Genomic DNA, 60,038 nt, shown 5'->3' on the forward strand with positions numbered 1-60,038 from the left:
CGCCGCGCCCTCTGGCGGCTGCGGGGCGAACAGCCGAGGCGGCGCCGGGAGACGGGGAGGGGACGGCGGGGGTCCGGGAGGATGCGGGGATGGAGGACGGATGATGGGGAGGATGCAGGGATGGGAGGAGGGACGGGGGAGGGGGGAGGATGCGGGGATGGGGGAGGGACCGCGCTGGTCCAGGAGGGATGCGGGGAGGATGCGGGGATGGGGGTGGGATGATGGGGAGGATGCAGGGATGGGAGGAAGGACGGGGGAGGAGGGGAGGATGAGGGGATGGGGGAGGGATGGGGGAGGAGGGAGGATGCGGGGATGGGGGAGGGATGATGGGGAGGATGCAGGGATGGGAGGAGGGTCCGGGAGGATGCGGGGATGCTGGGACGGGGTTGGGGGGATGTAGGTGGGGAGGCGGGGATGGAGAAGGGAGGAGGGGGACGTGGGGATGGTGGGGGGAAGGCTGGTAGGAGTGGATGTGGGGGGACGGTGAGGAGGAATGATGGGAGGTGGAGAGAGATGGATGGGGGCCGATTGGCACATCACTGGGAAGGGGCCAAAGAGGAGGCAAGAAATGGGCAGATTCTGGGAAAAGTTTTGTCATGTCCTTTTTATTGAAACATAGCTTACATACAGTAAAGTGGGAAAATCACAAGTGTATCAAGCTCAGGGAAAGCCCGATTTTTAAAACATTGAAATAGAAGTCACATAAAATACAATTTTTTAAAAAAGATTTTATTTTTCCTCTTTCTCCCCAAAGCCCCCCAGTACATAGTTGTATATTTTTAATTGTGGGTCTTTCCAGTTGTGGCATGTGGGGTGCCGCCCCAGCATGGCCTGATGAGCAGTGCCATGTCTGCGCCCAGGATCTGAACCGGCGAAACCCTGGGCCACCGAAGTGGAGTGCACGAACTCAACCACTTGGCCATGAGGCTGGCCGCAAAATAAAACATTTTAAAGTAAATGCTTCGGTGTCATTTAGTACATTCACAATGTGCAACCAGCACCACTATCTAGACCCAGAACATTCCATCACCCCAAAAAGCAGCCCCGTCCCCATCAGCAGTCACCCCCATTCCCCCAGCCCCTGGCCCCCACGAGCCCGCTCTCTGTCTGTGGATCTCCCTGTTCTGGACGTTTCACATCAATGGAATCACACGCCGTGTGTCCTTCTGTGTCTGCTTCTCTCCCTGAGCGTCGTGTGTTCAGGTCCGTCCACGTGCAGCTGTGTCAGGGCCTCGCTCCTCTTCAGGGCTGCGTCGTGCTCCATCGTGTGGGTGGACATGTGTGGATCCATTCAGCTGTGGATGAGCGTTTGGGCTGTTCCTGCCTTTCAGCTTTTGTGAATGGTGCTGTGTGAACATCGATGTACAAGTTCAATTCTTTCGGGTCACCCAGGAGTGGAATTGCAGGGTAATTCCACACGTAACTTGGAGGAGATGCTGGTCCATCCCACGGCCACGTGTGAGGTCTGACGGCTCCACGTCCTCACCATCGCGCACCCTCCTTTCTCAGGATGAGAGCCATCCTGGGGCGTGAAGTGGTCCCTCCTCATGGTTCTGGTTTGCATTTCCCTGACGACTAAGGATGCTGAGCATCTTTTCGTGGGCTCGTCGGCCCTTTGTGCATCCTCCCTGGAGAATTGTCTATTTGGATCTTTGGCTCGTTTTTTAACTGGGTCGCTTGTCTTGCTGCTGAGTCTCAAGGATTTTCTAATACGTTCTGGGTGCTTGACCCTCATGAGCTCAGTGAACAGCCGTGAACACACAGCAGCCCCACCCGCATGAAGTGCCGACAGCGACAGCTCCCCCAGGCCGTCCTCACCGCCTCCTGGCTGCTGCCCCGGTGGCCGCGTCCTGACTCCATCGCATAGTTCATGTGGCCTGTTCTGGAACTTCTCATGGACGGAAGTGCACCTCGTGCCCTTCTGCGTCCAGCTTCCCCGGCCGACGCCACGCTGAGGCTCCTCACGCCGTCGTGCACAGCAGCTCGTCTCGCGGGGATGGTTCTGGGAGCTTGGAAGGCAGAGCCCCCGGGTTTGCTGCTGAGCAAGATGGAGCGTGGCTGAGAGACGGGGGTCCAGGGGATCCCCCACAGCCAGTCCCAGCACATCCCGGAGGTTTTATATGCCCAGTCTCCTTCACGTCCCGTCCACTTCTGACTGCCGGCCGGGCACCCACCCCCTCGTGTGACACGGCCCCAGCGCCCTCCCTGGGCTCTGCACACGCAGGGGCCCCCTTCCTCCCAGACGCCAGGAGGTCTTTCCAAAACATTAACCAAAGGCTCCCCATCGCCCCGGGATAAAGTCCACACTCCTGCAGGGTCCACCTGGTTCCCGGAGCACCAAGCGTGTCCCCACCCGGGCTGCACACAGCTCTCCTCCTTCCCCTCCCTGTCCCGTCTCCTCCTCCAGGAAGCTCCCCCAGGGCAGGGGTCCCGGGTACTCAGAGTGGATAAGTACCCCAAACCCAGCACCACTTCCTGCCTGTGTGGGTCCCGGAGGCCAGGAGGCTGGGCAGGCACAGCGGATGGTTGTCCCTGCTCCATGATGTCAGGGACGCAGCTGGACGATGGAAGGCCAGGCGCTCACCTGCTCTGCATCTGGAACCTTCACTGGGGCGGCCGGCAGGACCCCCACCTTGGGCCCCTCCATGTGGCCCGGCTTCCTCCCAGGGTGGTGCCGGCTGCCGAGCGTGAGTGTCCCGAGAGAGAACGCGGTCTTGGAGCCACATGGCGTCCCTGTAGCCACGTCCCACTGCTCCGGGCAGACACAGCCCAGCCAAGTTCGAGGGAAGGACACACAGGCCAGGTCTGGAAGAGCGCGTGGGGCCAGAAATACTGCCCCGGTGGCATTTGGATCATCCTCTGGGGCCGGGTCACTCTCTGTGGGGCCGTCCTGGGCGCCGTGGGGGTTCGAGCAGCATCCCTGGTCCCTCCCACTTGACACCAGGAGCTCCTTCAGTGTGACAAACACAGATGTCCCCAGATGTCGCCCGGTGTCCCCTGGGGGTCAAATTGCTTCATGAGACCCCCTCCTGGAGCCTTGAGCAGCCAGGCCACTGCAGGGCCCCCGGCCCCCCAGAGCGTGCTCTCCACCCGCCCCCTGCTCTTGCCGACATCCCGGCTTGTGGGTTGACTGTCACCTGAGGACCGAGCAGCTGCGACCGGATGGGTTCTGTCCTCGCGGCCCTGGAAGGTGTTGACCAGTTCTGCTTCCCTGGGACTCAGAGCCTCGGAGCTGCTCCTCAGCTCTCGCTCGGGGGAACCCTGACTCGCGTGGTTGCTGGATGTGTGAACAAGGTCTATGTCAACGTCTTGAAAATGCGACTCCGCCGTCACCCAGCCCCAGAGCTGGGCACAAGAGTAGCACCACATTTTTCACGTGGGGAAACTGAGGCGGGGGAGGGGGCAGGGCTGCAGTCCCTCATCCGAGCTGCTTTCCTGACTTCGAGGAATAAGGAAGGAGCATCTGTGGCTCGTCTGGGGAGCCGAGGAAAGGCTGGGGGTGAGCGTGGGTCGTGCGGTGGCCTTTTCCGGGGACTCGGAGACGAGGAGCGGAGAGGGAGGGGGGCCTGGCAGCGGTCAGGTGGCTGGGGGCCTTCGTGCATCACCACGGCCACCCGGGTGTGAGCTCCCCCCCGGGAGAGGCTGGGGCGGGAGGTAGGGGGCAGCCAAGCTGAGGAGATTCGAGGGGTCCGTCTCCACTTCCGACACCAGATGCAAATTCAGGGTCCCCAGAACCACCCCAGGTTCCATGATTCTCTGGGAGGCGCTCGCAGGACTCATTGACCCACAGGCAAGACTCCAGCTCAACACCCGCCGCGGGGGGCCCTGGGGCTCCATCACTGGCGCCCACGGGTGCCCTCCATCTCCAGTCCCCTGACTCCGTGACCCCAGGCCCCGCCCTAACAACAGGGTGGGGGTCCTTCTGGCCTGGCTGGCCCATCACGGGTGACACGACCACCCCCCAGAGCCCTCTGGGCCAGGTTAGGTCCTCTGCCGGTCACTGGACATAAGGCACAGCCTCGCCTCGCAGCCCTCCCTGCTGTGCGACGGCCAGGCCAGCCCCCACCCCAGCCCCACCAACACAGGGCAGGACACAAGGTGCTGGAGAGGAAACTGAGTCACAGAGAAGGGCCTGACTTGGCAGAATTCAAACCCAGGCCGTGTGGCCCCGGCAGGAGGGCAGAGTCTTGGTGAGGATTCAGGGGTCGTCCCCCTCACCCAGGCTGGGCTCGATGAATGGATCCCGCACAGGATGTGCACATCTTACGTGACCCCGGAGGGAAGTGCTGGTGACATCTCCATCATAGTCGGGGTAAACTGAGGCCCAGCGAGCCAGGACTGCAGCCTCTGCCGCAGACGCTGCCCCAGGCCCTGACCTGGCTGGGGAGGAAGGAGCAGGCGCTGCCTCCACGGCTCCTCTGTGTTGAACCCATTTTTCTCCAGTCAGACGCAGCCGCCCCCTCCCACCCGCGGAGCCTCGAGAGGAAAACAAACCCTAATTGAACCCACACGGGTTGGGGGCCTGGCAGAGCCTATAATTACCAGTCACTGTGCTGTGCCGCCTGGGACACCCTGGTGCCGTGCTGGTCTGAGTGGGACCCGGGACCCAACGAGCCATGTGCCTGGCAGGGACGCACCACGAGCGCAAATTCCATGGGGGCAACTCCCGCACATGTCGGGTGCACGTGTCCAGGCCGCAGACTGGGGTGCAGGGGAGGAGGGGGAGGAGGCGTGTGGGCTGCAGTGTGAGGCTTCTGGGGTGTGGGGCTCACAGGCTGCGGGGCGATGGTGAGCCATGGAAGGTTTCAGAGCAGGGGCAGAGGTGAAGGTGGGGTGGACCGGGGTGGGCAGTGCGGCCCAGGCTGTGGTGGGATGGGCAGGAGGCCCATGTGGGCTGGGTCTCCGAGGCCCCCCCCTCTAGCTCTGGACGTCCCTGGGGCCCCCATCTCCTTCCCTGTCTTAGATTCTGCTCCTTCTGCACCGCCCTCCTGGATTAACCCCTGATGGAAGCTCACTCCCTCCCAGCAGGGCCACCTCTCCCGCTCCACGAGATGCACAAATCCCAGCCTCCAGGTGCTGCCTTCTTTTCCTGCTTCCTTTTCCCTTGTCAGACGGGGGCACCTCTAGTCAGCACTGCTCCTCCTTCCTCAGAATGGTGGCTCGTCGTATTAGTACTTTCTGGAGGAAAAAACTCAAACTGGCTTACGCAAAGAAGGAACTTTATTGGCCCCTTGAACTAAAATGGTGTGTACTTATGGACTTCAGGCACAGCTGGATCCAGGTGCCTACAAGGTCGCCAGGCATCTGACTCCTCATCTCTTGGCTCTGCTGTTCCCTGTCCTGGCTCCACTCTGAGAAAGGGGCACTGTTTTGTGATTTGCACAAATCAGATGTCTCCTGCTAGTGGTGGCCCTGGATGCACACAGCCTCCCTGAGAGACAAAAGACTCGGGATGGTGGCTGGGCTGGAAGGAGAGAGTGCTGACCCCTCCTTTGTGTGCACCCTGGACTCAGTGCTAGGAAGCTGCAGGTGAAAGAGCAGATGGTTCTGATCAGATCGATATCACAAAGCAGCGTGTAATTCGAGGGAGGGATAGGAGACGGGGTCTGACCTCACGGCGGGAGGGGGGGGGGGGCTGCCCTGAGGACGGGGCGGTGGGTGGAGACCTGAGGGCAGAGGGAGAGGACATGGGGGGGTCTCACCAAAGAGCCAGCATGGAGAGCGGAGGGAGGGGCCTTCTCCAGCCACTAGTTCTGGGATGTCATCTCCACATCCCAGGGCACAGAGCAGCCACAGCACACACACGGGCACACACGTGCGTGCAGTCACACGTTACATAGCGACACTCACACACACACTACATGCAGAGAGAAACACACATGCCTAGCCTGTGCAGACATGCACGCACACACCTGCTAACACGGCTACACTCGTGTGCATACGTGCACTTGTGTTTAGGCCCACTCTGTGGCATGTGTGCACAAACACACGAGGACACTCACATGCAGCTGTCTACACCAACGTGCCCACACATGTGCACATGGCACACACCTGCAGAGGCACGCAATTGTGTGCATACACGCAGACATGGTACGCACACACACAGGCTGCCCAGCGACGAGGCTGGTGGGGAAGAGGAGGCCCTGGTTGCCCTGGCAACGCATCCTGGGACCCGCAGCCTCGTCAGCCGCTGCTCTGGCGGCCATGGCGGATGGAGGGCTGCTCAGGACCCCAACCCCGCAGAGGCTCCTGGCAGCCCTGACAGTCTGGGCCCCGTGGGGACAAGTGAGAGAAGGAGCCGGGCTGGGGTCGGAGCAGGAGTGGGGCCCCGATCAGGGGACCTGTGGGGAGAGAGCACCCGCCCTGGACCGTGTGAGGGGGACGCAAGGAGGCCCTACTTGGGGGGACAAGGCACTCACGGCCCGCCCGAGAACCCCATAGGAGCCCGGCTCTGAGCCAGAGTCAAGGGGACCCAGTCGGCTGTGGCCGCACCCCCGTCCTGTGGCGCACGGGCTCCAGGCCGGCCCCTCGCTGGACTCCCTGCACCCTGGTCTCCTGGGCCGGGAAGCGGATGCACACGCAGGGGGCCAAGAGGGAAGAACCAGCGGGTAACTGCAGACACAGTGGGGGCAGCGGTGCACGCAGTAGGACCACATCCCGACCCTCTGTCCTGGCTCCTGCTTCCTCCACCCGTGACGGGGGCTTCCTGGCGGGGCTTCCCTGAGGCTCACCGAGGCAGCCTGTCTCCAGCACACAGCAGGAGTTTAATCAATGCCCATTGCCAGGGGGACTGGATGCCCAGATGTGTTTGTCCTCCCAGAAGTGCGCCCAGCCTGGCAGGGCCACCCAGCCCACCAGTTCCGTCACGGCCAGTGTTGGCTGTGCCAGGCCAGGGGGCACGTCGGGGGGCCCCCCTGAAGGTCGCCTGGACGACTCCGCATCTTCCAGGATGTGGCTTGGACGCCTTTCTTCCCACTGGGCTCCCTGACGGGACGAAATGATTCTGCGCTTGTTTCCCAAAGCTCCTGGTGCCCATCTCGGAGCCTCGGGGTGGCCGCTGCCTGGGGAACGGTTGTCTTCCCGGCTTTGCCGCGTCCGCCTCTCACCCCTGGAGCTGGCGCCCAGCAAGGGCCACAACCTTGCTGACTGAGTCAGCGAAGGCGGCTGATCTAATTCCAGTCTCTGGGCCTCGGTTTCCCCACTTCTCAGGTGGAACCAGGCCTGGAGTTAGTGGGGCTCACGTTGGCTCGAGTTCCCGTGGGCCGAGACGTCCTGTGCCACCCAGACCTGCTCCCGTGCTCACGATGCCCCAGCTTTCCGTGATGTGGGCCCTGTCACCCCAGACCCCCAGCTCACAGACCCCACTTCCCATCACGCTTCCCCCACATCAGCCTTCCACTGATCGGGAAGCGGGAGGGGGAGGGCAGGGGAACCCCCAGCCCCCACGGCCAGCGCCCAGGTCCCCAGCAGCCCTGCAGGAGCCCAGAGATGGGCTCAGGCCCGGGCCCTCCATTCATCCCCCCCCCGGGGCAAGTGCCTCCTGGGTGCCCAGAGTGGCTGGAGCTGGGGTCACCGTGGACCGAGGCAAACGCATCCCAGACCTGGTGCTGGAGATGGACACGACCCCAGAGGGCACGTGAACTTGGATGTGGGACACAGAGCAAGGCCCGGCCAAGGAGTGGGAAGGCTTCCTGGAGGTGGTGCCATCTCAGCTGAAGCCTGAAGGTGGAGCAGCTGGGGGTGGGAGGCGTTCCAGGCAGAGGGACCAGCCTGTGTGAAGGCGCAGATGGGACAGTCTGAAGTCCAGGCCACCCTGGCCCCAGGGTCTCCAAGTCGTGCAACAAGGGCAGGACGGAGGTCCCAACACCTGTTATCTGATTCCTGTCTGACCGGGTGGCCTGGGCAGACCAGAGAAGGACGAGGGGCAGGTGGGGGCATCCCCACCTGACAGCTGACAGCGTCTGAGGGGGTCCCGGTCGGTGATGGCACCACACGTCTGGTCTTTGTCCCCAAGTGGACAGAGCCCGAAGGGGCAGACCCTGGTGTCTACCCCTCTGGTGGCCACAAAGAGGGTGTGGGTTCAAGGCCAGGCTCCCGTCGGCAAGGCCGCCCTGGCAGGTGACTGAACCGCTGTCCCCATCCGAGGGACAGGACGTGAGTGGCCTCTGCCCTGTGGGTGTGACGCGGACAGAGGGTGAGGACGGGGCCCCCACACGGACCAGCTGAACAACCTCAGCTGCGGTCACAGCACGGCCTGGGGTCCCCGGCAGCCCCCACAAGCGGGAGAGACCACGGCCGAGAGGGTCAAGGGGCTTCCCCGATTGCTCGATGGACCGAGGGCCGCCATCCTCGCTGGAATTCACAGCAAAATTCCTGTTGTTATTAAACAGCCGAGCGAGCAGCTCTCCACCCCCGCATCCTCAGAACACCTTTATTGCACTAAAAACAGCATTTATAAACAAACACGCTTGGGGGAGGGCCTCTTCAAGGTTTACCCAGTCAGGTCAGAACACAGATACCAGACAGCACAGGGGCTGTGAAATGCGGGCCCGGGGAGAGCCGGGCAGGGATGGGGGGCCAGCTCCAGACATCGGATGAACTCATGCAGGGCCCTGCGTCCGCCTCCACCCACGAGGCTGGCCCTGGGTGGTCCCCAGGCTGCAGAGTGAGGGGGGACGATGAGCAGGGACGGACCCCCAGGGCCCCCACAGACTGCCCTGGTCCCTCGGTGCTCAGCAGGCAGCCCGAGAGAGGCAAAGGGGCAGAGCCGGCCTGGCCCGTCTGGATGAGCTGGAAAACCGCCACGGAGACCGTTCCAGGGCCCACACGAGACACAACAATTAGCAGCATGAAAAGCCACAACCAGAGTCCCCCAGCAGCTCCTGTGTCCCGCCCACCCTGACCAAGACCTATTTACACACCGGGCCTCCCTCCCCAGCGGCCCCCAGCGCGGAGGGACAGGAGGAAGGGGCCACGGGCTGGGGCTGCTCTCTGGGCCCCTTCTGAGCAACACCCCCCAGGGGAGGGGGCTCCCGACACCCAGCAGGGCCCCAGGGCCCCCAGCAGGCGCGGGTGGACGGGCCAGGCGGGTCTGCACCTGAACAGCAAGCGGAGAAGGCGCAGGAGGAAAACGCGAGGCGAGGCCATGCGGCTCCTGGGGACAAGAGAAGAGCTCGGGGAGGTCCTCCATGGCTGCCTCCCGCCCCGCCCTCTTCCACCAGGAGCCTGGAGGACCGAGGGCTGCCCAGGCACAGCCTAGCCAGAGGGGGTGCCCCCTGCAGCCCCCTGGGTGCCGTTGGCAGAACCAGGCCTGGCACTGCCCTCGGGGGCACCTGGCGGGCCTGGGGGCGGAGGACACTCGTCCACAGAGGAGATTCGGCTCGGCTCGGGCTGGCCACCTCCTAGGACAGGTCCCAGGACTCTGACAAGGTGAGGTGGCATCCGGGGGCCTGGGATTCGGGGCACGGGGGACGCTCGGCCCTGCAAAGTGGCCCCTTCTCTTCCTCCTCAGAAGTTAATCGATGAAACATCGCACCCCGCTCGTCGTCGGCAACCCAGGACCCCGGCCGCCTTCAGCATCAGGACTGGCTGCCTCCCGCCCAGGCCCCGGGGTGGGGGGCGGGGGCTTTCACAAGAAGGGGAGCAGCGCCGTCAGAGGCAGCTCCTTCTCCCCCAGCAGGGTGTCTCGCTTGAGGCTGCTGCCCTTGTTGACCACCTTGATCCTCAGGGCCAGCTTGCGCACGCTGGCGGGCCCCAGGCCGTCAAAGAAGAAGTCCTCGTTGAAGACGGGGTGCCGGCTGTTCTTGACGATGGTGCTGCGCTGCCGCTGCAGCTTCCCGGGCACCAGGCACAGGCCCACGCAGCAGTGGATGCCGCGCGCGTCGCCCAGCCCGTCGTAGAGGCCCTCGGCCGCCAGCAGCCGCACCCGCAGCCGGGCCTGGGCCGCCTCGTACTCCGCCAGCAGCCGCACGCTGCCCCGCAGCCCCATCCTCACCGTGTGCTCCGCGCGCGGCGCCGGGCTGGGCTCGGGGCCGGGCTCCGCGGCGGCCCTGCGGGTCGGCCGACGCCGGGCCCCGGGGCTGGTGTCCGGCGTGCTGTCGTCGGCCGACAGGGAGCCGTGGCGGCCCACCGAGTGCGTGAGCTGGCTCACCTTGGCCTGGCTGTCCTGGGCGAAACCCTTGAGCAGCGACACGGAGCGCGAGAGCAGGGGCGACCCGAAGGGGGAGGACTCTGCCGAGGACCCCGTGTCGCTCTCCCCGCCGCTGAGGCAGCGGCTGGGGCTCATGAGGGCCCCCCCGGCCTCCCGAGCGCCCCCGTCGCCCCCGTCGGCCTTGGCGCCCCCCCGACGGCGCGCGGCGCCCGGGGAGCCCACCTGGGCCAGCGCCCCGTGCTCGCTGTGGAACAGAGACTCCTTGCGCCGCGTGTGGGGGCTCTCGGCCAGCGTGGCGAAGCCGTAGGACGTCTGCGCCTTGGGCACCGAGGGCAGGGACATGGCGCCCTGGGCCTGGGGGTCGGCGTTGGTGGCGGCCTCCTCCGCCGGCCAGTCCTCGGCGCTCTCGACCTGGATCACGTGCCGCGTGGCCGCCTTGAGCAGGCTCCGGCTCTCGGCCGCCAGGCGCGCGGGCAGCCGCGGGCTCCGGGGGGCGCGGCGGGGCGCGGGCGCGGCCGGACTCTGCTCCGCGGCCGCCGGGCCCGGCTCAGCCTGCGCCTCGGGCTCCGCGGGGCCGGCGGGCAGCTTCGGGGGGATGAAGAAGTCGGGGATCTTGTCGGGCGTGAGCACGTTGCTGTACAGGGGTCCCCGGGAGGCCCTGTCGCCCCCCTCGGCCCCCGCCGGGCCGTCTTCCCCGGATCCCCGGAGCCGCTCCAAGAACCACATGTTGGTTTTCTTCATCGGGGCACAGGCGGGAGGCCAGGAGGGGTCTGCGGGGCCCGGAGAGAGAAGCGGGGTCAGGACTGCAGGCCCCCACGCGCCGGCGCGGGAAGAGGGGCTCCCGCACGCAGCGGGGGGGGGGCTGCGGGACACGGCCTGGCCGCAGGGGCACTCCGGAGTGTCGTCGGCGCTGCGGCGCAGGACGGGGTGGGGGGGCTCTCCCCCTCCCGTCTCCTCCCCTCCCTCCTGCCCCCCCAGCCCCTCCCGTCCCCTCCCCTCCCTTCCCCGGAGGGACCCGCTCAACTTCCCAGCGCCGACGCGGAGCCCAGGGGGGTGGGAGCGGAGCCCCGACTCCTAGGAAGCTCCTGGGGGACAGCGGCCCCTCTGCCCCCACCCGCGTCTCGAGGACCCCAATGCGCTTTCTCAAGGGTCGCGCTCAGTCCGCAGGGAAGACCACCAGGGCGCCAGGGGACCCCGGCTGTGCCAGCCCCGCTCCCCCCCAGCTCCCACCCACCTGTGGCTTCCCGCCCGGCTTAGGGTCCGGGCATCCGGTGGGTGGGGGGAGGGAGGGAGGCGAGTGGGGGACCCTCCCCCCGCGCGGGAGCCGACCCTCCCTCCTCCCCCTCCCCCGCCCCCCGCCCCCCCCACTCAGCCTGGGTGGGGGTGGGGTCCCAGCGGCCCCCGCGGACCTGGGGGCCCTGAACGCACCTGCCCGGGTGGTGGCCGGAGCTGGGCGCGTCCCGCGGACACTCAGGGTCTGGGCGCCGAGGCCGGGGCCGCGTCCACACGGCGGCGCCGCGCAGTCGCTCATTCACCGGCGGGAAGCCGCCCCGCGCCGCCGTATTTCTCCGAGTAGGGCCGCGCGCGCGCTCCGCCGGACACACGCGCTGGCGGGAGGGGTGCAGGTGGTCCCTCGCGGCCACCCCAGCGTCGTGCCTGCGGACCCGCGGAGTCGGGGACCCCAGAAACCCCAAGCCCCTGCCTCAGTTCGGGGGGTGGGCACAGACCCGCACCTGCTGGGGCCGTTTCTCCGTTGAGCAGCTTCCCGCATTACTAAGACGAGTAAAATGACAGCAGCAACAACAACGCAGCTGAATTTATTACTGAGCGCTTCCGCGGTGCAGCTCTTAACGTCCCGCCGGCCCCCCCCTCCGGTTCTCACAACCACCCGGTGGGTGGTCCCACTGCTGCCCCGTTTGTAGACGAGAGAGGAGAGGGTTTCCTTCTAGAAACAGGACCGGCATATGCTGCCCGGGCCGCCCATGAGGCCGGCGAGGGGGCCCCTCCTTCGTGTACTGAGCACGACTGGGCGCAGGACAGTGACCTGGACGCTGGGTTCACAGCTGTGACGAGGGCCGTGCTCCTGGCCCTGCGATGCACCCGGGGCCGGGACCCCGCAGGCACACGGCACACGGTGACTGGAGCTTTGGTGGCTCCCGGGACAAAGATGCAACAGGAAACTGTGATGCGAGCAGCCGAGCCGAGGGCAGAGGCCCCGTGCTGTTCGCAGGTGGGGAAGCCGAGGGCAAGACCAGGACGGGTCCCTGCCCGGCGGCCTTGTGATCTACTTCCCTGCTTCCTCCCTCCCAGCCTCAGTTTCCCCTTGTGGGACCCAAGGCGGACCAGTCCCAGGTCTAGTCTGGGTTTGTGAGGAGCCAGCAAGATGAGTATGGCCGGGACTAACATGGAGTGGGCCTGGAGCTGCCAGCAGAAAGGGCCCCCAGACGCTGGGTCTCTAATAAACATCTGCCGGACAAACGGACAAATAGGCACCACTCCTAGAACAGTGCTCTCTCCTGGGCAGGCACGGAGTCGGGGCGCAGGGGGGGCAGGGCGCGGTGCTCAGGGGCCACGAGCCTCCCTCCTCTACTGCAGGGACAGCGACAGTGGGGCCCAGGAAGGGGAGTGATCGGCTCAAGCCTGCGAGGAGGGTGGCGCCAGGTGTCCTCATGACAGGCCGGCCTGGGCATTGGGGCCCAACTCCCCACTCACCTCTGCCCAGTGGGGGCAAGGTCTCTCCTCCCTGCTCGGTGGGGGAGGAGGCAGTGAATCCATTCCGCGCTGGTTCCTGTGCTGAGTAACTGAGGACACTAATCTGGGGTTCAAATCCTGGTGCCTGCACTTCCTGCTGTGTGACTTCTGGCAAGTGTCCAAACCTCTCTCTGCCTCCATCGCCTCGGGAGTCCACAGGCATAAAAACCATCTCTGCATCACAGCGTCAGAGAGAGGATTTGACAGGTTACTGTTGGCGAGGCGCTTAGAACAGGGGCCCAGAGTGTGTGCGACCCGAGTGCTGGTCGTCTTCCTCTCAGACACCACTCCTGGTGAGGAAAGGGACACAGCCAGGGGAGGCCCTGCCAGGCCCAGAAGCGACCCCACCACAGCCCAGCTCAGCAAGAAGCCCACCCCATCCCCCACCCCATCCCCCACCCCATCACATTAGGGGGCTGGGGAAACTGATGACCAGAGGGGAGGGGTACCCAGAACCATGCCTGCCCTGTGGGCCTCTGCAGACCCCACCCTGGGAGGGGCGGGGGCGGGGGGGGGGGGGGGGCGGGGGAATGCTGCCTGACATCTGCTTAGGTGGCTCGGTGGAGGTCGGTAAACAGGAAGCCCTGCCCCCTCGGCAGAGCCCTGTGGCAGCCCCCCTAGGACCCCCCACACCCTGAGCTGCAGTCTTCCTGGAATCAGGCTTCAGGCCCAGGCTGGGCGGCACGGACCACCCCTCCCGCCCGCCCTGAGTCGAGGAGCCTCGGTCCTCAACACCCCCAGGGACCCCTGAATGGAGGGGGAGGTGGCGGGTCGCAGGCAGGGGCAGGAGGAGGCGTGAGCCAGGCTCAGTCATAAAGAGCGTCCAGCAGCCAGGCTGGGAGGAGGCACAGGGAGAAAAGGGGCCTGAGGGCCGAGGAACAGCGTTGAGCCATGGGGCTGGTCTTCTCCCCTGGAAAAGGGAACAAAGGCCTGTCTGCGAGCTCCCATGAGGGAGCCGGCCCGACAAGGCACAGGCTAACCTGCTGGGGGACAGCGCTACCCCCGGTTTCCAGGTTAAAGAAACTGAGGCACAGGAAGGGGCCAGGTTCTGCAGAGCACCCAGCTCAGAAAAGGCAAACGATGGTCCAAGGGCGAGGCTGGGGCAAGGAGCATTGGTTGACTGAATAACCAAGCGTAGGATGGGGCAGGAGACAGGTGTGGGGGCCCAGCTGGAGCCAGGCTCCCGGCCCCCATCACCAAGGGCACCCCAGACCTGGCTTTCCCAGCTCAGGGAGCAGGATGGGGAAGTGACGAGCTCGGCCATCTCCCAGTGGTGTGGCCCTGGACAAGCCGCCTGCCCCTGAGCCCGAGCCTCCTCAGCTGTGAGGCGGGGAGAAGTCGGGCACCCTGAGTTTGTGCGGTCTTAGCACAGGCCCCACTGGAGGGCTAAACAGGGACTTTGTGGGGGGGGCCTGGGCCTTGGAGGACCCAGGGCTATGAATGGATGAATGAATGAATGAATGAAGTGCATTTAGACCCTTCCCTGGAACTAGAAACCTCGGGAATCTGACACTTCCTGACACTCCCCTGGTCCAGACCCCATGCACCCTCCCAGCCGCCTGTTCGTATCCTGCCCCCAACAGTGTATTTCCCTCTTGGGAATCTCGCCACCTCTGTCCTTCAGAGGGCCCTGGCAGCTCTCCCGGGCACCAAGCTTCACCCCAGCTGTGTCCTCCACCCCACTGCCCCTCTGACCTCACCTCCAGCCACATCCTTCTGTCCATCCTTCCAACCCCTGAATGTGCTGTGCTCCACACACCACAGGGCCTTTGCACATGCCATTCCTCTGCCTGGAACTCTGTCCTTACCTGGGGTCTCGACTCACCCTCCAGATCACAGTCTCGCGTCGTTCCCACAGAGAAACCCTCCTGAAGTCCCTGGATCCCTAAGCTCCAGGGCTCCCCTTTCCCAGCTGACATTACACACTGAGTGGTGACCTGCTGACTGAGGTCACTGGACTGTCAACTTCGTGAAGGCAGGTCTGCCTTGGTCACTCACATCCCCGTTACCCACCAGAGGTCCCGGCAGATGAGAGGAACTCAGTGCAGGTGCAGTAATGAACATTAGGATGGGGGGGTGTGGCTGGATGGACCGATGAGTGGAATGAATCACAGATGAACGGGAGGATCGATGGTGGATGGATGGGCAGACAGGTGAATGGGTGGATGGTGAGAGATGGGGGGAGGTGGGAGGACAGATCATGGACAAATGGACGGACTGATGGGCGGCTCTGCCTCCATGTCTCTGCAGTAACGGACATGGCATCTGAGTCCCCTCCTGGCTCTGCCTTCGGTGGCTTCGTCCCCAGTTACAGGCAGAGCAGAGTGGTGTCTATGCCCCCCACCTCTCAGGCCCCCAGGGCGTGGGGGCCTGCTGACTGCAGAGAGAGCACCCCCCCAGATCCAGACCCTGGTGGGGCGGCGAGCGTCGGGGGGCCTCTGGCGGACAGCTGCCTCCACGCTTGTGGGAAGTCAGACAGGGGTCGGGGGCACGGGGCCTCCCCGGGGGGCAGCGTCTCAGGAGCCGGAGGGGGAAGGTCTGGAGGGGGCGTCGGGCGTGGGGAGAAGTAGGGGCTTTGAGAGCGACGTCTCGAGAAGACGGGGCAGAAAGAAGTCGGGGCACATGAGCAATCAGGCCGAATTTGGGGTGAGTTAGGAGCAGTTTGGAGAAGAAAACAAAGCTTCTTGACAGATACATTGGAGAACCTTGACAGAGTTCTGCAGCATTTGGGGATAAACTGGGGTGTCCCATAGAGAATCGGGGTGTGCCTTCTCTCAGGATGCAAACAGGGGTGCCTGAGAGACGGCGGGGGCTCTGGGAGAGTGGACGGCCCGCGCCCCGTGCACCCACAGGCCAGCTCCTCCAGCCCGGGAGGCCCGTGTGCTGGGGGCTCACGCTCCTCGTGGTCGTTCCCAGGTTTAATTACAAACAGATTCGGAAGGTCCAGTCCAGGCTGAAGCCGGGGCAGGGGCCTCAGGACAGCCCCCTGCTCAGTTGTCTTGGAGTCGCTGGCTGCCCCCTCAACCCAGGGGAGCCCCGGGGCCGCCCCCCACTTCCACACCAGCACGTGCACCAGCCTGAGGACCCAAAGCACCTCGATCCTCCCCCCAAAAGACAACGGTGCACCAATTTTTCAGGTAGGAAAACAGAGCCCGGGCAGGACAGGAATCCATCCCCACACCAGGGAATGGGGACTGCCCCCCGTTCCAGGGAGAGAAGCTGAAGTCCAGCCGGGAAGGGACGGGGCCTCCCGGCCCATCAGGGACCTTGGCCAGGGCTCTCCGACAGACGGCCGCCTTCCGGCACGTTTTCTTTAAAGGCGAGAAGAGGTCCTGTCTTTGGTGTGGCACACCCTCACTCCAGGGGGAGGGCGGAGGCAGGAGCGTGGGAGAAAGGGTTCCTGGCCCCATCTCCCGGCCTGGTTGACCCAGCCCAGCCAGGGCCGCTGGAGATGGAAGATTCCAGAGGCCCACGCGGAGGAAGGAGAGACAGCGGCGGTTCCAGCATGACCAGGGTCCAGAGAAGGCTGAGGAGCCCATAAGGCCACAGGGGCGTCTGGGGAGCAGGGACAGGAGCCAAGCTGAGAACTGTCACCTGGGGAGAAAGGTCAAGGAGAGGTCAAGGGTCAGCTGAAACCAGTGTCGGGCGTTCCAAACCTGGCAGCAAAGGGACCCAGCAAGGGGTCTCAGGTTCAAGTCCTGGCTCCCCCATGTTCTTGCTGTGTGACCTAGGGTAGTGCCCGAACCTCTCTGTGCTGTTTCTTCTTCCTCAAAACAAGAATGCTAATAACACTGCCTGTTTCAGAGCTGCGTGGGGGTCAGTGAAGATGCGGGAGAGGCTGAGCACAGGGTGGGACACAGCAACTGCTGCGTTAGCAGCTATGATTACTGCGTAGTTTCTTGGGTCAAAAACCCCTCTGGGAATAGAAGGGCAGCAGGTGGTCCCCTGGCATGAGCAAACATACAGCCCCAGGGAGCTGGGATCATCTGGGGTGTCCCATAGGGCCATCGCCACCCCCTGAAGCCCCTCCCCAGGTTGGGAACCCCTCCTCTGCCTGAGCCAGGCCGGCTGAGGGCAGGGAGGAGGCTGCGAGTGGGGGTGGAGCCAGGAAGGAGGCGGTTGTCATGGGGACAGGAGAGCGGCCCAACCAGGTCGCGAGCTCCTGCCCAGCCCTCGGGAAATTCCACAGCCCCTCCCGCCCCAGCCAGCGGCTCCTCCGAGGTGGGTCCTGTCTCTCCCTCCTCCCCAAGGTCTGCTCCGCCACCTCCACCCTCTGCACCCAGTTCAGCCGCACCCTCACCCCAGAGCCCCCTCTCACCGGAGGCGTCCTGGAGTCGCCCCGACCTGCCTGACCCCCTTCCACTCAAAACCCTCCCTTGGCTCCTGTCACCCAAAGCTGAAGGAGCACCTCATATCCCAGGCCCAAGCCCCGCCTGTGCCTCCTCCAGGGCAGCCAGGCGCTGCCCTCCTGGAGACTTTCATCACGAGTCAGTCACAGGGTTACCACAACAACTCCGCATTTCCACTCCCACGTGTACACCGCCCATAGGCAACGAAAACACGTCCACACAAAACCTGCACACACACGCTTACGGCGGCATTGTTCACAGTCACCAAAAAGTGAAACACTCAAATGTCCATCAATGGATAAAGGCATCCACATGTGTCCACACACACACCGGAGCACGACGCAGCCGTGAAGAGGAGCGAGGCCCTGACACGGCTGCACGTGGACGGACCTGCACACACGACGCTCAGGGAGAGAAGCAGACACAGAAGAACACACGGCGTGTGACCCCATGGACGGGAAACGTCCAGAACAGGCAGATCCACAGACAGAGAGCGGGCTCGTGGGGGCCAGGGGCTGGGGAGGGGGTGGGGGTGATGCTGATGGGAGCTTCTTTTGCGGTGATGGAATGTTCTGGAATTAGATGGAGGGATGGTTGCACAGCTCTGTGAATGTACCAAAACCCCCCCAAGTTGTACCATCTAAATGGGTGAATTGTGTGGTATGTGAATTCGTTCCCAATTTTCAAAATGAGAAAAGTCTGGCGCCCGGGCGAGTGCTGGGGCCGGGTGCTGACCACGCACCTGCTCAGGGCTCCCGCTTGACCACTCCGCGCAGGTGCAGCTCACTCTCGGCGGCCACGATGGGCTGCCCGTTCTGCAGGTGGTAGTCGATCAGGTGGCTGATGCTCTCGAACAAGACATCCTTCGTCCGCACCTGCGGGACCAGAGGCCTCGGCATCAGCACCACCGGGAGCTCGTCAGCAAGGCACACGCTCAGGCCGGCCGCAGACCTCCACGGCGGGGTCTGCCTTTTCACAAGTCCACAGCGGTTCTGACGCACACTCGTGTCTAAGAACCACCGGATCAGAGCCTCCCGGAACTCCAGCTACAGAACCAGGCTCAATTCCAGACCTACGTATGGACACAGGCTCCCAAACCACGAGGGTTCAGGGGCCACACTTCCTATAGTGGGTCAAACGATGGCCCCAAAAGATGTCTACATCCTGACCCCCGGCACCTGCGAATGGGACCTTATTTGGAAAAAGCATCTTTGCAGAAGTGGTGAAGCGGAGCGTCTTGAGATGAGCTCATCCTGGATTACCCAAGTGGCCCCAAATCCAATGACTAGTGTCCTTGTAAGAAGAGAAAAACGTGGACACAGGGAAGACACCACGAGAAGACGGAGGCAGTGACTGGAGTGATGTGTCAACAAGCCGGGGAGCGCCAAGGATCGTGGCAGCCATGAGAAGCCAGCAGAGACACGAACAGATGCTCCTCAGAGCTGCAGAAGGAACCAGCCCTGCCAACACCTTGGTCTCAGACTCCTGGCCTCCAGAACCGGGAGAGAATAAACCTGTTGTTTTAAGCTACCCAGTTTGTGGTCATTGGGTGGCAGCCTTAGGAAATGAACACACCCCTGGAATCTTGGAGACACAGATCCGAAAACCAGAATCACCGGATCCAAAAACCACGAGCGTCTTAGAAAAATCTTAGCACCACTGCATGCTGGAACTGGATGCAATGCAGAGACTGTCAGTCGCCCGCGGATGCTGCCGGGCTCACGGGACACACACTGCCTGGGGAGCAGGCTCAGGATGCACATTCCTGGGCCTGACGGCAAACGTCTATTTCCACAGCACTGGGGACAGGACGTGGGAGGCTGCCTTTTAGCCGATTATTTGAGGAACTCCTGAAGCTTCTCCAGGGTTAGGGGACACCGGTCTAATCCCAGAGATCAAGTTAATGGAAAGGGACTCGGGGGGACACTGACGTCCCAGGCCTGCCAGAGGTTATGGCCGTGAGCAGCGAGACCCGACACAAGGGAGGAGGTGGCTCAGGAACTGAAAGAACACCACCTGGAACCGCGGCCCCAGCTGGCCCAGCCGCTCAGCTGCCCCCCGCCCAGGTGCACCCCACACAGGGAGAGGAGCCTAGCACCAAGGGTGGGTCTGAGGATTCAGCGGGACGGCAAACTATGAGACAGCACAATACCCCAAGCACCTTCTCGCCTGAGAAATGATCTGTGAGGTCTGAGGCCTTGGACACTGGGAAATGCTTCATAAACCCTAGAACTCCTTGCAAATTGGAAAATACTTTGTAAACCCTAAAATGCTTTAAGAACTGTTGCATACCAAATCTCATCGACTCAAAACAACTGTAAGATGCATCACTATTTTCTGCACCACAAAGAGACAAAAAAAACCCTCCCAGTTAAATAATGATGCAGTTCAAAGATGCAATTGATGGTTTTCAAAAAATCCAGACTTCAGAGATGCCAAAATGAGAGAAAAGAAAGGTGTGTACCAGAGGGTTGAAGCAATTCAGTAACTTGTAGACCCTAAGACTCCTTGTAAATTGAAACATGCTTTGTGAACCTTAAAATATATCAGAAACCGAAAACACCCTATTTATCACTGAAAGATATCACTTCTTGTAAGAAGCATTCGTGATGATAGAATGTGGGGGGAAAAGTGTATCTTACAATTGATGAAATACGGCACTGGGGCCGGCCAGTGGCCGAGTGGTTAAGTTCGTGCGCTCTACTTCGGCAGCCCAGGGTTTCGCTGGTTCGGATCCTGGGTGCGGACATGGCACTGCTCATCAGGCCATGCTGAGGGAGCGTCCCGCGTGCCAGAACTAGAAAGACCCACAACTACAATATACAACTATGTACCAGGGGGCTTTGGGAGAAAAAGGAAAAATAAAATCTTTAAAAAAAAAAAAAACAAAGAAATATGGTACTTTGTAAAGCACAAAAGGCTTTGAAATTGGAAAAGGTTATGTAACCCCTAGAATGCTTTATAGACTGGGAAATCCTTTGTAAACCCTAAAATTCTTAAACTGGAAAACATCTTGTAATTCTAAAGCACCTGGTAAACGGGGACAGAATCTGTAAACATAAAGGGCTTTGTAATCCGGGAACTACTTCCATAAACCTAAAGGGCCCTAAAAAGGTGGGCGCCCTGGGCCCTGGGAGGAGGGATACAGCCTAACCCTAACCCTAACCCTAACCCCGCCTCAAGCCACGCCCCCTTAGGCCCCGCCCACAAAGCCCTGTCCCAGGCCCTGCCTTCAGTTACGGCTGGTAGGTCCCGCCCCCTCTAGCCCCGCCCTAGGCCACGCCCACCGCCTCCCCAGCCCCGCCCACACGAAGCCACGCCCCCTCGCCACCTCCAGTTGCGGCTCTTAGGCCCCGCCCCTCTCCTCGAAGCCCCGCCCCTCCCGGGCCCGCCCCCGCCCCCGCGCCCACCTTACCACGCCCTCGGGGTCCACGAGCAGCAGGTGCTTGGGCTGCCCCGCGTGCATGCCCGTGAGGACGTACTGCCCGGGGTTGGTGACGCTGTCGCGCACGAGGAAGTCGCCGTCGGCTCGAAGCAGCTTCTCGGCCGCCCGCCGGCTCATCTGGCCGTGGTACCAGGGCTCCTGCCGCAGCTGCTCCTCCGTGGGGGCGATGGGGGCCCGGCGGGTCGGGGGGCTGGGCCACTGGTCCTCCAAGGGGAGGGGGGCTGCGGCCACAGAGCACTCGTGCAGCTTCAGGGCGTCCTCGAAGGGTCCTGCGGGGGAGGACGGGGCAGGAGGCAGGGGTCAGGCAGGAAGAGGGGCCCTGGGCTGGGGGCAGTGACCGCCCTTCGGGACTGGGCAACACTGACGGGGCACCTGCTGTGCGGCAGACCTTGCAGCAAGCCCGCCACGGTGCGTCCCTGGCTGTGTGCCGTGTGTGCACTGAGTGTGCAGTGTGCCATGTGTACTGTGTACTGAGTGTGCATTGAGTGTGCTGTGCGTGTTGTACCAACCTCATACCCGTCACCATCTTCACCGTCTCATTGGTTCGATGAGTTATTCAACATATTCTGCTGGATTTCCCAAGTGCTGTGTGTGCAAAGAATGGCAGCACTTGTCTGCTTCCAAGTGTACAGGCATTTCTTTTTCATGTCTTGTTACATTGGCTTCCTGCCCAGTGTTTCTGCCTTGTGCTCCGTTGTCCTGTCTGACCACACTGGCCCGAGCCCCCGTACAACACTCCCTCTGGGGTGGGCACAGGCGCCCCTCCTTTCCCACCCCTTCACAGAAAAGCTTCTGATGGTTTGCGGAGGTTTTCCAAGGCTACCAGCAGGCACCAGTGTGACGCTGGACAAGCCTCTCGCCCTTTCTGAGCCTCAGTCCCCTGGTTGTTAGGGGGCATGTGGAGCAGCCTAGCTCAGCCTCGACCCCCACTGTGGTGTATCTGAGCTTTGCACCCCACTTCTGGTCCTTGGGGATCCCTGCTCCTCCAGGGGTCCAGGTGAGGCCAACCCGCCTCCAGCTCCCAGGACGCGCGGTGGAGCCTGGCCAATCAGCCTATTCATTTCACCCTCCCGGCCAGCGATTGGCTGGGGAGTGAGCACGTGACCAAGGCTGGGCAAATCAGAGGTCACCCGAGGATATTTAAGGGGAGCCTGGGAGACAGCGTCTTCTTCCCGCCCCTCGCCCCCGGGCTGCCTGGCCCCCTGGGACCCCATGTCTCAGCAGGCGCAGGCCTGGAGCCCCTGTTCCCACCTGAGGACCGCGTGGGCCGTGGGCTAGGATCCTAGTCCAGCGCCTGGCGCACAGCAGGCGCTCAGGAGATATTAGGTGCTGTCATTAGAGCTGCGACAAGAAATCGAGTCGTCAGATGGTGGGGAAAGGGGCTTTGCGACCTTCGTCAAGGAAGCCGCGCCCGGCTGGCCTGGGAGCTTCTGGGGGATCGCCCACTAGGGAGGCGTCCCCAGGGAGGGAGACGCCCCTGCCTGGCCCCACAGTGCTCCCGGGAGAGGTCGCAATTGATGCGGTGGGAGATAAGGAGAGTATGGGGACACAAGCCTCCTCCCTCAGGCTGGGGGTCCCAGGGGCAGGAAGGAATGGGCTCCACCCTCAGCCGGTCACTCCGTCAGGATGTGGACTAGGCCTCCCCTATCAGGCCGGGATTCCCGCGGAAGAGGTTGGAGCCTCCTCCCTCAGACCACGGAGTCACACGAGGAGGGAGCTTAAATTCCCTCATCAAACTGGGGGGACCCAGAAGCAGGGATCTTGGCAGGCCTCCCGCAATAGACTGAGGGGTCCCGGAGAGAAGAGGGGTCTGAGCCTCCGCCATCGTACTGACCGCTGATTCAAGGTATGAACGAGCCCCTCCTGTCAGACGGAGAACTCCCATGGAGAGGAAGCTGCGTCACCCACAAAAGGCTGGAGAAGCCCCCTGAGGGGGAGCCACCCAGCCTCTCCTGTCAGACTAGGGCGTCCCATAGGAAACAGACTTCCCCACCCCACCCCCACCAGCTCAGACAGTCCCCAGGGGAGAAGTCCCCACGGAGAAAGCTGGGCCTCCCCCGTCAGACCGCTGGGGGCACGGGGCGTGGCCTCCCCCTCAGGCTGGCTTGCCCCCACATACGCATGTCGAACAGGTCCTTCTTGGGGCTGTCCTCCGGCTGCAGGGGCTCCGGGGCATCCAGACCCTGCGTGTTGACGTAGAGGTGGTCCTCGTAGTCTCGGGGGCCCCGGGCGTCTGCTTGCACGTAGCCGTCCCCGGGCGGGGCTAGGGAGGCGGGACAGGTGGAGGGTCAGCGGGGGGAGCCCAGGAGGGGCCCTGGAGGTGGGAGCAGGCGAGACCCCACCCCCCCCGCCCCCACCCCACGTCCACACCTGTCTCCTTCCAGGAAGGAAGCCACACACCCTTTTGTGCGGCACCAGCGGGAGTGAAAAACCCCATAAATGCCCACTCAGAGGCCGGGAGGCACCAAGGTCCACACCCGGGAAGGGGACAGCCGCCCAGCCAGGCAGGAAAGTGGCCCCTGACACCAGAGCAGCCCAGCTTCAAAAGAAGCCAGAAATCCTGATGTTTACGTTCACTTTCCACATTTAAAAGATAGTAACAATAAACTCTGTTCTCCCTGTAATTATGTTATCAACACGGTACATAGGTCATCTGCTCCTGTTTGTTTCTATTTTAGGATCTGCTTTCTTTTCTCCCTCAAATCTCATTTTGAATGTGTGAAGCATTTACATGGTTCAAAAGCCACAGGAAAAAAGGTGTCCTTGGAGGAGGCCTCACCCGGATTCTGCTGGACTTGATCGTGTGCCTCCGCCCGCTGCCCTGGCCTCACCCACATGTTATCAGACTGTCAGTTTTTGCTGACCTGGTGGGTGAGGAAGGGCATCCTGGGAGACCTTAATTTCCATCTCTTATTCTCAGCAATGGAGCATCTTTCCCAGGCTCGGGGCATTCTGTATCTTCTTGGAACTGTCTGTCCATTTCTAAACATCTCTATTTTTACTCCTTGGCAGGGAAATAACAACCTCTTAATACACCGCGTGGCCAGCTCCAGCCTGAGGGCCTGCAGTTTGCAATCTCCAGTTCAGGCCAATTACACCATCAGCCCTCCCGACTCTGAGCTCACATGGCAGCTCCGCCCGGGCCGTGGCAAGTTGGCCGACCTCTGTGCCTCAGACTCTGCTGCAGAATGGGGAGCCCAGGAGCAGCTTCCTTGTGAGCAGAGGTGGGAATTAAAACCTCAGAACAGCATCTGGCAAAAGCTATGATTCAGTACGACTGCTCACGCTGTGCCAGCCTTGGGCGGTTGATGGGGGCAGAGGGGTCTCAGCCCAGGCTTCCTAGTCTGCCAGAGGGAGGCACAGATGCTCCCAGACTCCTACAGTCAGGGCTAGGTGAGAGGGAAGAAACCTGGGTTGCGGGAGTCTGGAGTGAGAGAGAATTCCCAGATGTTGGGGTGGGGCATTGATGTGTTGGTAGGAGTTCTTGCCCAGAGAACTGGAAAAGGCATGACAAGGAGCAGTAACAGCACGTGCAAAGACTCGGGTAGGAAACGCTGGGGAGCCCTGGCAGTCGGGGTGAACAGCCCGAGTCCCAGAGAAATAGCAGACCAGGGCCCGGTTACAGCGTGGGACCCGGTGGGTGGGCGCCCGATACACGAGTGTTCTTCAACCTCAGGCGCTGGGAGCCAACGAGGGCTCTGACGGTTGGCAGTGAAATGCCCAGATTATCTGGGAGGATCTAAAAAAGCCCAGCACAGCTGTGAGAACAGAGGCAGAGCTGGTGGGCGCAGCCGCGTCACGCGCAGTCTGGCAGCCTCCAGGAACGGGGCTGCGGTCTGCACCCCGTCACCCAGCGAGTCCACAGCTCCACGCCCACGGGAGGAACACACGGCTGGGCCGAGGGGACGTCTGCCGCTGTGTCTGAGACGGGAGCTGGAAGATGCTGATGCCCAGCTAGGGGCGGCCGCGTGAGAAACAAACGCTGGGGGCGGGGGGCAGCACACAGCTGTTCAGAAGGAGCAAGGACCCCAGAGGGACCGAGGTGCCCGCGGCCGGCCTCGGGGCTCGTCATGCTTTGGGTGCTTCTGCATGTGGTCTGAAAGGAGACGGAGGCCGGGGGTCAGCCGGGGCCCAGGGGTTCTAGCCTCTCTGTCACTTTTAATTCTGTGTAATAGCATGAAATGCCTGTGGGCTGAACACTCGATCATTTCGTCAAAACAAAAGCTCGCAGCACCTGGTGCGAATGTAAATCGAGAGGGCAACTTTGTGATTTCTGTCGAAATGGACTGGGCAGCCGCCCTCCGGGAGGGTGGACTCTGTTGAAATCCCTGAACACAGCTGAGTGACGAGCGTTCACGGTTGTCCATCGCACAGTTGTTGTCACAGCAAACGCCAGGCAGGACCCAGGTGTCTGTGAGTGAGGGGCGGGCGGGATGGGGCCAGCCCTTCCTGCAACGGAGTGCTACGCAGGGGTGAAGGCCAGCAAGGCCATGTGATGGGCGCTGATGTGGAAAGGGTTCCCGGGCGATTGTCACGTGGCAAAGAGCAAGGTGGGCGCGTATATGGTGACCCCCACCTATAAAAACGGGGGCCTGAATTGGCTTGATATACATGGAAAATTCCGGAAAAACAACGGACACTCCTAACCACTGACGGCGGTCACCTGACGGAGGCGGCTCAGGCAGACGGGCAGGGACGAAAGTGACTCTCCACCGAGGCCTTTTCATGCTCTGGTGTTTGAACCATGTGAACGCAGGCCCTGTCCCCAAAATGCAATGAAACTTGAAAGCAAAGAAGAAACGGATGCTTTCCAATCTCACGAAAAGTGCTGACGCAGAGAGGAAAAAGCGAGGGGGAGGCCTTCACTGGGGCGGCCCGTGGCCCCGAGGGCACCCCCCCATACCTGAGGGGCCCAGGTCCCACGGGAGGCCACGGGCGTCTCTTCGAGCAGGCGCTGCTCCCTGCAAAAAAGCGAGGGGTCCTCCTGCGGTTCCTGAACCCGTTCTGAGCCGAGCACCCGGTCTGCCCACCCCAAGCCTCCCAAACGGCTGGAGACCCTGAACCCCCTACACCCTCCCTGGCCGCGTGCCCATCACCCACTTCTCATCAGCCTTCTCTGCACCCTCCAGCTGTCTGGCACATGCTGTTCCCTCCACCTGGATGCCCTTCCCTGCACCGCTCTCCTGAGCAGCTCCTATTCACCCGTCAGGGCCCAGCCCGACACCACCTCCGCAGGGAAGTCCTCCTGACCACAGAGAGTCTCCCCGCTGAATTTGTTGTTACCTCCCTCGGAAGCCCCTTCACGGCCCCCAGTAAACCACTGGGGTGATTTTTACTCAAAGTCTGAGGGTGGGAATCACGTCTGAACTGTCTAGAATGGGCCACGTAGCTCTGTGCAGTTTGGGGAAGGAAGGAGGGGCGGGGGGTGGGGGACCCTCCTGGAGGATGGAGGAGGACAGGAGCAGAAGGACAAGCTGAGGAGTCCGCCCCGGGGCCGCCCCTCCCCGCGAGCCCACCGAGGCTGACCTGGCCCGGGGCCCCGAGGGCGCAGGGCTGCGTGAGGGCGAGCCTGGAGTCCACCAGCCCGCCCAGGGGTGGCTCCTTCCCCGGGATGCTGTTGTAATAATTGTGCTCCGCCTCCTCCTCGTCCCCCCAGGCCGACTCCTCGGGCCCCGTCAGCCTGGGGACAGACAGCGAGCGGGAGCCAGAGCGCCAGGGCCTGGCATCCGAGCTTCGCCCGGCGGGTGGGGGACGAGCCAGCCCAGGGACTCTGACCCCCCACGAGCTGGGCCCGCCCGGGAGCTGTTGCTGAGGAATCCCCGGTGCTCTCTCCTCATCTGTAACTGCAGGTGCTCAGAAAAGCAGGTGCCCACGCCTTCCTGCCCGCTCTGGCGCCACCACGGGGCCGGGCACGACCCCAGGCCCACACCAGAAGGGGGTCAGGGGGTGGCACCCTCTGCATTTAAAACGCCCTCGCTGTTGGGCCTCCTGACAGCACCTGGGAAACATCCTGCGGCCGCTGGTCCAGGCACACGGGGAGCACTGCCTGCCCCCCAGTCGGGAGGGACAACAGGTTCCCCGCGGCCCCAGAGGAGCTGTGCAGCCACGAGGGCAGAGGCAGCTCCAGGCACCCGCCGCGGTAGGGGAAGCCAGAACATGTGCAATGGGCGTGCAAACCCGTGTGCGAGGCCACGGAGGCAGGCCGGCAGGGAGGGCGGTGGGAGGAGGCCCTCGTGGGGCTGTCCCTCACCATGTGCGTATCTGAGTTCCCCACAGTTCACTTCCTCGTTATCGTTCTAACAAAATTCCATCTGTTCAGATATTCAAGTTGCCGCGAACAGGGGTCAGGGGTCCGGTCGCCGCCTCTATCTGTGCGTCTGGGAGCAGAGCACAGTTTCTACACTTTTAAGCCATAAAACTTTTAAAGGGTTAAGAAAAAATCAAAGAACAGTGGCAACACGTGAAAGTTCCATGAAATTCAAATTTTCGTGTCTATAAATAACGTTCTGTTGGCCTTCGGCCGAGCGTCCTGCGCCGTGTGCTCCGTGGCAGCCGTCACGGCTGAGACAGGCAATCTGGCCCGCAGAGCCGCAAACAACGCCTGTCTCGCCCCCAGCAGTGGCATTGGCCGCCCCCGTCCACACTGCAGACTAGGCAGTGACGACAGCCGCCAACGGGCTCCCTGAATCCTCGCCTCAGCTGGGGGATGCTATTCTGATCCTGTTTTTACAGACGAGGAGAGGGAGTCCCGGGGGCTGAGCCATGTGTCCAGGAGGGGGCACAGAGGGAGGACGGAGAGCTGGGACCCTGCACCCGGCCGTGGTCTGGCGGGTGTGGTCCCCGGGAGGGTGGGAGGAGGGGGGCCGGTACCTTTCGGGGGGGACGACCGCCGTGGGCGGGCTGTGCAGGTACTGCTTGAAGCGCAGCTCGAAGGCCTGGCCCACGGTGCTGATGACGCTCTGGGCAAGCCCCTCGCAGCACTCCAGGATGTGGCAGGCTGCGGTGGGGGCTTTGTTACCAGGCAGCAGCACGACCCTGGCCAGCTGCCTAACCCCAGCCCAAGGGGCCCCCACGACCCCATGGCGGCCTCACCTCTCTGGTTGATAGGGTCCTTGGCGACGTAGGCCACATAATCTGTCATGTCCTGGGGAGAGAGCGGACGGGTGGGAGGGGTCAGCTGGGCCTGCCCGGACCACCCAAGCCAGGATTCCCGGCCACCCACCACCAGCAAGGGTCCGGGCAGAGGGTCTCAAGGCTGCAGGGGACAGAGAGGCTGGAAGGCCACCCCCCAGTGCCCGGCCTTACCGTGTCACCACCCGACGCAAAGGAGATGGACTGCATGTGGTGGTTGGCGATGATCTGGCCAGAGAGAGAGACACGCCATCACGGGGCCCTCGTTTCAGGGTCAGGGACCCTGGGCTCAGCTGTGTCGCTGGACCAGGGCCACAGGGATGTGGGGATGAAGACGTCCCCTTGACTGGGCCGAGATAACCTAGAGACCAGCTGGACAAGGAACCCCCAGCCAGGGCGGGACGCAAGGCCCATGGCCACGCAGTCACATGTGAGAAAGGACAAACCCACCTCTCACTGGTGGACACCCTCACAGGTGCACAGACCAGAGCCCAGACACAGACAGGTCAACACATCCCCGACACAGACGCTCAGACACGCCTCTGACACGGAAACACACACTAACACACAGAGACACACACACAACACACCCTCACACAAACCACACCCATGCACACACAGACACACTTCATCCGCAGACACAGTGTCCCACACACATTCTCACACGTCATGTCCAGAGACACAACCACTCACACACACTCAAGCCCACCTTCACACCCTGCCGTGTACCCATAGGCCCTCACAGTCCCCCACACAGATGCCCCGGTGTGGCACTCGCACACTCACACACACCCCCCCATGCAGCCATGGAGGCGCTGAGGGGACAGGAGCGGGACCCACCAGAGGCTCCTGACTCTGATATCAACTCCGACAGCATCACCTACGTGCTCGTTTGCATGCTCATTTGCATACTCTCATACATGCATGTTCATTTGCACTCTCATTTGCATAGTTGTATCCATTCCTTCGTTTGCATGCTCATTTGCATGCCAGCATACATCTGTGTGCTCATTTGCATACTCACATCCATTCCGTTTGCAGGCTCACTGACATCCATGTGCTCATTTGCATGCTCACTTACATCTGTTCCCTCGTTTGCATGCTCATTTGCATGCTCTTTTGCATCGATTTGCTGCCACTCATTGCATTCCTGAGTGCTCATGTCCCTCCACGACCCAGTGAGCAGCAGTGATGGGGCCAGGCAGGGCTGAGCCGATGCACCAGGCACCTCCCTGGGTCCCCCACAGATCACCTAGCCTGTCTGCCCCGTGAGGATCCTCAGGGCTCCCCCCTGCCCAACCCTAGCCCAGGGAAGACCCAGCCGGTGGGCACATCACTCCCCTCTCAGCCTCCGTGTCCTGGTCCACAGGCAGAGTCAATGCAGAGATGGAGAGGTGCTGACCGTACTGGCAGCTGCCCCCCCGACTCCCTGGGGCCCTGGCTTCTTCCGCTCCCCTCCTGCGTGATCCCAAAGCAGCCACAGTCAAGCTCATACCAGACCACACATCACAGCACTTCCCAACTAAAAGCTCCCAGGATCTCAGTGCTTCCTGGACGGATCTCAGCTTCTCACTGTGAGCCTCACTACCGTCTCCAGCTCCGTCTTCCCACAGGGTGACCTCTGCCGGGGATGCCCTCTCCTCACCTGCTCAGACAGCCCCACCATCCCTGCCTCCAGGAAGCCCTCCGTGACGCCTCGCTGGGTCACAGCACCCTGTGCATGCTCACAACCACCCTTGCCTGGCCTCACAATGCTTCTCAGAATTCGTAATCATTCCCTCATTTCTGCAATTATATTTTGGTTGTTTGTTCCCACCAGAAGATTCCAAGCCAGGGTCTCTCCCCCTCAGCATCGTGGCCGGGTCATTCTCCGGGAGGGCCATCCTGGGCGTGGGGGGTGCTGAGCAGCATCCCTGGCCCCACCCTCTCACGCCAGGAGCTCCCTCAGTCGTGACAGCTGTGGCTCAGGGCAGGGCCCCCGCAGGGCTCCGGGCATACAAGCTCACACCAGGGCCCGCGGTCACACGCAGCCCTGCGCCCTCTGCCCTCCAGGCTGCAGACGCCGCCCCGCGGGGGGCACTCACCTGGCGCGTGGCGGGCACCGAGAGGTTGAGGCCGTCGATGGAGATGCTGACGGCGATGCTCATGCCGGCAAAGCGCAGGTTGCTCTTGCCCAGGATGGAGGCCAGCGCCTTGTTGGGAGCCTGGGGGCGGGGCAGAGGGCAGCGCGGGCCTGGGAGGGGGGCGGCCGCAGGGGGGCTCCGGTCGGGGGGCGGGGGCTGCGGACGGCGGGCATCCTCCCTCGGGCTCCGACCGTGCCCACCAGCCCCGCTAGGGGACCGCGAGCTCCTCACCCACCTTCTTCTTCCAGGAGCCCCGGACGCCGGGCACCACCTCGTGGAGCCGGTTGATGGCTTCCCTGGGGGAGGGCGGGGGCTTAGAGAGCGCGGAGGGGGAGGGGCAGGGGAGGGGCGCGAGCTCAGGGAGGAAGGGGACAAGAGAGGGAGGGATGCTGGGCTACCCGGAGAGCAGAGGCACGAATGGGGGCTCCCCGGGCACCCGGACCCCCACCCCGTTTGCATCTGGCAGTTACCCCGCCCTCAGCCCTCTCCCCAGAGCCTGGATCCTAAGGTCTGTGTGGCCACAGGCTGGTCAAGATTCCCATCGGTGGCGTCGTGAGAAGATGACCTCTGCTCTGAGCTCCCTGAACAGAGGCAGGAACTGACCCCCCAAACAGTACGGGAGAGACCCCTGCGAAACCGCTAGTCCCCCGGGGGCGGGGGGGCTGCACTGCTACAGGGTCCTGAAGGTCAGAAGGTCACACAACAGGCTCACAAAAATGTTGGTGCCAAAAGGAGAAACTAGGCCCTCACACCCAGCGGGCGGGAAGGTAAAAGGGTGCAGCCACCGTGGAAACGGCCCAGCCATCCACTTTCAGGCACACACCTGAGAAAAACGGAAACACACATCCACATGAAATCTGCACACGCATGTTCACAGCAGCGTGATTCACAGTAACCCCCAAAAAGCAAAAACAGCACAAACATCCATCACTGGACCACACACGTGTCCACACACACACGTGTCCTCCCACACGCTGGAGCACGACGCAGCCGTGAAGAGGAGCGAGGCCCTGACACGGCTGCACGTGGACGGACCTGAACACACGACGCTCAGGGAGAGAAGCAGACACAGAAGGACACACGGCGTGTGACCCCATGGACGGGAAACGTCCAGAACAGGCAGATCCACAGACAGAGCGCGGGCTCGTGGGGGCCAGGGGCTTGGGGGGGTGGGGGTGATGCTGATGGGGACGGGGCTGCTTTTTGGGGTGATGGAATGTCCTGGAGTTAGGTAGGTGGTGGTTGGTATCTGTGAAGATACCAAAAAACATCTAGTTGTATGCTTGAAAAGGGTGAATTGTTTGATAAGTGAATTATGTCTCAATAGAGTTTTTTTTTACATTTTTTCCTACACAAAAAAGATGCTGGTCCCCTCCCGCCTAACCCTGGTTGTCGCCATGACTCTTCCTGACTCCGTTCCAGGCAGCTCAGAGCATGAGATTGACGCACCTTCTCTGCACCAAAAAAAATCAAGGACGACGGAGATGTGGTCCCACCCTGGACGGGCCCCCAGCCCCCCAGCCCCCCAGCCCAGACTCAAGCGCTCACCTGGTGACCTGGGTGCGAGTGTTGAAATCCAGGGAGCGCATGGAGCGGAGGACTTCAATGCAGCCCATGTACTGAGGGGAGAGAGAACACGGGTGAGCGGATGGGCCCAGAGCACAGTCCAGAAGAGCCCAGCCGGGGACTGATGGTCAAATCCAGGCCGTCCCACCCCCCACCCCCAGCGAAATCTCCACTCCCCTCTCCTGCACCCCCTGGGTTCCAGCCCTTTCCTCCGTCCTCTAGACAGCCAGCCTTGTTGCCCCAGGGCCTTTGCACCTGCTGTCCCTTCCCCCACCTATCTACAGACTGGTTCTTTCCCCGTCTTGAGGCTCAGCGTCCTCTCCTCAGAGCCACCTTCCCTGACTCCAGGTTATTTCCTCCAGGCTCCATCGCAGCTGTCCTTGAACTGCCTGCTGTTTGCTCTCTTTCCGATCCACTAGGACGTGAGCCCAGGAGGAGCAGGATGGGGGGTCTTGCTCGCTCCTGCCTCCCCAGAGCCCAGCACGGGGCCTGCGAGCAGACAGAGGGAGCCCTCCGGCCCGTGAAGCCCAGAGCCTCGACGACTCTCTCACGCTTTGAGGGAAAGTGTGCTGGCCCAGACTGTGCTGTCCACGGAAAGCAGCTCAGAAATCCAGGAGACGAGGCTGAGCGGAGGCAAAGCAGCCAGCGGAGCTCCTGGGCGGCTGCGACGGCTGCCGAGGGTTGAGAGTGAGGACAGACGATGCCACGAGCGTCCTTCCCACGTGGCAGCTGTGCCGCTGGGCAGACGACAGTGCGACGCGGATGGCGGGCTGCGGGGCAGCCTCTCTCGTGGGATCCCATTTACGTGAACCGTCCAGACCAGGCAGATCCACAGAGAGCGGTGGGGGGGGGCGGGTGGCACCGACTGCTGAGTGGGATGGGGTTTCTTACTGGGGTGACGGAATGTTCTGGAACTAGATGGAGGTGATGGTTGTACAAGCTTGTGAATGAACCAAATGCCACTGAATTGTACACTTCGAAATGACTCATGGTCAATTTTGTCACGTGAATTTAACTTGATTTTAAAAACGATACACACACGCTTTGAGCTCAAAACTCCATTTTTAGGACTTTATCCCACAGAGACAGCAGCCGTGGCCACCGACGTGTGTACAGCTCACTGTGGGGGGCGCGCTCCTTCCTCTCCGCAGGGCCCCGCCCCACACGCAGCCCCAACGCCCAGCAGCCGCTCTGCACCCGCTGGTTCCCTCTGCCCCCGGCACCCACGTCCCAGGCTGGTCCTCCGCTCGCCCTCCTCAGCGAGTCCTGCCTGCCTCTGTCTCCCCGCAGGAGTGCCCGCCCGCCTGCTGGGACCTGCAGCTCTGAACTGATCAGCGAGAAGGTGGAGACGCTCTAAAGGTCAACACGCTCGGGGTCACGAGACCCAATAAGGACGCCAGGTGGGTTGGAATTTCCAAAGAACGATGAGGTTTTTCTTGGCATCAGCGCGTCCCCAACAGCACGTGGCACATCCTCCTGCAGGAGATCACCCGTGTCGCGGGAACCGTAAATTTAACTGCACGGCCTGTGTGTTCGCGAAATCTAAACACACCACGGTCCCTGGAGGGGAGGGTGTGCCGTCGAGAAAGAGACGAGAGACGTCGGATGTGTTCACATGAAATTATCTCCAAGATGCGGCGCTGAGGAGCAGAGCGAGGGGCAGAGAGCTGCCATCTGTGCGGACGAGGCCACGGAGGAGCGTGCGTGTGCACAGGCCTGTAGGTACGTGTGCACGTGTGTTTGCACGTTTGCACGTGTGCACGCGTGTGGAGGAACAGCGCTAGCAGGACGCAGCGTTGCTTCTGGGAGAGGAACCAGCGCAGCCGGCCGACTGTCTAAACGGCCACCAACGGTCCCCTCCCCCATCCAGGCTCTTGGCCACGTGACTCGTTTTGGTCAACGGGACGTCAGCAGGTGACACGAGCGGAGGCCTAAAAGGCAGTGTTGCTGGGGGACCTGCCCCCGGGGCCAGCCCGCCTGACCACAAGAGACAGCGGCCCATCTGCGTCCCCCGGCGGACAGGCGAACGAGACCGCTCAGCCCCAGCCGACCACAGGGCCACACGAAATAATACACGTTTGCTCTTTTCAGGCACCAGGTTGTGGGCTGGTTTGTTCCACAGCAAAACCCGACCGAGACGGCGAGCGGCAAAGAGAAGGGGAAGTCAGGCAGAGAACCCGAGAGCAAGCCCAGAGGTGAAGGCGAGCAAGCTGGAGCCCAGGGCCTCCCCCGAGGGCGGCCGGAGCAGACAGATGAGAGGACGTCGGCCAGAGGCAGAGGCTGCAGGACCCGGGGCTGCGACCAGGGGGTGGGTTCATTCTGAGAGCTGGGGCCACAGGAGAGGGGTAAGCAGAGGAGCGGACTGAGCGGTCTCAGCTCCTTTTGGATGAACGGATGATGGATGGACAGATGGATGATGAACAGATGGATGATGGATGGACAGATGGATGATGGACAGATGGATGATGGATAGACAGATGGATGATGGATAGAGGGACAGAAGGATGGATGAATAGGGGCACAGGTGAATGAATGGACAGGTGGATGGGTGGACGGATGGACAGATGGATGGACAGATGGACAGACAAATGGACAGATGGATGATAAGTGGATGGATGATGAATGGAAGGACAGATGAATGGATGGACAGGTGGATGGATGGACGGATAGACAGATCCGCATGGATGACATGCCAGGCACATGTTAGACATGTGGGACCTCAAAGGGAATCAGCCGTGGCCCCTGCCCCCAGGAGTGGATTCTCCCACTGAGTGGACGGCTGTGGTGGGGCGCCGGCCGCTCACCGGTACCTTCCATCCAGCAGGACGAGCATCTGTGGGGCGGGTGCCAGTGCTCCAGGGCCCCAGGGCAAGGGGGTCCAATCCCCGTACCCACCACAGGCTCACCCTAATTCATGCACGGCGCTCTCTAGCTGCATGGGAAGTCCTCCCTCGGGCCCAGCCCCCTGGATGAAGGGTGGGGCGCATGGGCCCTGATGTGGGGGAGGCCAGAGTTCACACGGGACGGGGCGTGACCGGGTGACACCACCCCGCAGGGCTGGGAACAGCGACCGCATCCTCGGAGCCCACAGGACCGGCAGGGAAGGCGGACAGGCGGCCGTGGTGGCCCAGCGCCACGACGACACGGTGAGTCACTAACATGCCACACGCCAGCCCCGTTCTAAGCACACGCCACGCTGCAGCGACAGTCGTGACCTCTCGGGACACAGAGAACCGGGGGGGCCGGGGGCCCACTGGGAGTCCAGGCCAGAAGGCGGCAGAGGCAGGATCTGACCCGCCCGTGGGCCCCGGAGTCTCGACTCTGCACGACGACGGGACACGGTGGGGACTCTGGCCGACCGCATATCTCACAGCCAGAGGGCCCGACATTGCCAGAGCCCCCGATTGGATCTAAAGACCAGAAAACCCAGGGCTTCTGTGTGAAACCCCCAATTTGTAAACATTGGCCAGAAACTGAATTTTTATGTTTAAAGAGAAGGCATAAAAAAGAAAGTCAAAGGTCAAATCAGCCTTGGGCCTGCCAGTAAATGTGACCTCTGACCCAGAACCACAAACTCCCCAGACACCAGCCGTCGTGGGGGAAACGTGGCCCCCAGAAGGGCCCGTCCACGTCCTGACCCCAGAACCCGGGAACAGGGCCTTTCTGGAAAGGCAATCTGCAGACGCGACCGAGGACTCAGCACAAGACCGTCCTGGGTTTAGGACGGCGCCTGATGGGCGGGGTCCTTACAGGAGAGAGCAGAGGAGGTCGGGGACAGACACGCAGAGCCTGGAGCGACGCGGCCGCGAGCTGAGGGCTGCGGGACCACCGGGGACCGCAAGGGGCTGGAACCCGGAGCCTCAGGGGCAGCCAGCCCCCCAACACCTCGGTTTGGGACTCCCGGCCTCCAGACGGTGAGAGGATGGCCTCCCGTGTTTAAGCCCCAGTTCGTGGTGCTCTGTTGCGGCCGCCACAGGAAATTCCCACGGACGGTCAGGAGACCTCGGATGGCTTCGCGTCTGACCCTCCCCTCCACAAATGTGGAAACCGAGGCAACCCAGAGCCTACCCTGGGACACTGCAGGAAAGGAACAGTTTACAAGTGTGGAAACTGAGGCCCAGAGAGGGGAAGGGACTGAGCCAAGTTCACACAGCGAGACCTGGCAAGGACAGGACCAGCACCCAGCTCGCTGCGCTCCCAGCGCGGGAGACGCTCCACCGTCCTGCCCAGCTTCGTAAGCTGTGCCACAGGGTCCACACTACTATTTACTTAACATTTTTGTTTTCCGTAAACTCCATTTATAAACATAACTGAGTTTATTTTTTAAGGGAAACTGCAAGAAATGACTTAAATACCCATCAACCGATAACAGATCCACACAACATGGTCCATCTACACACGTGTCCACCCACACGCTGGAGCACGACGCAGCCATGAAGAGGAGCGAGGCCCTGACACAGCCACATGGATGGACCTGCACACACGACGCTCAGGGAGAGGAGCAGACACAGAAGGACACACAGCGTGTGACCCCATGGACGAGAAACGTCCAGAACAGGCAGATCCACAGACAGAGAGTGGGCTCGTGGGGGCCAGGGGCTGGGGAGGGGGTGGGGGTGATGCTGATGGGGACGGGGCTTCTTTTTGGGATGATGGAATGTTCTGGAATTAGATCATGGTGAGAGTTTCACAACCCTGTGAATGTACTAAAAACCTCTGAATTGTATACTTCATGGTATTGAATTCTATGTCAATTTTTTAAAATGTTTATGAGGAAACTGATATTGCCACCATCCACCCCTGGTTTGATGCCTAATAGAATTTCCCTAACAACCATGAAAATAATCATAAAATCATCAAAATGGAAAGTGTGCATCAGGCAAGAATCGCTGATTTTTGCTGAGAGAAACGAGTGGAAGTTGGTTCAGAACCAAGATGTGCACAGGCCCAGAGTCGCCCTCCCAGGGGAGGGTCAAGAATGGACAAAACCAGACGCTGGTGACGGGCACTGGGACGGCGGGAGGAGCGGCCGGTGCCGCCAGGGGCGCCGGGCAGTGCGTCGGGTGTGGACGCAGCAGGCCCGCACTCGAGACTTCCCCACCCGCCTCACCTCTGTGATCCCTCCATTTCAAAGATCTGACCCAAAAACTGCGCCTGGCAGACACTCAGTGATAAAGGAAACGAAGGTCCCTGGGGACAAACGCACCTGAACCACGTGTGAGCCCCGGGGGCCACGACAAAGCAACACAAACGGGGGCTTCGAACAACGGGATTTATTCTCTCTCGGCTCTGCCTACCGGACGTCCAGAATCCAAGTGTGGCCAGGCGGCTCCAGCCGAAAGCCCGGGCGGAGGGTCCTTCCTCGTCTCTTCCAGCTTCTGGCGGCCCGCAATCCTCGGCCCGCACAACCTCACCCCGGTCTCTGCCTCCATCCTCACACGGCGTGGCCCGTGCGTCTGTGTCCATGTTCCCCGCATCTTCTAAGGACACCGGTCACTGCGTTGGGGCCACCCCGCTGCAGGCCGGCCTCACTTAACTTGATCACATCTGCAAAGACCCTATTTCCAAGTAAGGCCAGACGCCCAGGTTCCGACGGACATGAATTTGGGGGGACCCGACGACCAGGTGCCGGGGGAGGGGACGAGAGGTGGGGGGCTGTTATAGAGGAAGCAGACACTTAACCAGAGGCAAACACACACACACTTGCAGGATCCCGGCCCCCAAAAGCCCACTGCGGACGTGGGCACACTGCCGCATGCTGGACGACATCTGGGGTCCCTGGCGGTTTTCTTGGACGTACGAGGAACGGTGGCTGCAGGAGGACCCCGTCCCGGAAGATATAATCCCGTTGGCTCACTTCCTAACGGTTCGTCGGAAACTCCCCGGGGACAGAGGGACGGAGCAGGGAGGCGGCGCGCCGGGACCAGGGTCCATTCCTCCAGCTTCTCTGTGGTTTGAAAGGTTCATCACAAAAAACCGGGACAACTGCAGACGCGTCTCTTCACGCCACATCCGAGGTCCCCGGACGGTCGCATCCCGAATCCTCGGGTCTGGCCCGGTTCCAGATGCCCCTCCCCGCCCCCCCCCCCCAGGTCTAGGTCTCTGCAGGGTCCGAGTCTGTCGTCCGCGAAGGCGCTCTCAGCGCGGCCCGGGCAGCACGAGGCCCGCCGCGTCCTCACTCCCCGACTCCCGCCCAACTAGAGCGGGGCGACGCTCCACCTGCGCATGCGCGTCCCCCACCCACCTGCCGCGCTCTCCCCGCCCCTCCCCACGTGACGCCGTGGGAACCCCGACCCCTCCGCTGGGGGCGGCCAGCCGGCGCGGGTGGAGATGGGGGTCCGGGTGCGGGGAGAGGAGGAAGGATGGAGAGGAGAGCCCTGGCGCGCGGGTCCCCGGTGTCCGGTGTCCGAGAGAGAGAGGCGGGGGAGGGGAGCCCCAGTGCCCTGGCTGGGGGTCCGGGGAGGGTGTGGTCCCGGGGCCCGGCCGGCGCACTCACCCGCACGATGTAGGAGACCCCGGGGCCCAGGACCCTGGCGTCTGGGTGCAGCCAGCCGTGCGCCGGCTTGTGGATGAAGCTGCCTTTGCGGATCCACTCGTCGGCGGCGGCGTCTGGGGGCCCGGCCGCCCCCCGCGCGCCCCTCGGCCCGCGCGACCCCGGGGCCCGGCAGCGGCTGAGCGCAGGCAGCGGGCAGGGCGCGGCGCAGCGCGGCTCGCAGGCGCCCAGGACTGCGGCCGCCAGCGCCGGGACGCTCGCGGGGCCGGCCGGCTCGGGCTGGGGGTCGGCGGCCCCCGCGCCCCCCGCCGCCCGCGCCGCCGCCGGGCCGCGGCCCAGGAAGCCGGCGGGGGCCGCGAACTTCCACTGCGGCATGCGCGGCAGCAGCGCGCAGAAGGTGGTGGGCGCCTCGGGCTCGGGGGCCGCGGGGGGCTCGGGGGGCGCGCGCCCGCCCGGACCCTGCGTCATGGCCGTGGCCGCCCGACCGAGCCCGCCCGGGCGCTGCGCCTGGCGCGGAGGAGGCCCTCCCGCTCCTTCCCGCCGCCTCCCCGCCCCCGGCCCGGTGATGTCATCCGCCCGGCCCAGCGCGCAGCCGCGGGGGGCTGCGCCCCTGGGACTCCGGCCCTCGGCGTCCTGGCGGGGCGGCCGGGGAAACTGAGGCCCGCCGAGGGCACGCGCGCTGACTCGGATCCGGCAGCCAGGGAGGGAGCGATGTTTCCAACCCAGATCGTGGGCGGGGACCCCCCTATTCGGCCCCCAGCCGTCGCCCAAGTTCCTAGAAGAACAGGGGTAGGAGAGACTCAGAAATCAGCTCCCTTCTTCCCTTTTTGATTGATGGGGAAACCGAGGCCTAGACGTGGGCGAAGACGTGGTCTGGGAAGGAGAGATGCCCAGACCCTAAGGTCAACCCCCTCCCTACCCGCAGTTCCAGCCCGATGTACTTGAAACCACGCCCTGCTTTAATTCCTTATGGGGAAACTGAGACTCAGAGATGGGGAGGGGCGTGCCCGAGGGCACACAGCGGAGATGCGGACCCAGGAGTGCCAGGCTGAGCTGCCTGGGAGCGGGGACTCAGGGCGAAGCCGAGTCCCTCCTCTGCTGCCTTGCCTTGGACCTCAGTTTCCCAGGCTGGAAGCCAGGGGCGCGGGCTCCTCCGTTTCTGGGGAGCCCTATTGGGCATCAACCCGGCTGAGCTCTTGGGCCTCAGGCTCCCAGGCCCGCGGCCCCTCCGTCCTCCACCCAGGGGGGACTAGTCCTTCTGCACCGGGGACGGGATGCGCGGTGGGCCCGGGACCCGGGCTCCGGCTGCGGGCTCAGCCACCCCTCCCCCTCCCGCGCCGCCCCGGCTGGAACCGCTGCCGGGAAACAAAGGAGGGGCCGGGGCGCGCGGGCAGGTGGGGAAGGCGGGGCGAGGCCGCCCGGAGTCGGATCGATAAATCAGAGAAATGAGATCACCGCCCGGAGGAGGAGGAGGCGGGGGTGGAGGAGGAGGCCGGGTCGGGGCTGCTGCCCGCGGCCGGAGCGTCGCGCTGCGTCGCCGTTGCGCTCTGCGGCCCCGGGCGAGCGGGTGTCTAGGGCGCGGCCTGTGGGTCAGTGTGGGGGTGGCGTTTCTCCGGCCTGGAACCCCCATCGGCTCTGGTGTGTGCGTGTGCCAGTGTGGTCCACGCGCATGCGGACCGCGTGAGGGTTGGGTTGTATGTATGGTGCGTGCAGACGTGAACGTGTGTGTGTTTGGGGAGGGGTCCAGGTTCCCGCCCAGGTGTGTGTGTGTCGGGGTCCCGGCGTGTCTCCAGCTGCATATGTCAGGGTCCCGGTGTGTGTCCACCCAGTCCGCTGAAGGGGTGTGTGTTCAGCTTTGGCTGCTCAGGCTGGGGAGGGGACAGAGGAGGGAGAGAGTTGCCCACCCCCCAGGCTGGCCGGGATGCAGATCCTCACATCAGACGGACACAGGGCTCAGGGCTGCGCTCAAACAAGTGTCCAGTCTCTCCGAGCCCAATTTTCTCTCAGTAAACGTCACCTCCCTCCTGAATTGCTATGAAGCTTAGATGATCTTATCAATACCTAGAACACAGTATGCACCTCTTAATGGCAGAGATTAGAATACATCCAACTCCTATACATCCTTCAAAACCCAGCTTCAGTGTCCCCTCTTCCAAGAAACCTATCTGGCTCCCCCCACTCAAAGCCCTGGCCCCACCTCTGGCCTCCTGCAGCTCTGGATCCCTCCTCTGGGCCCCTCCAGACCCCCAGGGGCTGCAGACTTGGGGGTCTGGATCCTGAGAGCAGAGTTCAGTTCTCCCTGTGATGCGAACCGAAAGTGGGTTAAATGAACGCGCGTGTGAGATGCCGACAGATTTCGGTGCCACACAGAGATTTATTGGCACGCAGTTAGTGGGTGGGTGGAGGGGAGGGGCATCAGGGCAGCTTCCAGCCTGGTGTCCGGCTGGGACCCCAGCGGGCTGCCGGCTCCATGAGAAGCAGGGACGAGCCCAAGTTTGGCAGAAACCCGAGCTGTGTGGCTCACCCAGGCCCTGGCGGGACGGACACTGAGTTCTAGGACACAGGAAGCTCCATCTCCGGCCGGTCGCCTGGCCGCGGGGAGGGCCAGGGGTGTCCCTTTCTCCACCTGGCCTGGCTTGACCTGGCGTGACCAGGACGGAAGAAACTGGGGCGCCAGGAGAGGCTCCCAGAGTGTGGGGCCGCGGGGCCACAGGTCACAGCCCCCGGGGACTGGCGGGAGCAGGTGGCCTAGAAAGACCTCAGACAGCTCAGAAAAGAAGGAAGGAGGCCCCCCAACCCCAGGCAAGGCCAGGCCCAGGAGGGACCGCCCACACCCCACTTCACAGCCTGGGGAGACTAGGCTCACACCCAGGGTCAGGGTGTCAGGGCGTGGTGTCCGCGGCCATGGTGGCGGCCCGTCTGGAGTGGCGGATGCCCATGGTGAACGCCGGGGCCCTGGCTTTGGTCACAGTGACCTGCTCGGGGCTGTGGGTACCAGGGCCCGGCGTCTCGTCCCGGGGGCGCGGGGCCCGAGGCCGCCCCAGCATGGTGAAGGCCGGCCGGCGCTGGCGGTAGGCGTTGGGGTCCGGGCTGTCGTACTGTCCCGGGCCTGGGATCTCCGCGGGGTCCTGCGGCGGGCGGGCGGGGGGCGTGCGGCCCACCACCGAGTAGCTGGGGCTGCTGGGCTTGGTGAAGATCTGGGAGCCCCAGAGGGAGGGCAGCGTGTAGGTGTTGGGGGCTGGGGCTGAGGTGTCCGGGGGCTGCGGGCGGAGACGGGAGCCCAGTGTGAAAGCCGGGGGGGTCCGCTGGCGAACAGGGGCCATCTTCTCTGGGCTGTAGGCCCCGGGGCCCGGCGTCACCTCCAGAGCTGTGAGGAGGGGGCAGGAGGGTTGCAATGCACAGTCCCCACCTGCCCTCGGCCCACCGGCCTCCCGGAGCTCAGAGCACTTCCCAAGCAGCCCCTTCCCCGACCTCCCGACACTGTGTGTTGCCCTCCAAGCACCCAGGCCTCGGCCCAGGCTCAGCCCTCCCCTCAGCCTTCCAATTCCCATCCCCGCCTCCCACCGCGTTCTTCAAGGCAGCCCCGCAGTCCACTCCCTCCTGCCCCCCACACCCTCCTTCTAGGCAGAGCCCTCACGGCCCCGTCTAGGATCCCCTGGTCTAGGTCTTGCCCTCTGTCCAGACATGGCCACATTGCGGTGGGATGGTCCCCACGTGGGTCTAACTCCACCACCAGACTGGGGTCTCATGAGAAGCAAAGACGAGTCAAATCTATTTCAACTCCCCAGCACTTGGCCTCACGCATGTTTGAGTGGATGGTTGAGTAGAAGGATGGGTGGTGAGTGGTTCATTGAGAAGTGAATGAGTAGATGAATGGATCCATGGATGTGTAGGTGGATTGTGGATGGATGGATCATGGATGGATCATGGATGGATGGATGGATCATGGGTGGATGGATGGATCACGGATGGATCATGGATGGATGGATGGATCATGGGTGGATGGATGGATCACGGATGGATCATGGATGGATGGATGGATCATGGGTGGATGGATGGATCACGGATGGATCATGGATGGATGGATGGATCATGGATGGATGGATGGATCATGGATGGATGGATGGATGGATCATGGATGGTTCATGGATGGATGGATGAATGGAAGGATGGACGGATGGATGGATGGATGGATTGGATGATGAACAGGTGGACAGGTGGGTCAGTTGGTGAGTAGATAGATGGGTGGATGGATGGAGGGGTGAAGTGATGGATCGGTGGGTGGACGAGCCCAAGGGTGACAGGTTGAAATGAAAGGGTGGGTGGATGGGAGCCTGGAATTGGGTAATTAAGTCAGGCGCTCTGGTTGAAAGTGAGCTGTTTGGAGCCTGTGAAGGGGACTGTCACATTCGCACAGTCCCCTCTGCACCCTGCTGGGTCCTGATGCTGAGGACGAGCCCTGGCTGCTCTCGTGGCCCCACGTGTGCACACAGTCACCGTCTCCCTGGCCCACTTCACTCATGCAGGTTCTCTCGGGCCCCCGGCCCCTCTTCTGAGTCCCGTGGATTTCGTCATTCCAAAGACCCTGAAGTTGTAAGAACCTCAGGGACAGGAGGGGAAGGAGAAGACAGAGGTGGGACAGTCACAGAGACCCCGAAAGGGCAGGGTTCTCACAGGGCAGCCTAGGTCAGCCACTCACCCCGATATTTGCCCCGGCCCTGCATGGAGTAGGCAGGGGTGCAGCTTCGGCCGAAGCGGGTGACGTTCGGGTCCAGGAAGTAGATTGGCCCAGGGCTGGCATCCTGCGGACATGCTGGGGAGAGGAGGCCAGGGTTCTGAGGGCGCCTCTGACGGCCCCACGCCGCTCAGTGCCCCTGGTAGTCCTGGGGCCCCGACGCCCTCCAGTCGCCCCCAGCAGGGACCTCGGACCCCGGAGGTGGGGTTGCCCTGACCCGGAGCCCCAGGTCTCTGCTTGGACCGTGCCCTTGTGACCAACGCTGTCCCGCCCCCAGCCTCTCCTCGCCGTGGGCTAGGACCCAGCGGGTGGATTGGTCAGAGCTGCACAAAGTAAGATGGAGCAGGGTCTGGGTGGGGTCCTCTCTTTCAGTCCCCAGCTCGGTGGCATGTGACATGCTTGGGGAGGGGCTCGGGGTGGCCTCTGTGAGCCATGTCCTTGGGCACCTATCCAACTACTCACGATGCCATCGCCACTATTGTTAAGCACACACGTCTGTGTATAGCAAGTTTGACGAGGATGAATTGGTCTATGTACTAAGTGCGTGTCCACACACGTGACACCGTGCACGCTTGTGTGTGACAAATGAGTGAAGCCCCGCTCAGGCCATTTCCCACCTCAGGACCTTTGCCTATGCTGCAAACTCTGTTGGAGTCCCCTTCTTCTCCTGGGGGCCCCACCGAACTCCTACTCATCCGACAAAGCCCAGATGCCATGCCCCCACCTCCAAGAAGACTTCCCTGGACATTTAGCAGAGTCTATGCTGACCTCCACCCCGACCCCCCAGCCCCAGTGTCCTGGGACAGGACCGGAACTGGGGGGCTGGGTGGCTGTGGGTCATGGGCTAAGTTCTTAACCCCTCCCAGGGACAGATGCGAGGCTGAGCCCTCATTCGCCTTCTGGGGCCCCTTGCGGCTTCCTTTGGGACTGAAGGCTGAGAGGGGGCTGCCGGCACAGCCACCGCTCCCAACAAGCCTCCATCTGCATGAATCAAACACCCCACGCGCGACCCTCGCAGCCCCCCGCCCTGGCCCCCGCGGGACCTCGGAGCAGCTCCAGAAGTCGGGAGATGGAGCTTGTGGGCACCGATGTGCGGAGCACAGGCCTGCCGGGACGTGGCGGGGCCACCGCGCTGGCCTGCATCCCACGCCTGCTCGCGCCCTGCCGCACCCACGTCGGGCTGGAGGAAAGCGGACGTCAGAGGGGCGAGGTCACCCACCGACCAGGCGGCGCCGTGGCCTGCTGACCCACCAGCCCTGCCCATCCAAACCACAGAGAATCCTCCTTGCACCCTCGCCACAAGCCTGTGAGACAGGCAGGGCCTGCGAGCCCCGTTCTTGTGGTCGGGGAAACTGAGGCTGGCCCTCGAAGCCCACGTGTATTGGGCGCTGACTGGATGCCAGGCCCAGTGGAGGTGCTTCGAGGCATTTAATCCTCATTAACGAACGTGTCCCGGTATCTAAGGTTTGTGTGATCCTGACGACAGCTCTGTAAGGAGAGCGTTGTCGCTGTCTACGGAGGAGGAAACTGAGGCACAAAGGAGTTAGGACTCTGCAAAGCCCAGAAGGCAACACAGTCCTGACCGCCACACACTCCTCCTTCCATTCTCTCCATCAACAAGGAAACAAAGGCCCAGAGAGGCACAGCATCTTCTCCTGGGTCACACAGCAAGCTGGGGTTCGGGCAGCCCTCCTAGCTTCCTGCCTCACTCAGGGGGCCTGGAGCTAACGGAGCTGGGGAACACTCCCTGGGGGGAGCCTGGAGGCCCAGGAGGCCCCGCTCCAGCCCCTGCATGCCCCCCTACCCCCAGCATCCCCCACCTCCCCGCCTTACCCTCGCTGGGCCTCCGGAAGAGCGAGTAGGCGGGACCCGTCACCTTGGTGCAGTCGTGGTTGGTGTAGCCAACGGTGGATGGCAGGACGTACAAGCCTGGCCCAGAGCCTGCGACCAGAGCCCCCAGTCACAGCCCAGAGACGGGGGGGCTGGGGCCCAGCCCCTGAGCCTTCCCCGGGCTCCCACCACAGTCCAGGGTGTCAGGGGAGCTGCCTCCCTGCCGGGGGCAAAGGGCGGGACACAGGCATTGTGAGTCACAGGGGAGCAGGGCTGCGGGCCAGACCCAGACACTGTCACAGGAGGGAAACTGAGGCCAGGCACAGACACAGTCACAGGAGGGAAACTGAGGCCAGACACAGACACTGTCACAGGAGGGAAACTGAGGCCAGACACAGACACTGTCACAGGAAGGAAACTGAGGCCAGACACAGACACTGTCACAGGAGGGAAACTGAGGCCAGATACAGACACTGTCACAAGAGGGAAGCTGAGGCCAGACACAGACACTGTCACAGGAGGGAAACTGAGGCCAGGCACAGACACTGTCAAGGAGGGGAAACTGAGGCCAGACCCAGACACTGTCAAGGGAGGGAAACTGAGGCCAGACAGACACTGTCACAGGAGGGAAACTGAGGCCAGACACAGAGACTGTCACAGGAGGGAAACTGAGGCCAGACCCAGTCACAGGAGGGAAACTGAGGCCAGACATAGATACTGTCACAGGAGGGAAACTGAGGCCAAACACAGACACTGTCACAGGAGGGAAACTGAGGCCAGGCACAGACACTGTCAAGGAGGGGAAACTGAGGCCAGACACAGACACTGTCACAGGAGGGAAACTGAGGCCAGGCACAGACACTGTCAAGGAGGGGAAACTGAGGCCAGACACAGACACTGTCACAGGAGGGAAACAGGCTGGTGAAGCACAGGGACTTCTCAGAGGCTCCTGTCTCAGCTGGGCTCCCGGGACTTTCCAGAAGCCCTACGGGGTGAGGGGTGGGGGTGGAGCAGGAAAGGGTCTCATGGCCACGGCCGCCTCCCCACGCCCACGCATACCCTTCTCCACGGTGGCTGCCCCGCAGGTCTTCCGCAGGCCGGTCTCTGGAATCTGGCACTCGGTGGCCCGCCGGCCCAGGGGTGCTGTGGTCAGCCGCGGGGCGGGGTTGCAGCCCAGGGTCCCCATGGTGGCAGGTGAGGGGCTGCAGGGAGCACGGGGCTCGGCAGTGCCCGCCCTGGCGTCTCCCTCAGCGGCAGCAGCTCTGGGCTGCGGGTGTCGGCACCGTCCCCGATCCTCACGGCTTCTGCGGATGCTGGCAGGGCCCCGGCCTCACACACCCTCCGGGGACGCACAGACAGCCCCTTGTCCCTCGGCGGGGAGTCTTGGGGCCCTGGCCCCAGCCGGCTGGTCGGGCGGACGCTGGCCTGGAAGTGGGGCCGGGATCGAGTGTCAGCCGGGCGGCTGGACAGTCCAGGCAAGAATCCGGTGTCAGCAGAGCGAGTCCCCGGGGAGCCGGCCAAGCTGGGCAGCCAGGGCCAGAGCAGGGCCCAGGGAGCCAGAGCCGTGAACTTGACACCCTCGGCCTTGTAGCTGGAGGGACTGGTGAGGTCATGGGGGGCGTGGTTCCATTTCTACAGTTTGGGAAACTGAGGCATGGCCCAAGGTCATACAGCAAGTTCGCCACTCTGGGAGTCGCAATGATGGGCCCAGAAGCCTGCCTGCCTGCTTTCATTCATCCAGTCAGCACTTATTGAGCACTTACTGCATACCAGGTTCTGTCTGGGTTGGTGGCAACAGGACAAGAACAGACGGACAGGAGCTGATGTTCTCAGAGGAGAGAGAGAAAAGAAACAATAAATTAGTAAATGAACACATGGGGTATTAGAAGGCATTGAATGTTCTGGAAAACACAGAGCAGTTGGGAGGATGGGTGCAAGCCGAGGATTAGGGCAGGGTGAGAGGTCATGGCATTGAGAAGGTGAGAGAAGAGCATTGCAGGATAGGGGAATGGCCGTGCAAAGGCCCTGGGGTGGGAGGTGATATTGGTCCTCCAGGGCAGCCTGCTGACTCCCAGAAGTCGGTAGGATTTACTCCAGCCCATTGCAGGGTTTACTTTCCTGCCTGCACTGAGGCTTCAGCTGTGTCAGGCTCCGAGCAGCGGCTCAGGAACACTTGGCTGGACAGGACTCAGATTCCTGTCCCTCCATGGTGTCCTCGTCAGTTGAGGGATCAAGGGCCCTCCTGCGCTGCCTTTTTTTTTTTTTTTTTTTAGGAAGATTAACCCTGAGCTCACATCCGTGCCCATCTTCCTGTACTTTATATGTGGGACGCCTCCCACAGCACGGCTTGACGAGCGGTGTGTAGGTTCACACCCGGGATCCAAACCGGGGAACAAACCCAGGGCTGCTGAAGTGGAACGAGTGAACTTAACCACTGCGCCACCGGGCCGGGCCCCCCGCACCGCCTTTTTTTAACAGCGTGATTGAGTTACAATTCACACACCACACAGATCACTCCGCCATGGAACGTTAACACAGTCCACCATTTTTAAAATATTTTCATCAAAATGTCATAATCTACATAAAAGATCATAAATCGAGGCTTAAATGCTAATATTAGAAAAGAGGAAAGATCTCAAAATCAATGACTGATGGGTCTACCTTAAGAAGCTAGAAAAAGAGCAAGAGAAGGAAAGAGATGAAACATGTAACAGTGGGAACGCACGAGAGAGAAAACCGCAGAAGAGCTAACAGAGCTCCAGAAGCTGGTTCTTTAAAAGCCAATTTGTTAAACCTCCAGCTGGACGGATCAAGAAAACACAAGGACGGGAGGGATTTGTGAGGAAGATCACAAGCCCGATGCCAGGAAGGGAAGGGGGACATCACTGCAGATCCGCACACGTTACGGGGACAACGCGGGGCATGCGGAGCCGCAGAGAGAAAGGTCCCGACTCTGGGACAAAGGAGATCTTCTGCCCAGCATTTCCGGTGTCACCTGCCACGTTCTGCACCTTGGGGACCTTCTTCACAGGCGTCATCTTGTTCAGCGGTCTCAGCATCTCACTGAGGAGGTGCTGCCACTGACCCTCATCTGTGGCTGCAGATGGGGAAACTGGGGCACGGAAAGGGGGAGTGATGGGTGCAGGTCCCTCAGGAACTCATCGGCAGAGCCAGGACTCGAACACAGCACTCTGACTCTGATTTCAGATCAAAGCTCGGGGTCAAGACTTCTCGGTTCTGGGGCCGGCCCAGTGGCCCAGCGGTTAAGTGGCCCAGCCTGGGGTTCGTCAGTTCGGATCCCGGGTGAAGACATGGCACCACTTGTCAAGCCATGCTGTGGTAGGCGTCCCACATATAAAGTAGAGAAAGATGGGCATGGATGTCAGCTCAGGGCCAGTCTTCCTCAGCAAAAAGAGGAGGATTGACAGCAGTTAGCTCAGGGCTAATCTTCAAAAAAAAAAAGACTTCGTTCTAATCCCAGCTCAGCTTCCTGGGAGTGCTGAGAATCCTCTGTGGACTTCCTCGATGCTCTGGATAGACCCACGTCCTCGCCGTCACACAGGACCCCACACAGTCCCATCCCCACTCCCCCTCCTCTCGCCTCCCACCCCTCAGTACTTGGTCTCTCCACCCTTGCTATTCCTTGAAGCTGCTAAGCCTTCACCTCAGAGCCCACACCAGCCCTCCCTCCGCCTGCCCTCCCTCCTCCTGCCCTCCCTCCATCTGCCCTCCCTCCTCCTGCCCTCCCTCCGCCTGCCCTCCCTCCTCCTGCCCTCCCTCCACCTGCCCTCCCTCCTCCTGGGATGCCTCCACTCAACCTCCCTCCACCTAGGATGCCTTGACCAACAAGTCAGCCCACAGCTGGCTCCACCCTCAGTGACCTGTGGGCCCCTTGACATTGGACGAGCCACCTTCTTCTTTCCAGAAGCAGCACAAACTCCAGAACCATGGACAGAACTGGGCACTGAGGAGGGAGGCAGGAGATGAACACCCAAGCTCTCTCTCCTCCTGCTCATCAGTGCCTCCCCCTGAAGTGCAGGAGCCCGGGGACAGTACCACTGAGGTCGGCCTCGAGGACCCAGGGCCAGGCAAAGAAAGGACAAAAGTCCCATCTGGAGGCTGTTCCCCAAACCCATCACACCCCATGCCTCAGCCCCCCGCCCAGGCCACATCAGCCAGCCACGCAGTGCAGACATCCGGATGCACTGACTCAACCCCAACTGACTTAGTTTCCCCTCTGTTATGGCTATGACCCTGTGCCTCCTTCCCAGGGATGGGACCCTCCATCCAGGGTTGAGCTGGGACCCAAGCCCAACTCCCTCAGTTTCCCCTCTGTGAGATGAGCTACCACCCCTCTGCCTCCCTGCCAAGGACAAGACCTTACATTCAGACGCCATCCAGGACTTGGCCCCAACTGTCTCCATTTCCCCATCATGATGTGCGAAGGAGCCAAGAGCTGACACAGGGGTGGGGACAGACTGAAATGGCCGCCCAAGCCTGTGAAAGGCGGCCTTGGGGACCTCTGGGCCCAGCGACCTCACCAGACTGAGCTCAGGCCCCCTCCAGCTGGCCAGGCCCTGCTTTGATGCCACCAGCTTCTCTGTGGACACTTCACCACCGCCAAGTAAACAGCATGGAAATGAACACTAATTAACTCGAAGCACGTGCAAATGAGCCACGTTTTTACTCCAATCTGATTCATTGACAGAAGAGGGCAGATCAGAAAAACAGGAAAAGGAGGCTGGACCTGGGGTGAAGGTGCGCCCCGCCCAGCAATCGACCACCAGCTGCTGGGCCTCCTCAGTTACGGCCCTTATCACATTTATTAATTCAACGTGTGCATCTGGGCGCCAAGCATGAACAAAACACACGAACTCCCGGCCTCACCTTTTTTGGAGAGAGGCAGACAAATGAGTCTTAGGTTACCCTAGAAGCTGGCAGGGCGTGGGGGGGAAATCAGGGCCAGGAGGCCTTGGAGGCGTGGGGAGTGTGCAGTTTGAAATGGGGACGTCAGGGGGCCTCACTAGGAAGGTGACGTTGGAGCAGAGGCCTGGAGGTGAGGAGGGAGCCGAGGGGATCCGGGGAAAGGGCCCGGGCGGAGGGACGTGCCTGGTGGAGGGACAGCGGGGCGGCCCGTGCGGCTGCAGCGGAGGAGTGAGGAGGCGACGGAGGCGGCGCGGCGGGCGGGGGGCGCGGGCTCCCGAGGGAGGGACGTGGGGGCCGCGCGGCTGCGGGCGGAGCGGGGACGGCGACTCGGGCTCGCCGCGCCCTCTGGCGGCTGCGGGGCGAACAGCCGAGGCGGCGCCGGGAGACGGGGAGGGGACGGCGGGGGTCCGGGAGGATGCGGGGAGGATGCGGGGACGCGGGAGGGATGATGGGGAGGATGCGGGGATGGGGGAGGGGACGGCGCTGGTCCAGGAGGATGAGGGGAGGATGCGGGGATGGGGGAGGGATGGGGGGAGGATGGGGGGACGGAAGGAGGGACCGCGCTGGTCCAGGAGGGACTCGGGGAGGATGCGGGGATGGGGGAGGGATGGGGGGATGTAGGTGCGCGCGCAGGCAGGATGCGGGGATGGGGGAGGGAGCGGGGTGGAGGGGCGGAGGATGCGGGGATGGGAGGAGGGATGATTGGGTGGGGAGTGATGGTGAGACCGGCCCGACGCTGGTGGAGGAGGGGCCAAGAAGCGGGTGGGTTCTGTGTCTACTTTAAAACTAGGACCAACAGGATCTGATGTGGGGCTGGGGGAACCAGAGGTGTTGAGGCGCCTCCAGGCTTCAGGCCTGAGAACGGGAGAGGATGGAGCTGCCTGTAGTTGGGCATGGGGAGGGCAGCGATGTGGGAGGGGTGTTTTAGAAGATCAAGAGTTCAGTTTTGGAATTGTGGGTTTGGGGCTCTCTGGGAGATGACCCCGGACACCTGATGGTCAGCCAGCCATCCAGGTCTGGGTTGTTGGTTGTCTGTCTACACCCAATAATAAGTTCCCCCAAACACAGCGGCTTAAAACAGCACACACACTTATTCCGTGCCAGTTTCTGGGCGGCAGAGCTGGTCCTCTGCTCAGGCCGCACTGACCCTGTCGGCCAGGGCTGGGGCTCGTCCGCTGGCTGGACTGGGGCAGGGTCGGCTCCAGGCTCCCTTGGGTTGTGGAACTGACTTCCTTGTTGTTCTAGGACGGGCCCCTCCTTCCCGCTGGCTGCTGGCTGGAAGCCCCTCTCAGCTTCTAGCCACGTGGCCCCCTAACATGGCTACTTCATTCTCCAAAGTCAGCAAAGGAGAAGGTCGGGGCCACAGGCAGGGCTGGAGCTGGCGCTGCGTTTACGTGGTGTGAGCAGGGCCCCCGCCAAGCACCCCGGCACTTCCCTCTCAGCTCCCCCGTCTCTGCCTGGATCTACTGGCTCCTTCTTCAGTCGCTGAGAAAATGCCACTGCCCCCAAAACTCCCCATCTTCCTCTTTCCATGTAACCCCCTTTCTGCGACCGAATGATCTTTTGAAATCAGAAGTCACCCCAAACCTGTGTCCTGCCTACGAAACCCTCCCTGGGCTCCCACGTGCCGTGAACGAACCCACACTCCTGACCTGGCCTCTGGGTGTTGGCTGTGAGGGCAGGGACCGCATTTATTGGGCACCTACTATATGCCAGGGTCTGAGCTAGGCGTTGGGGACTCAGAGTCAAGCAAGACAGCCCACGAGAAAGGATGCGAACCACAGGTGTAATATTGAATGTTCCAGTAACCATAACCAAAAAAAGAGAAAATACCTTTCATAACACATTTCACCCCAAATATTATCTTTTCAGCATACAAAAGTTACAGATATTTTGCATTCTTTTCTTTGTGCTGGTCTTCACAGTCGGGTGTTTGTGGGGGTTTTGGGGGGTTTTTTTTGAGGAAGATTAGCCCTGAGCTAACATCTGCTGCCAATCCTCCTCTTTTTGCTGAGCAAGACTGGCCCTGAGCTAACATCCGTGCCCATTTTCCTCTACTTTATACGTGGGACGCCTACCACAGCATGGCTTGATGAGCGGTGCCATGTCTGCACCCAGGATCTGAACTGGTGAACCCCGGGCCACCGAAGTGGAACGTGTGAACCCAACTGTTGCACCACAGGACTGGCCCATGGTGTATGTTTTGCACTCACGGCACATCTTGGTTCAAGTACTCGGTGACGACATGTGGACGGTGACAGCACAGGCTGGAGCGTTTCAGTCCAGAATCAACCCCTTAGTCCAGCAGCTCTCAACCTGGGGTGATTCTGCCCCAGGGGACCCTGGACACTGTCTGCAGACAACTCTGGGTGCCAAGACTGGGGGTGCTCCTGGCATCGAGCGGGACTCTGCGCAACACCCCGCAGTGCTGAGGGGGAGACCGGCTGCACACGGCCACAACCAGCATCTTGTCACAGCTTGGCAGCCGCTCACAAATCAGTGACACCCGTGCAGCCAGCGTGAGATCCTGCAACCTGGTGTTTGCAGCCCCCAGAAGCCCCCTCGTGCCCCGTTCCAGTCGTCTGCTTCCCTCCACCCCATAACCACCATGCTGACTTCTAAGGCAGGGCTGTGTTGTCCCTTTTTTGCTCTATATGAACGGACCTGTGCACTGCATTCTTATAAAGCCTTTCCCTCAACCTCGTGCGTGAGATGCATCCTGCTGTCGGGTGCAGTGGGAGACCACCTGCTTCCATTGCTGGGCGTGATATTCCATTGCGTGAAGATACCGACCTTTATTCCAATGTTCACAGCGTTCTGGGTGGAGGGCAGGGCCCTGCAAAGGCCCTGGGGCAGGACTGTGCCTGGCATGTTGGAGGAACAGCGAGGAGGCCAATGTGGCTGGAGCAGAGGGAGCAAGGGGGAGAGAGGGAGGAGGGAGGGCAGGGAGGGGACAGAGAGGGCAGATGGTTGGGGCCTGGTGGGTACAAGGAGGACCTGGCTGTCACCCTGAGGGATGTGGGAGCCATGGAGGGTTTGGAGCAGAGGGGCGTGGTCAGGTGTAAGAGTCAGGAATGGCTGCCTGGCCTTGACCTGAATCCTCTGAAGGACAGATTTGACCTCAACCCAGAGGAGGGGACCAGCTGATTTCTTCAGTTGTTTACTGTCCGTTTCTCCCACGCTCCTCCACGTATGCAACACGCACACACGTACACACAGGAAGAGGCAGGAGCTGTTCCCAGTGCCTCTTTCTGAAATCTCGGAGGGCCAAGGGTGAGGACGCCCCCGGAGGCTGGGCTTGTTGGACGACCTGTTCTCTGTCCCCGGCACACCAGCAGCGGCAGGCCAGGTGTTTGCAGGGGACGCCGCCCCACCCAGTGTCGGCTCATGCTCTGCCCTCCCAGCCACTGCCATCTGTCACTTCCCCTCCCCAGGGGCCCTGTCCCTTGTCCCTTGTCCTTTGTCCCGCGGCCAGGCCCCTAACTCAGACTCACGTGTCTGCCTGGCCGCCTGCCCTTTGTCCAGCGGGGACTCTAACAAGGGAGCCTTGTTCTTCCTGAGGACGAGGACGCTGCGAACCCGCGGGTCTCCCCTCCCGCCTCCATCCCAGAAAGAGCGGCTCTGCACGTGGGACAGAGCGGGGACGAGCCGGCTCTCGTGTCTGTGGGTCCCTGGCTGCACGGCCACCGTGTCCCCCTTTTGCAAAGGACATCGAGGTTCAGGGGGAGGAAGGGCTGGCATTGAGGACCGGGTGGCAGGAGGGGTCCCAGCAGGCTTTCCTGGAGCCTGCGAGGTCCGACTGCCCAGGTCCTCTCCCTGCCTCCAGCCTGACCCAGCCCTCGGCCTCCTCGCTTTTCTAGAACAGACCAGGCGGCTCCAGCCGCGGGCCTTTCCCACGTGGACCCTAATTCTTTTGGCTTCCCTCAAGTCTCGACCCCCAGACTTAATTCTACGGCCTGCCCCGGGCTTTCTTTTCCCACGTCCTTCGTCACCAGCTGAGATCGCACACAGCCCTGGCCCGAGGGGCGGCGGCAGCCGGAGTCCCTGAGGGCTGACTGTTCACGCGGGAGTTTTGTGAGCTGGGGACGTCCTGTTGTGGCTCGAAATCAGCCCCGAGCCCCGAAGGGAGCGTCTGCCCCACGGCAACCAGCGCGGCTACACCTGTTCAGCCTCCACGCACGCAGCTGCCTGCGCATCACGCTCGGAGTCGAGGTCCCCGGTCCCGCCTCTCCGCCGTCACCCGGCACCCGCCACACCGCCTGGCACTCGGTCTAGCAGGCACTCAGTGAGCATCCGCCGAATTAGCGAGCGACCGACCCTCCCGCTAGCGACCGCTCGGGCTGGGACATCCGCCCCACGACCCTTAGACCAGACGCTGAACCCCAGCGCGACCCCATCCGGGCAGCGCGACCCGGCCCCCGGGACCCAGCGGGCCCGAGGTCGCCACCCCAGCCCGGGGGAGGCGGGAACGCCAAGCTGCCGCCTGTCCCCACCGCGTCCCCGTGTGCAGGTCTTCACCCGCACCTGTTTCCCGAGACCCGCGGCCACTCGACCCGGACGGCCGGCATCGGGCCTCCCGGGCCCTGGACGACACGGCGCGGGTCCGAAGAGGCCGGACCGCCCGCACTCGCGCCCAACACGAGTGGACGCTCCGCACCTCCGTCCCCGAGCGGCACCATGTCGGCAGGCGAGGCGGGGCTCCGGGCTAGAGAGGCCTGCGGCGCGCGCGGCCTGGCGGGAAACGCAGTCCGGGCCGCAGACCCCCGGCGCCCGCGGCATGCCGGGAGTTGTAGTCCGGCGTTGCGGGGTCGGCTCAGGGACTGCCGAGCCTTGAGGGCGAGGCCGGGGCGCACACCGGCAGAGGCTGAGCCGGGCGAGTCGGGGGCTGCCCGCGGCCGGAGTGTCCCCCGCGGTCGCGCTGCAGGACGGGGCGCCCCGCGGGGCGGCGCGTGACCGGCGGGAAGAAGCGGCTGGACTGCAGTTTCCTGCTGGACGAGAGGACGGTCACCAGAGCGGCGGTGCCGTGAGTGCCGAGCCCCGGCGACGGGTCCCCCAGCGCCGGCCCTGACCCCGGACCCCGCCCCGACCCTGAGCCTCAGTGCCGGCCGGACCCCGGACTCCGATCCTGACCCTCAGCGCCTGCCCCGACCCTGACCCCCAGCACCAGCCTGACCCCAGACCCCAATCCTGACCCTGACCTTCAGCACCGACCCTGACCCAGGACTCCAATCCTGACCCTGACCCTCAGCACCAGCCCTGCCCCTGACACTGACCCTCAGTGCCGGCCAGACCCCAGGACCCTGATCTTGACCCTGACCCTCAGCACCCACCCTGACCCTCAGGATCAGCCCACCCTGGACCTCCCTCCCACCCCTAACTGTGCTGGGCACCCACAGCCCACCTGGACTGGCTGGGACTCCGGTCTCTGCCTCGGACGCTGAATCTGACCCCATTCCCTGCCCAGGACCCCCAAACCCAGCCTGTGCACCCAGACCCCTGCCCCAGACACCCAGGCAGAGTCTGCAACCCGGTTCCCCAGCTCACTGCAGAACGCCCCCAACTCCACCCTGACAGCAGGGGCTCTGAACTGAACCACGGCGTGACCCTGACCTGGCTGCCAGGCTCTCATGCTGCACAGGCCCCCTGGGCAGGAATATCCCTGAGGGGTCTGGCTAGGCCGCCCAACCCTATTCTCCCAGGTCTGCCAGCCCGTCCCCCCAGGGTTCCCAGCCTCAGACCTCTGCACTGCTGGTGTCGGCTGGTTGTCCTAGGGCTCTGTAGGGTGCGGAGCAGCATCCCTGGCCCCCAGCCCCCGATGCCAGGAGCACCCCAGGGTGACAACCACAGACGTCCCCAGATGCGGCCTGGTGAGGACCACTATCCTAATCCTCAGGACAGCAGGCCCCCAGGTCCCCGAGTGGACTTCGGTGTTGAAGGAGAGGGCCGCTCACCACCCCACAGAGGACACGTCCATTCTGGGGTCGGGACAGAGGCCGGAGCCCCTGCCCACCAGACAGAGCAGGAGCCACACAGGCCACTCACGCGAGAAATGCAGGGAGAAAAGGGCGGCGTAAGTCAAACAGAATGAGTTTCATCGAATGTACTTATTTAACCAGCGTGTCCAAAACATTAGTGTTTCAAAACGTAATCAGTTTTTAATAAACATTGAGGTATCTCACGTTCTTCCTTCGTGCTGAATTCTCAGAATCCCGGATGTGGTTTATACCTACGTGTGTCTTACACATAATTTTCATGAGAAGTATTTCATCTGTATTTAAGATTTCCTAAAACCGTAGTTGAAAGAGTAGATTCAGTGGGAATCAGAATTGACCGCCTCAGGATGCGTGTCTCTGGCATGAGGATTATTTGGGGCTGGTTACTTTTAAGAAACTGCGGAAGGGGAGAGCTCGGAGGACCAAGCAGAAGTGACCCTGTGTACGAGAAGTGACGTCTGTGCGGGGAAATCTCCATCCGCAAAGGTGTCTCCTTCTGCGCCAGGAAGGGGGGGGGGTGACCTCATTTCTAGAAACTAATCAATGCGGAGGGCGAGGACTTGAGTCTGCATAACACCCTGACTCCTGTTTACTGGAGTAAACAGCCTGCTTTGCTGGTCCCCCTGTCCCCGTCCTCCTCTGTCTTTAGCTGAAGACGGTATTCGAGGGGGCGGCCTCGGCCGATCCGGCGAGTCACTCGGTTTCCTGGGTTTCTCCCACGTCCACATGTTCATACAAACTGCTCTGGAGTTTGGAAGAGGGTCTGATCTGGAGAGAAAGTTGGGTGTGAACAGCTTGTAGATGAAAGTTGGAGCTTTGATCTATCAGCTCAGCAGATATACATTGAGCATCTCCTGTGCACCAGGCACTATTCCAGGGCCCTGGACACATCAGTGAACCCAACAGGCAGAGCTCCCTCTCCACAGGGAGCCTGGTTCTAGTGGGAAAGACAGATACTAAACAATAAACCACAAATGAGTGAATTACAGAGTATGTTAGAAGACAGCAGGTGCTGCAGATGAAACAGAAATGGATCAGAGTAAGGGGTGGAGGATCCTGGGGGAAGTGGAGGAACCTGGGGGAGGTGGTTCCACTTGGGGAAAGAGTGCATGCTGGAGAGAAGAGGAAGGGCAGCCAGAGAGAGCCCAAGAGCAGGACGCCCATCAGTCCCCCACCTGCCATGAGTTGTCACAGAAATCAAGGGGGTGAGGCCTCCAGAGGGCATCAGGTGAGGCAGGAGAGAGAGCAGCCTGTGGAGTTAGCACCAGCGGGTGGTGTCTGTGGGGACCAGGCCACAGTGGGCTGAGGGAAGGCAGGGTTGGGATTGGGGTCAGGAAGTGGGCCCCAGTAGTGCAAAAGGAGGGAAGGACGGCATGATGCAGGAGGGGGCACATCTGAGCTAAAATGCAGCAAACAAGCTGCCAGGAGAAAAGCCATGTTCTGAAGCCGTCTGATTTTCGCGTGTTGTCCCATCTCCTGTCAGTTTGATTCCTGGCCCAGCCACAAGGACCTGTGGGTAGAGGACTCCGCTTCCTCCCCTGCAGTGGACAGATGGGCGGGTGGACGATGGATGAGGTGATGGATGAGGTGTCGGATGGGCAGGTCTTTGCTTAGACACACAGAGGAGGGCTAACCCCTGAGCTGCCCCTGGTCTGCCCGCACCTCCTGAGGTCCGTTTGGGCCTGTTCTGCCCCCGCCCTGGGAGGGGTGGTGAGCTGTGTGCCGACCTGTCCCCAGGTGAGGGGCAGGGTGTGGTCACCGGCCTCCACGGCTTCAGCCTCCACCTGTTTCACGTGGAGCTGAGTGAGACAGAGGCCCTGGTCGCCAGCTCCATCCCCCAGCACAGTGCCCTGGCCCTGAGTGTTAGAAGCTCGGCGGTGGGTCCCCACAGCCTGCAGGCCAGGGCCCCCGTGGGCCAGGAGCCGCAGCTGGAGGACAGCACAAGTGGAGCCCCCCGTCCCAGGTGGGGGACAAGCTTCGGTCCCCGGGGAGACTGGCCCTGCCTGCAGGGGCTTCCGGGACCCCCACCTCCACTGGGGGCTTCCACCCTGTCCGTGAACCCAGAAGTCGCTGCTCGAAGCCTCTGCTCCCAACGCTCCTGACAACCTACATCTGATGCTTCAGAGGGCCGAGGGGCCGGGCAGCTGCAGACCCCGGACTCGGACGGCCACCCACCCACTTCCTGTTTTTGCCAAACTTGGGTTCAGCTTCGGAGAGAAAGAGAACCACCATGCGACATGTGGTCACGGGCTTTCCGTGTCGGTTGTTTATTTGGGATCCTGGCCCCCCACCTTAGTGCCCTGGGGGTCACCCTCCCACCATGCCCCTCAGCCCAGCTCAGCAGGGCGGTTTTGGGGACCAGCAGGGGTGTCGAAGGCCCAGTGGACTGACAGCCACTTCCACTCTAGAGCTTTGTGTCCCCGTCATTTATTAAAGGACCACTTGCAGCCTCATCCCCTCCTCCCCACCATGGCAGAAGTCACATCGGGGCTGGGGTCCTCCAGAGCCTGAGTTGGCGGGGACCCGAGGGGGGCCATGCCCTCACAGCTGCAGCCCACCCCAAAGGAAGAGCCAGGAGAGCCCCCGTGACCAGCGGTGCTAGTGAGGGGGGCCTGGCCCAGCCTGGCAGGAAGGAGGGAGCTGGCGTGACCGGGGCCGAGGGTGCGCAGGCCCCTCCCGGACACCCTCCGAGGCCTGTTTTCCTGGCAGAACACTGCTGCTGTCGAGGAAGGTGGACGGGGAGGCCAGGATGTCGGGTCTGGGGGGGCTGGGACCCCCCATGCTTCGGAGGCTTCCTGCGAGGCCTCTAAGGACTTCCTCCGGGCGGCGACAATGCCAGGAAGAGGTGATCCACAGGCAGCATGCAGGAAGCCCAGGCCGGGGGGCAGAAGGGGACCCCAGGCCCCACCCGCTGGCTGCAGGGGGCTCAGTCTCCCAGGGACAAGACCGGTGTCCCAGGTGTGAGCGGGACCCGTGTCCAGCCCCCACCAGAGCTGGCCCCAGGCTCCCAGGGGTCCACCTGGGCCCTCCCTCCGGGCCCCCACCCCGTCCCTCTCTTCTCCCCGCCATCCCCTTGCTCTCCGCCCCAGGCCCGGCTCTTCCCCACCTCTGCCCAGAACCTTCTGGGTGGCTGCTGGCCGCCCCCCATCCTCGGGCCCCCTTAGCGCTCCCGGAGCCAGGCGCGTCATTGGATGTGAAGGCTCCTCCTCCACACAGGTGGAGCTCAGGCCGGGACGACCGGTGAGGGCCGGGCAGTGGCCAAAGAGCCAGGTCACACCCCATGGGGCCTCAGCCTCGCAGGAAATGGGGTCAGGGGCTGGGAAGAGGGCCATTCGTCAGGCCCGCTGCCCCCCGCCCGGGTCAAGTGCCCAGCTTCCCGAGAGGGGCCCACACCCCCTGCCTGGGGAGGGCCGGACCTTGGAGCCGGCCTTCCTGTGCGGCCTTTCCCGGCACCCGGGCCGGGGGGATGGGACTAAGGAAGAGGGACACCAGGTTCACACACCTGGACCCTCACCCTGCCAAGGCCTCAGTCTCCCCCTCTGCTCCTAGCCCCTCCTCAGTTGCTGCCTCTGACCATCAAGAGGCTGAGAAGACCGTCGGGCAGAGCTGGTGGTGCTTAGAAACCCCATCGCCTGGCTGCCCCAGCTCTTATTCCAAAGCCAGGGAAACTGAGGCACAAGCCACACCCTGAGGCCAGCTGGGGGCAAACCAAGACCCCTCCATCCTTTTCGTCCCGCATGCCTGCTATGCGTGGGGCCTGGGGTCACAGTGAGCACCCCAGACAAGCTCCCCCGACAGGGGAGATGTGACCAGCTACGCGACCTCGTCAAGTCTGGAGGAAAACACACCAGGAGAAAGGGCAGCCGAGGAGGGGGCAGTGGGCAGGCAGGTGCGGAGGACACAGGAGGCAGCACTGGACCTGGACGGAGACCCAGAGTGATGAGGGCCCAGCCCTGCAAAGGCCCTGAGGCTGCCAGTCCTACAGGACTCCGCCACGGCCTGGAGTCTGGATTTTCTCCTTTAGGCCACAGGCAGCCTCAGGGTGTTGGTCGCTCGGGGGGGTGTTCCTCAAACCGCTCTGGTGCCGGGTGCTGAGCGGCTGTGCAGGGCAGACAGAGGGGAGCGGGCCAAGGGGCACCGGGAATGGGGGTGCACTCGCGTGTTCACAAGAGGGGGACTCTCTGACACCTGCTGCGAGTGGAAGCCTGGCCGGGGTCCCTTCCCAGGCCTCTGTGGGGGTCCCTGTGGACCCCAGACCCAGGTCCCCGTGTGGAATGGAGCCTGGAGGCGGCCCCGTACCCGGGGCTCCCAGGCTCCACCAGGCCTCCTGTCTGAAGGAGGGGAAACAAGCTCAGCTCAGGGCTGGGTGGTGCCCCGTCCCAGGCCCTGGCGGGCCTCAGCTCCATCACCCCTGGGGAGACCCCCACTTGCAGGGGAATACAACCCCCAGGAGACCCCACCCCTGGAGACCCCCGCGCACGCCGGCCTGGACGCAGCTCGCTCTTCGTCGCCCCCGCGCGGCCGCTCGGGACCAGGGCGCGAGAGT

General features: G+C 62.5%; 3 protein-coding genes across 7 annotated transcripts; all 3 read right to left on the reverse strand.

The window, feature by feature from the left end:
* Positions 1–8,417: 8,417 nt before the first annotated feature.
* Positions 8,418–11,947, reverse strand: C2CD4C (C2 calcium dependent domain containing 4C). The gene is made up of 2 exons (XM_044753544.2): positions 11,579–11,947; positions 8,418–10,920 (listed from the first exon to the last, which is right to left on the reverse strand). The coding sequence occupies exons 1-2, from the start codon at positions 11,679–11,681 to the stop codon at positions 9,629–9,631; spliced, it is 1,395 nt and encodes a 464-aa protein (XP_044609479.1). The 5' UTR covers positions 11,682–11,947; the 3' UTR covers positions 8,418–9,628.
* Positions 11,948–15,525: 3,578 nt separating this feature from the next.
* On the reverse strand, positions 15,526–38,545 carry SHC2 (SHC adaptor protein 2). 2 transcript variants are annotated; one of them, XM_070491568.1, is made up of 14 exons: positions 38,012–38,150; positions 36,813–37,462; positions 31,498–31,568; positions 30,185–30,245; positions 29,911–30,030; positions 28,001–28,054; positions 27,788–27,839; positions 27,566–27,692; positions 26,222–26,375; positions 25,599–25,656; positions 22,815–22,958; positions 20,666–20,964; positions 17,993–18,125; positions 15,526–16,495 (listed from the first exon to the last, which is right to left on the reverse strand). In XM_070491568.1, the coding sequence occupies exons 2-13, from the start codon at positions 36,990–36,992 to the stop codon at positions 17,997–17,999; spliced, it is 1,449 nt and encodes a 482-aa protein (XP_070347669.1). In that variant the 5' UTR covers positions 36,993–37,462; positions 38,012–38,150; the 3' UTR covers positions 15,526–16,495; positions 17,993–17,996. The 2 variants fall into 2 exon arrangements, with proteins under 2 accessions (XP_070347669.1, XP_044608960.2); XM_044753025.2 differs by lacking the exon at positions 36,813–37,462 and having other exon boundaries at positions 38,012–38,545.
* Positions 38,546–40,371: 1,826 nt separating this feature from the next.
* On the reverse strand, positions 40,372–49,587 carry CIMAP1D (CIMAP1 family member D). 4 transcript variants are annotated; one of them, XM_014845698.3, is made up of 5 exons: positions 49,461–49,587; positions 45,633–46,393; positions 44,577–44,684; positions 42,708–42,821; positions 40,372–41,375 (listed from the first exon to the last, which is right to left on the reverse strand). In XM_014845698.3, exons 2-5 carry the CDS (start codon positions 45,757–45,759, stop codon positions 40,891–40,893), a joined length of 834 nt encoding a protein of 277 aa, XP_014701184.3. In that variant the 5' UTR covers positions 45,760–46,393; positions 49,461–49,587; the 3' UTR covers positions 40,372–40,890. The 4 variants fall into 4 exon arrangements, with proteins under 4 accessions (XP_014701184.3, XP_044609363.1, XP_070347671.1 ...); XM_044753428.2 differs by lacking the exon at positions 49,461–49,587 and adding an exon at positions 43,787–43,923 and having other exon boundaries at positions 44,577–44,793; positions 45,633–45,772; XM_070491570.1 differs by lacking the exon at positions 49,461–49,587 and adding an exon at positions 43,787–43,923 and having other exon boundaries at positions 45,633–45,660.
* Between the last annotated feature and the right edge of the window lie 10,451 nt (positions 49,588–60,038).

This window comes from Equus asinus, chromosome 20 (genome assembly GCF_041296235.1).
Source record: "Equus asinus isolate D_3611 breed Donkey chromosome 20, EquAss-T2T_v2, whole genome shotgun sequence".
NCBI lineage: Eukaryota > Metazoa > Chordata > Mammalia > Perissodactyla > Equidae > Equus > Equus asinus.

Excerpts from the sequence above, each read along its gene's own strand:
- C2CD4C (XM_044753544.2), bottom strand. The coding sequence starts at position 11,681 with ATGAGCGACTGCGCGGCGCCGCCGTGTGGACGCGGCCCCGGCCTCGGC. Across the intron at positions 10,921-11,578 it reads TCCGGCCACCACCCGGGCAG|ACCCCTCCTGGCCTCCCGCC; the intron begins GTGCGTTCAGGG and ends CGGGCCCCGCAG.
- SHC2 (XM_044753025.2), bottom strand. The coding sequence starts at position 38,476 with ATGACGCAGGGTCCGGGCGGGCGCGCGCCCCCCGAGCCCCCCGCGGCC. Across the intron at positions 30,246-31,497 it reads ACTCGCACCCAGGTCACCAG|GGAAGCCATCAACCGGCTCC; the intron begins GTGAGCGCTTGA and ends GCCCTCCCCCAG. Across the intron at positions 27,693-27,787 it reads GGACCCTATCAACCAGAGAG|CCTGCCACATCCTGGAGTGC; the intron begins GTGAGGCCGCCA and ends CCCCCACCGCAG.
- CIMAP1D (XM_014845698.3), bottom strand. The coding sequence starts at position 45,759 with ATGGGGACCCTGGGCTGCAACCCCGCCCCGCGGCTGACCACAGCACCC. Across the intron at positions 42,822-44,576 it reads CTTCCGGAGGCCCAGCGAGG|CATGTCCGCAGGATGCCAGC; the intron begins GTAAGGCGGGGA and ends TCCTCTCCCCAG. Across the intron at positions 41,376-42,707 it reads GGGCCGGGGCAAATATCGGG|CTCTGGAGGTGACGCCGGGC; the intron begins GTGAGTGGCTGA and ends CCCTCCTCACAG.